This window comes from Eleginops maclovinus, chromosome 4, assembly GCF_036324505.1.
Source record: "Eleginops maclovinus isolate JMC-PN-2008 ecotype Puerto Natales chromosome 4, JC_Emac_rtc_rv5, whole genome shotgun sequence".
In the NCBI taxonomy this organism is placed as follows: Eukaryota; Metazoa; Chordata; class Actinopteri; order Perciformes; family Eleginopidae; genus Eleginops; species Eleginops maclovinus.
This window is the reverse complement of record NC_086352.1, coordinates 6,825,140-6,897,003: the sequence shown is the minus strand read 5'-3', so window position 1 is coordinate 6,897,003 and position 71,864 is coordinate 6,825,140. Positions and strand designations below refer to the sequence as shown.

Genomic DNA, 71,864 nt, shown 5'->3' with positions numbered 1-71,864 from the left:
ACGTACCTTTTAAGCTTTCAGCTGATTCATTTACATATCTAGGTGTAAAAGTGACCAAGTCCCACCATCATTTATTTAAAAACAGACCAATAAGGATATTAAGCGATGGTCAGTTCTGCCAATATCCCTCATTGGTAGAGTACACTCAATAAGATGAACATAATACCTAAATATCTTTACTTATTCCAAGCCATACCTATACTCATACCAATGTCATTTTTCAAGGCATTCAACCAGTCGATCTCTCCATTTATATGGAACAACAAATCTGTGCATATAAGGAAAGAATTTATGGAGAGACCAAAAGGTTGTGGTGGACTATCACTACCAAACCTCCGTTCATATTACTGGGCTGCGAATTTAAGTGCCATCTCTCTATGGCTAAAAGACTGGAATGGCACAACCCCTGCATGGCTTCAGATTGAATTAGCCACAAGTAGGCCACACTCACTTCCTGCCTAACTCTGTGCATCTTTACCAACAATAGTGAATATTTTGAATGGAAATGTAATTGTAAATCAATCTTTGCGCATCTTAAAACAATTCAAAAAAGTCTGGGCATCCAACACATTTCTATCTACTCTCCAATAACTAATAACCATCCTTTTCAGTCATCTCTGTTAGACAAGGGCTTTCAGACCTGGCAAGATAGAGGTATCTATAGCATAAAGGACTTGTACATTGGCAACACCTTCGACCGCTTTGAACAGCTGTCAACAAGATTTCAACTGACAAATGCTCATTTTTTTCGTTACCTACAAATCAGAGATATTGTGCGTAAGAAATTCTTTAGTTTTCCAGACTTTCCTCCACTATCCTGCTTAGACTCTTTATGAAAGGTTAATCTATTACATAGAGGTAGAGTCTCAATGGTTTATGCACAGATCATGAACACACTGAGTCCCTCTGTTTCTCACATAAGGGAAGCATGGACCAATGATACTGGGATTCCACTCTCTGATGAAGAATGGGAGATGGCCCTTTATAGGGTGCATGTGTCCTCTATTTGCTCAAGACATGCGTTAATACAATTCAAAGTCTTACATTGCCTACACTATTCAAAAGTTAGACTTGCAAGAATATTCCCAGGTATCGATCCTACGTGTGACCGATGCGAACAGGCCCCTTCGACCATCGGTTATATGTTGTGGTCTTGTGCAAAGCTTACTGAGTTCTGGAACTCAATTTCCCAGACGTATAATTATAATATCCAGCCTTCCCCTTTAACAGCCATCTTTGGTATTACACCATGCCTAGATGACTCACATCCACCAGCATACCTGCAACGGGTCATCGCTTGTTTTCTTTGTTGGCTAGGCGTGCCATTCTTTTTAAATGGAAAGATTCAACATCTCCAACATACAGTCAATGGATCTGAGATATGATGCAAAATATAAAACTGGAGAAGATTAGATGTACACTGAATGGCTCTATTAATACATTTCATGAAACCTGGGATCCATTTACTCAATATGTGAGTATGTTGCCTGGCCTAGAACTGTAGCTATATGCTGTCATTGTCCATGTGCTGTTGATCTGTCCTATTCATGTTGAAATGTGAGATGCCCTTTATTTGCCCTTCTGTCTGTCTAGTAGCGTGTCGTGAGAGATGTGTGTTGTTATTGTTATACACACAATAACTATACATTATCTGATATCTGTTTAAAATCACCATAAATAAAGTGGAAAACGAAATGCAAACTAAAAACCCAAGATAAAAGGCAAGTTAAAAACCCAGGAGAGGACTAGACGTCAGCAGCAGAGCGGGACCTACATATCTCCTTCTCTCCCGGTGGGCTCTGGAGGCCGGTATGTACCAGGGAAACGTCCCATGGGAATAAGTTAACAGACCGTGCAGAAAAATTAAAACATGCAATAGCTTATAAAAAGGTAAAACTGTAAGAGATAAGATCTTAATTTAAACAATCCACATCACAAATAATGGATTAATAATAAATAAATCCTAAAAAACTAAATGTCAGTCCACACGGTGAGGTTAAAAACCAGGTCAGTATGTGCTGAGGATTCCTCATAGGATGGGTCACTTCTAAAAAAGGACAAAATTGTTCTTCTGCGGGAGGTTAATAGGAATCCAGATGAACTAAAATACATTGAAATGCTCAGGTTAGTCCGGGTCAGTTCCACGTTTGTATTTTGTGCCCCTACTGTGACACAGGGATTTTAGCCTTTGCAGACCATTTACATGCACCAGCAGCTATTCCACACGTTACAGGAACGGGAAAACCCAAACTATAATAGGGCCTCTTTCAATAAAAGATATTTGTGTAGTTGTTCCCATAGTCAGAGCTTTGGTATGGCGCTCCTCCTCTGCACCTGCTGGTTTACTGTCAGCGGATTACCATTATTTACAAGTGCTTTGATGAACAGTACAAAGGAACAATAGCTCTTCCAGTTAGTGTTAGGCAACATGTCATTATGTAATAAAGGACAATATTGAATGACCAGTACACACACATTCCAATATCCAACTGTGGCAGCTGGGTGTGGTTAGAGCGCCGGCTGCTGGGGTGAGGGGAGTGGGTCGGCCGGAGACCAGACAGCTGATCGGAATCAGGTAATCAATCAGTTAAGATAAAGCATGTTGGTAACCTCGTTCTGGTCTGTCTTGCAGTAGGCTGGGTCCTGGGAAGCCGACACACCCCGTCCTGGCCTTGCCCGTCCTGGAAGTGCCGCAGAGCTCTCTTTTCTTTGCACGTTTCTGACGAAATAAACGCTGTTGTTTTTGCCTACCCGAACCCTTCCGTCTCTTGCCTCACAACATACATGGAAGTTAAATGTTGAGGATTTCCCTGATTTATTTATGAAGTAGGACACTTAATTGTTTTTTATTACAAGCTTGTTTTCGATAAATGAGAACAGGTATTTTCCAAAAGTGAGACTTCTGGTTCCAGAGTACATTTCATTTCATTTCAACATAACTTGCCACGTAAACAATGTGACGTAGCAGTTGAAGCACTTCTGCAGCTTTTATCGGTATAAAGTTACACCCATTTGATCGTCAGCACAAAAGAATATCAGAGTCAGAAAATATCTGGGTAGCAGAATAAAAAACAAAACAAAAAATGTGTTAAAGGAATTTGAACTTGAACAATGGTGTGATGAAACAAGCAGTAGAAGTTTTGCTCTTGATTTGCAGGACATCACACCTTAATGTAATGCATGCCAAAAGGATGACTGATGGCTGATGATACAGAACGCTATGTGTAACCACAGGCAGATAAAAAGATAAACACTCCATTACATCAAAACAAAAAGTACCCCAGGCCCCAGGGCCGGTTTTCGGCACCAACCCGAAACCGGAGCTGGAGCCAATAAAGATCTGGTTTTTCGTGTTGCCACCGCAGCAAGATCCAATACAACCAATGAGTCACGCTTACTTCGGAGGGGGGGAAATTAACCTGAGCAATAGCAATTTATGGCGAGTACAATTTGTAACAATCAGTATCGCTGGAGTGACTACAACGCAACCACACACTTTATAAAGGCAGGCAGCACTAAGCTCAGTGTGGTGCTGTTTATTTGACCTTACTTTAATCACCATCCGTTCTCTGTTAGTGATCATTGGGAAGAGCAGGCAGACATTCTCCTGCTGTTTTGTATTATTGCAGCTATCGGATGGAATCAATACATGGGCTACAGAGGCTGCCATCAGAAGTGAAATCATAACGAAAACTACGCCGGTAAAATATGCCTGTAGAAAACGGCTTCTGCCTCAATAGGAGAGCAGAGTAGTGAAGATCGTCAGAGTTGATTGATTGAAATTCTCAAAACCGGTGTCATAACAGTCGGATTTTTGCATCATCTGCTACTGTCCTTCTTTAAATTGTAGAATACTGAACAAAACAGCGGCTTCTCAACCTTCTATAATCATCAAGTTGTCTGACATTTTACTATGGGCTGCAAACATTGTGGCATAACCTACTTTAAAGAGTCCTCTCCTGCTGATGTTCAGGTGTGTATCAGTATGTAGTGTCTCTACTTTAAAGAGTCCTCTCCTGCTGATGTTCAGGTGTATATCAGTATGTAGTGTCTCTACTTTAAAGAGTCCTCTCCTGCTGATGTTCAGGTGTATATCAGTATGTAGTGTCTCTACTTTAAAGAGTCCTCTCCTGCTGATGTTCAGGTGTATATCAGTATGTAGTGTCTCTACTTTAAAGAGTCCTCTCCTGCTGATGTTCAGGTGTATATCAGTATGTAGTGTCTCTACTTTAAAGAGTCCTCTCCTGTTGATGTTCAGGTGTATATCAGTATGTAGTGTCTCTACTTTAAAGAGTCCTCTCCTGCTGATGTTCAGGTGTATATCGGTATGTAGTGTCTCTACTTTAAAGAGTCCTCTCCTGTTGATGTTCAGGTGTATATCAGTATGTAGTGTCTCTACTTTAAAGAGTCCTCTCCTGCTGATGTTCAGGTGTATATCAGTATGTAGCGTCTCTACTTTAAAGAGTCCTCTCCTGCTGATGTTCAGGTGTATATCAGTATGTAATATCTCTCCTGGGACATGTCTCCATGCTTTAATGTTCAAACAGCTCTTTATTTTCTCATACTGTCTGTGCTGCAGCACCTTTTCCACCAATGCGTTTCATGCATCTTGGCATCCTTCCACATTGCTGTCTTGTGACATAATGCCACACCCGGGGCGAAAAATCCAGCAGCTCGGCTTTGTCTCTACTTGTGACCATCAACATTATTCTTGATCACATGCCAGTGGTTTTCAGTGGGATTCAAAATGTCACTCAACATCTCTGGGAGGGCCTAAAGTCCCCATGATTTGAATTACTGAAGTCATAAGGACAAACAGTAGAGAGAACAGCTTGTGCATGTGTCCAAATCATCCAGCTGAATTGAAATACATGTCTTGTACATTCTTATATGCCTTGTATGCCTCCTCACATTTGCAGCTCTTCCTAATTATGCCTGCAAAGCAAGTCAGATCTCTTTACTGAGAGTTAAACTTTATCCACAATATTTCTTGTTTTCTGCTGTATTTTCAAATTAGTTTTAAAAAAATATGTGTATAAACTGTGCTTTGCAAACACATGAAAATATGAGGCTTTCTTTACTTCAGGAGCATCACACATAGGTCGTCTTAGAATGGCATTACCTGCAAGTACACTTTATATACTGCAGGTGTCCCATCTGAATTCCAACAGAATTTACCAACATAAAACTATCAAATAAAATCCAGCAAAACCAGACAACTTTTCCCCCCTCTTTTGAATTTCTAAGTTGTCTGCAGAAGTGATGTGGCAAACAATCAGACCCCTTAATTGTGTAAGAAGAAGTCTGTAGACCCTAAATAAACTTTCCTCCCAAAAAGCATCACATGCAAACCCTCCTCACATTCACAGCCGCTCTGAATCAGGTCTTTACCTGACCACCAGAGGGCAATGACTGCTCACAGCTGATCCCTGTATCGCTGATCCCTGTATCGCTGAGTCTGCATCCAATGCTGTCCACATCCATCTTCATCTGTGCTGTGCAGGCTGCTCCGGTTGATTCCTGAGTAACCTGCAGCTCAGTCATGCATACATTGCTCTACGGCTTTAAAGTCATCTGCAAAAAACAAAGTTTGCTTCTTCATTTTTATGGAATTCTGGGAATTTGTTGATATTAATCTTAACAATAGATGTCACCATGAAAATGGCTTTCCCAATTTAAAAAAACACTGTCAGGTTGTTCTGCAGCATTCTGCACCACCCACAGAGTGTACGCCTCAATTGTTGTGCCACATGTGCTATTTCAAGTTTCCCTTGATGTGGAGGACGGAGCACGTCACTTCTCTAAGCGTTAGGTAGTTCTCATCAATGTGACTCATGGAAGCTTCCAAATGAAGGAAAACATTCATCAACTTGCACAGCGTTTCCTTAAAGCGCTGCGTAAACAAAATGTGCAAAAAGAAAACACACAACACACCACGGAAACCAGGGGACACTAAAAAGTGACGCACACAGTGACTTGGTGACGTTCAGGATTATAAAGCTGGGCAACTGTCCCTGATACTGGAAAAGTGTTCTGGTCTTATTTGAACAATGTGATCACATGACTCCTCCTGATATCACTGCAGATCTGCTGTAAGCTAGCTAGCTAACGTAGCTAACCTAATCATTCACTCACAGTTATGAAGCAGACTCTCTTTATAATATAACACTCTGTAAACCTGAACGTCACCAATTGTATTTGTAGCTTGTTGCTTCTGCAATGCTTCACATGTTTCCTTGTTTTCTCTAAATGCTGTGCATGTTTCCTCAAGTAGGTGAAGATGTTTCCCCGATGTTTTGGCACATTTGTGAATTTTGATTATCCTCATGATAATGCTCATTAGTAATTTGTAAGGTATTTAAATAAACCTTGATTGATTGATTGATTGATTGATTGGTTTGCATTGTGTTTAATAATTAGCCTGGTGCAGAGGGAGTGCGTATTTTCGGAACAATGGTTCTACAGAACAATGCCTTTTTGATTTCTTGATTACAGACTGTCCAACAAATGGGCATCCCGTCCGATGGGACATTTTTCAGACTGTTAGGGTTCAGGACTACTGGGAAAAAACACAAGTATGATGAGTGACCTAACCCTAACCCTAACCCTAACCCTAACCCTATCCCTAATTTGAGACATTTAGGGAAGGATAAAATGTCTGGATTTTTTGTGAATGTGGGCGAGCTCAGAGCAGGCTTGTGTGTGTGTGTGTGTGTGTGTGTGTGTGTGTGTGTGTGTGTGTGTGTGTGTGTGTGTGTGTGTGTGTGTGTGTGTGTGTGTGTGTGTGTGTGTGTGATGATGTGAGAGATAAGGGAGGAGGGGAAGGTCTGACTCCTTATCTGCTCCTTGGCAGAGATGACTCGATTGCAGTAATTGTTCCGGCCACTAATCAGACCACAGCAGGAGATGGTGTGTGTGTGTGTGTGTGTGTGTGTGTGTGTGTGTGTGTGTGTGTGTGTGTGTGTGTGTGTGTGTGTGTGTGTGTGTGTGTGTGTGTGTGTGAGTGATTGGCTAATTGGAATCTAAACATTATCAAAGTTGCTCCTCAGCTCTGCATACTTCACAGGTAGTATCATTTGAGAGATCTGATTGGTTACAGCTACAGTCTGAGGTTTCATGTATGTGTTTCAACACAACTGTTGACAGTATTTTCTGATATTTGAAGAGCTACAAGGTGCTCTACATATATAGAAACCTTTGACACCAGTATGTTGAGACAATAAAACATGCATTTTGAAACTTGCTTTATCCAATGTTTACATTTTAGTTTTGGAAATCTCTGTAAATCAGCTCATATTTAAGAGAAGGCCTCATTTGCATTTCTGTTCAAATAGTTTCTTATGAATATTTTATTTAAAAACTTCTTATTCTTTCAATGGATTTCATCCAATTTGACCCATGGACTCCAAATCAATGCATCATGCTCTGGACAATTAGGACAAACCTCTTTTATTGGATTTTAGTGCTTTTTTTATTGAAAAGTATCAGGTTTTCTTTTCAATAGCTTCCATACCAACCAGTGTCCCTAAATGTACTGGACAAGTACGACACCTCGTTAAAAATACCATTTCAGAAAACTTGCAATTTAAAAAATCCGGATGTAAGAAATCAACGGGTGAAATGTCATGATTTAAATTCTTTACCCTAAATACGCCTGTAGTTCCTCCCATTAATCCCACACACTGTTTTGGGTTTTTTTCCATTGCCCTCCATTAATTGGGGCTCAGGCGCCTTGCTCAATGGCAAACCGACAGCTCTTCCTCCCCGTGCAGGAAGTGATAATGTGATATATTAAATGTTCCACATGGTGCCGACATCTTCTCTTGTTTCCTGGTGTGTTTGCAGGTTACAGGAGCCAGATCGTGATGGGAGCGTGAATTCCCAAAAGGTGGGGGGAAATTCAGGCGGGATCGAAATATAATTGAGTGGTGCTACCCTTCCGCGGTGTAACACGGCGTCTCGGTGCTTTTTTGATAATGATGTCTGCTGTTGGACGCTACTTTTTCGCCCCCGGGTCATACCCCTCTTCCTGTGTGTCCTCACTTAATCAAGGTAAAAAACAAAGCTGTGTGAGCTCTACTGGGAAACCAATTCTGTCAAGCAGACACGTGTCCATGCTGCAAAACTTTAAAATGTCCTCTAGTAATTTATCAGCTCTCATGGGATGTTATCCAAGCCCTGAATACTAAAATAACACAACACCTGAACATCAGCAGGAGAGGACTCTTTAAAGTAGAGACACTACATACTGATATACACCTGAACATCAGCAGGAGAGGACTCTTTAAAGTAGAGAAACTTCATACTGATATACACCTGAACATCAGCAGGAGAGGACTCTTTAAAGTAGAGACTCTACATACTGATATACACCTGAACATCAGCAGGAGAGGACTCTTTAAAGTAGAGACACTACATACTGATATACACCTGAACATCAGCAGGAGAGGACTCTTTAAAGTAGAGACACTACATACTGATATACACCTGAACATCAGCAGGAGAGGACTCTTTAAAGTAGAGACGCTACATACTGATATACACCTGAACATCAGCAGGAGAGGACTCTTTAAAGTAGAGACACTACATACTGATATACACCTGAACATCAGCAGGAGAGGACTCTTTAAAGTAGAGACACTACATACTGATATACACCTGAACATCAGCAGGAGAGGACTCTTTAAAGTAGAGACACTACATACTGATATACACCTGAACATCAGCAGGAGAGGACTCTTTAAAGTAGAGACTCTACATACTGATATACACCTGAACATCAGCAGGAGAGGACTCTTTAAAGTAGAGACTCTACATACTGATACACACCTGAACATCAGCAGGAGAGGACTCTTTAAAGTAGAGACACTACATACTGATATACACCTGAACATCAGCAGGAGAGGACTCTTTAAAGTAGAGACACTACATACTGATAAACACCTGAACATCAGCAGGAGAGGACTCTTTAAAGTAGAGACACTACATACTGATACACACCTGAACATCAGCAGGAGAGGACTCTTTAAAGTAGAGACTCTACATACTGATATACACCTGAACATCAGCAGGAGAGGACTCTTTAAAGTAGAGACCCTACATACTGATATACACCTGAACATCAGCAGGAGAGGACTCTTTAAAGTAGAGACGCTACATACTGATACACACCTGAACATCAGCAGGAGAGGACTCTTTAAAGTAGAGACACTACATACTGATATACACCTGAACATCAGCAGGAGAGGACTCTTTAAAGTAGAGACGCTACATACTGATATACACCTGAACATCAGCAGGAGAGGACTCTTTAAAGTAGAGACGCTACATACTGATATACACCTGAACATCAGCAGGAGAGGACTCTTTAAAGTAGAGACTCTACATACTGATATACACCTGAACATCAGCAGGAGAGGACTCTTTAAAGTAGAGACTCTACATACTGATATACACCTGAACATCAGCAGGAGAGGACTCTTTAAAGTAGAGACGCTACATACTGATATACACCTGAACATCAGCAGGAGAGGACTCTTTAAAGTAGAGACGCTACATACTGATATACACCTGAACATCAGCAGGAGAGGACTCTTTAAAGTAGAGACGCTACATACCGATATACACCTGAACATCAGCAGGAGAGGACTCTTTAAAGTAGAGACACTACATACTGATATACACCTGAACATCAGCAGGAGAGGACTCTTTAAAGTAGAGACGCTACATACTGATATACACCTGAACATCAGCAGGAGAGGACTCTTTAAAGTAGAGACGCTACATACCGATATACACCTGAACATCAGCAGGAGAGGACTCTTTAAAGTAGAGACACTACATACTGATATACACCTGAACATCAGCAGGAGAGGACTCTTTAAAGTAGAGACACTACATACTGATATACACCTGAACATCAGCAGGAGAGGACTCTTTAAAGTAGAGACACTACATACTGATATACACCTGAACATCAGCAGGAGAGTACTCTTTAAAGTAGAGACGCTACATACTGATATACATCTGGGCATAATAGGGGCCCTTTAAACACACACACGCGCATGCTCACGCTCACGCTCACACACACACACACACACACACACACACACACACACACACACACACTTTAATCTTATACATATGAACAAATAGTCACTAAATTAGCGATGTGATGTCATCCCGTCCATTTCGAGAAGCAAAGCGATGCATCAGCGCTCCCTCATCTCCCCAACCTGAAGCTGCAGCCCACCTAATGGGATCTCAAATGGTTGCTTAATATAATTGTCTTTATTGTCTATTGCTTCAGTGCAGGGCATGGCGGGGATCGGAGGGGGCATATGCGTCTGAAAGCAGAAGAGACGGTGCACATTGCTCTTTATGGCCTCGGTGGTGGAGGCCCATGCCAGAATACGGTGGTGCATTATGGCGGGCTCTGTGAGGTTAATGACTGCAGCAGCTCCACGGCCGTCAGCTCATTACTTAGGCCAATCTAATCAGCAGACCTCCAGCACAAAGAGGTTTGAGAGGGCAAACGGGCCCGAGGGTTGTCCCTGTTCATGCATCGACTCTGACGTCACCCGAACACGCATAAATCCTCCACCTGCACCATCCGCCAGAAAGAGGTATCTTCTACGACCTAGAGACACCCACGCACACGGACACTCCCCTTCACTGACGCAATTAGAGGCAACCTATCAACCATCCAGTGGTGGAAGGCGTAATCAGATCGAAGTACTCTGTGCAGAATGCCTTTGTAAAAGTTGTATCGTGAGAGCTAATGATTTGCTAAAGATCTTTTTATACTTGAGTACATTTGGCTGATACTACTACTTTTACGTAAGGAACGTTTTGAACTCAGCACCTTTGCTTATTGGAGTATTTTTAGGCTTTAAGTATAGGGGGTGTGATTACGCCTTCCAACACTGTATGGTTGATAGATTGCCTCTGAGTGCGTCAGCGAAGGGGAGTGTCCGTGTGCGTGGGTGTCTCTAGATCATAGAAGATACCAAAAAGAAGTACTTCAGTCTAACCTTGTACTATTTGTACATTCACTGTAACCCAGAATCAGAATACTCTTTTTCCTCGGGAGTAATTGGGTCATTGACGACGTCATGCATGCATTAAATATCTGTGGGAGTACAGATTAATATGTTGGGCACTTATGGACTCTGATTTAAGGTCCATTAATTCATTACAGAAGACTTACACACAGTTAAAACATATGATGGTTTATAAATGTCTGTTTCAGGACACTGAATCCGCAAATACAGTAAGCATGATGTGTATTTTGCAGAATCTTTAAGCCTCCACCAGTCAGACAGTGATGCAACCATCGACTGTTTCTGCATCGACTCGTCAGTCTGGAGCTTCCTGTGCCTTCAGGGATCAACGGAGAGCTGTGGGGGTTTGTTAGCTTCAGCTCACACATCAACTACTGGCAGGGCTATTTAAAAATCAGAGTTGGATTGGACACAGTGGGCGAGATCACTAAAGGGCGTGGCTGGTGATGGTCAGGGGGAAATGGTATTCCACGGCTCCTTAAAAGGTTCACTGGACTTCATTTTGTGCTTCTCTTCTGCTCAATTGCTCATATTCTAGTTTGCAAGCATGCATGTTGAACCCCTGGAAGGTGTGATGATGTGCAGGGTGACAAAACTCCAATTCAAGACCAATCACAACAGAGCCGACCAGCTAACCAATCAGAGCAGCCTGGGCTCTGGTTTCAGACAGAGGGTGAAAAGAGGAGCTGCAGCACAGGTAGTATGAGAAAAATAAAGAGCTTTCTGAACATTAAAGGAGACATGTCCCAGGAGAGGAATATATAAACTGAAAATGAGCAGAATGTGTCCTCTTCGGAGAATCACGTTTCTAAATGAAGGATTTGTGTTTTTGTTTTGGGAGATAAGATCATAAAGTATGACAAACATAATTTAATATTAAACCTGAAGCTTAACATGTTAACAAAGAGACATGTATTTCATCCTGAGGTCATAAGTCTGTTTGAACTTTACGTCATAATCTGAAATAATTTCCTTTTTTTCGACATTTTCAACTTTTTAGTTATTATGAAGGATTACTGCAGCTCCTGGTGCAACACAGATGTGTGTGTGTGTGTGTGTGTGTGTGTGTGTGTGTGTGTGTGTGTGTGTGTGTGTGTGTGTGTGTGTGTGTGAGACAGACATGACGGCAGAATCATCCTGGGAACACTGGAAGATAACGGAGAGTATTTCTGTTCTCTGCTTCGCTGAACACCAATCACTTCCTCTCTCAGATAAAGCCCAGCGGAGGAGTGTGTGTGTGTGTGTGTGTGTGTGTGTGTGTGTGTGTGTGTGTGTGTGTGTGTGTGTGTGTGTGTGTGTGTGTGTGTGTGTGTGTGTGTGTTTAAGTCCATGCTGGGATGTGTGACAATGAACCTTTTACTGTTTAAGAAGTATTAAATATTTCTGCAGGTTTTGCTGATGCAGCCGTCCTTGAGTCACTCGTTCTCATCTTGGTGTGGAGGAACCCCCCCTCACAGGAAAGCATGAGGTCGGGCGTCTCTCAGTCCCTGATGCTTTGGCCTCTGCACATCCACTGTTCTTAGTTAATGGGTTCTGACCTCCATTACTGCCCCTCTCCATCACACACACCTCCTCAGCTCCTGCACATTTCCTCCTGATCCGCACCTCCTGCAAATCCACTCGTTCTCCAAAATCTGCTCTCCATGGCACACTCCTTTGAAGCAAATTATAGACTTACTTCAGACAGCCCTATAGATCACTGTTAATGATATTGATATTCTATGTACAATTTATATTCATGAATCCAAACATATTAAAGCAAACCCTAAATGTTATGTATTTAACAATGTGTATCGTTATTTTTTACAGAACCCTTAAATACAAATGCAATTTAACTGTTAAATGTTATGATTTACTGAAGAATGCACATTTAATTGCAGTGTGTATTAACTGCCTTTCCGAGAAACAGCACCTTATCGTGGTGCAGAGGTTTGTGTGCCCCGATGAACCTGGGGGCTGTGTTGTCTGGAACCTTGTGTTCCTGGTAGGGTCTCCATGGCAAATTGGTCTCAGGTAAGGAGCCAGACTAAGATTGGTTCAAAAAGACTCCATGAACAACACAATTGGAAGCGAGGATACCCGGCCAGGAGGAAGCCCGGGGTCCCCTTCTGGAGCCAGGCCCAGAAGGAGGACTCGTCAGCGAGCGTCTGGTGGGGCACAGCAACGTGAAACGTGAAAAAGCAACGTGGGCAACACCTCCGCTTCTCCGTCCCGCGGGCCCACCACCTACGGGAAACAACGATGGGGTCGGGTGCGCTGCCAGAAGGGTGGCAGTGAAAGCAGAGGGTCTCGACGGACCAGACTCAGGCGACAGAAGCTGGGAAGAGGACCGAGGGGTAGACCTAGGACCAGGTAGTGGGATTATATCTCTTCGCTGGCCTGGGAGCGCCTTGGAATCCCCCAGTCAGAGCTGGTTGATGTGGCCAGGGAAAGAGAAGTTTGGGGCTCTCTGCTGGAGCTGTTACCTCCGCGACCCTGACGGAAAAGCCGGAGAAGATGGATGGATGGATGGATGGTGTATTAACTGCATGTTAGAGCCATTGTTAGTGTTGTTTATAAATGAAATATTTTCTACTAATTTAGGTCTTAATATATTCTTTTGATTTATGAATTTGAATTGAATTAAATATTCTGAGAATAGTTTGGATTTTTTGTGATCAATCAGCTGTTATATAAGGAAGGGGTTGGACGAGCCTCGGGGAATCGGTACAGTCTTTGACCTCACGTTACACTGATGCATTTGGTTTGTTTGATTTTGTTGTGAAGAAGTAAATAAATCAGCCATAGGAAGACAAAGAGATCAACGCCTGCAGAGTTTTATTTGGACAGCTTTACAGCCCTGCTAATGCGGCACAGTTCTGAATATCTTACAAGAATGACCCAAGGGTGTTTTAACGTGTCATTCTTAATGTGTGTGTAGTTGGTGCTTCGTGTGCAAGAGTTCAAAGAGTTTAGTCTTATTGTTGTTGGCTTTTGTTGGTTTGTGGTCAGTGTGTAGTTTTGCAGAAAAGCCGACAGCAATCAGTAAACAAACTAAACAGCTTTCCTCTGAAGATAAGTTTTACTGCTGTCGAATCCATCCTGTGGTTTCTTTAGGAGTGCCCTGCCCCAGGTTGATCAATATGCAACCCCAAACCTCCGCCTATTAATACAGATTCAGCGCTGATCGGTCACCCTGCAGATAAGGAGCTCTGAGGAGGGGAGGGCACATCGGTCCCTCTGACGTAGGAGTGCCAGATGTGTCACTGTGGCCAGATTATCGGGGAATTCATGAGTGTGTTTAAATCTCTGTCACATGTCTGATCCTCCTTTTTTGAAACTTTATATTTAATGAAATATATATATGAATATAAACAAGTGAATAAATATTCCAAATATCACAAATAATAACACAAATACAACACTCAATAATAAATATAGAAGCAGAAACATATGGGCCATGTAAGTTAGAAAGCGGGGGTAATCACTGCTCATACTTTCTCTTGTGTTGACTGGACTTACAACTCCACACTCTACATTTCTATTGGATTTAATATTCCATTCCTTACACACTGAAGGTGAATAGTATCCAAGTTTTAATTTGAAAATTGGCCCTTTAATTATCTTTTATTAGTCAGATAGTTTATTCGTTTTCATCTTCACAGTGGCCTGTATTTCTTCTAGTATCTAATGCCGGTTTATTTGTATTTCTATTTTAGAATTGTTTATTTCTACTCTTTTAGGTTCACAAGGTTCAAAGGTTTTATTGGTCATATGCAGAGCAGATACAGCGTATATGTTGACAATGAAAATCTTATATCCCAGCTTATCCTCCAACAACTCAACATACACAAATAAGATAAATAAAATAGTGCAATAATATATACAATAACAACACTAAGGATGTAAAGATGTCAAATATATACAATAACAACACTAAGGATGTAAAGATGTCAAATATATACAATAACAACACTAAGGATGTAAAGATGTAAAATATATACATATGTAGAATAGATTGAAAGTATTTAAATGTACTGTACAGTCATTGAAATAGTTTTTAACATTTCTAATTATGAGTAATATCTTGTTTTCTTATGCTGCTGCAATGAGAAAATATGTTATTAATATCACACAAACAAGAATAATACATATAATATTTATATATATGATATATCTATGAATATATATAAAGAGGGGGGAATTTGCAGTAAAGCAGGACCAATCAAAGGAGAGGTTAAATGCGGCATAAGCTAATTTCGAGTAAATTATTTTCCATTTCCAATACTTTCCATCATTTAATCCAGTTCAAAACAACAACACACAGAGATTGCAGTGTTAACAGATAAATACAAATGAGACAGATAGAAATAAAACAAGATAAAATACAACAAAAAGACAAGAAGAAATAACATGAAGCTCTCAGGAGGACAGACACTAAACCAGCTCTAACTAAAGGCTTTATTAAACAGGAATCAACATCTGGGACCCTTTCTGCCTCCCTAGCTTGGAAGCTGAACGCTCCTATGGCTGGTGTCTTATTTATTCCTCTGTTCTCCACCACCATCCAATGAAACAACCGATGGTTAGTTTATTGGCGCTCTCTGCATTGACCAGCTGATGACTTCCCCTCTGCGAATAATGGGTATTGAATTTCACCGCACCGTCCCCGCTCTCCGTCATCGTTAAACTCCGAGGATGCAACAGGCCGTCGCAGGACAGTGATGGAGGAATATGTTTATCCTATTATTTGCTCATTGGGTTTTAGCTGATGTGGCCATCACAGTGTGGCTTTAGAGGCTGATAAATCATCCATCATGGGGGGAGGAGGAGGTGGGGTTGAAGCCAAAGTGGATCCAGCCTCAATACGGTCTACTGGTAAATGAAGGAGGTGATGATGAAAGAGAAATACAGTCTAGCATTGAAACACATGAGGGCTGGGAAAATGGAAGGGTTCACGTAACAATGGAGATTCTGTTCCTTCTTTTTAATAATAATAATAATATACATTTGATTTATAAAGGCCAATACAAGGAAACCAGCACAAAAACAAGACAAAATAATCAATGCAAACAGAGGACGTGTCATGTGATCAGGGAGGAAAGGCCAGTGTGAAGAGACGTGATTTGAAAATGGAAAGAGAGATGTCTGGTGGGAGGGAGGTCCAGAGGCGGGGCTCCGGACCCCAAGCTGAAAGGTGCTGGTTTTGCACAAAATAATCTAGACACTGCTACTGATGGACAGTAATCCTGCAGAACAAAGCAAAGTTTTATCGAACATTTTTATGTGATTTGTTTTTTGCGTGTACAGTTTATTTTTGAAATGGAATTTGTGGAGATTTCTACCAATGTTCCAAATAAGTTGTTATTTTAAAGTCCCTGAAAACGTACAAATAATAAATCTTCATCATTCATTTCTCTTTTTCAAGCATCGGATTATTATTATTGAAATAATTTGCCCCATCAGCATGCGGTGGACTGGAGCGTGTCCTTAAATAAGGAGTTGATTGTGTGAGCTGACTTTGAATTAGAAACTGTTTGAAATCCAGAAGTGATTTTCACTGATCCCCACTGACGTCTCTGTAACTAACAGTCTATGTGTTGAAGATGAAGAGCAAAACTTACTGAGGCACCTACTCCTTAGGCAATGAGGGATAAGATAATCCGTCAGTATCACAGAAGAATTGTTCATTTCAAAATATATATTGAAAACAGCTGAGGAGACAATCGAGAATAGGAAGATCAAGCAAACGCCCAGTGGACTTCAGGAGTCTCTTTTGGGAATAAAAGCCAGAATTGTTTACCTTTCACTATTTGCTTGTAAACCACCCAGTAATATTGTTTACCATACGTGCTACAACTACCTCCTTCAATTCAATGACACCCGTTTTTAATAAGAGGAGGAGGAGGAGGCAGGGCCCTGGGGTAATTCGCAGGGGCAAACACAGCAATGAGCGAACAGGCCCTGTGTCAAGCTCTCTTGTGGGACATTAAGGCGCTCTTGGGGACCCTCTGGTTGCCAATAGGCCCTGAAGGGACGCTCAGCCATGACAGTTTTTCTGTAAATAACTAGAAAGTAGCTATAGTGTCTCTGCAGCACACAAGCACATCACGATCACACATCACGATCACGGTAGCGCCCAGGACGACCATTAACCTTAATAGACAGCGGCTCCATCAAAAGAATGGCAGCAGTCTGAAGGGGAGAGAAAAAAGGGGAAGGCGCTGTAACCTTTTTCTGTGAGTAAGAAAATGACAATGTCTGACGCCTTCTGAATGAATCACACCTGTGACATTTGCTCCATTAAGAGGTTTTCACACATGATCTGGTAGCAACACCCCCGCACCGGAAACAGCAACCACATGCACAGATAGGAAAAGTTCACTGTGTGGTCCAGTATGAAAAAGTTTCCCACGTTGGACGCAGATGCTATGCTCGATTGGCTGAAAAATCTTTGTCTTTTTCTCTAACCACTTCTTCTTAGCCTCAGTGAGAAACGTCACGGGACTAGGGAACGAAGAGAAGGAGGATTCATCAGGATTAAGGAAAAGAGCCACTGGGAGACATGCATCTAGACACTTTGCCTTGTGCTTTCTTATCAAGTTACTGCATGCTTATAGATGTGGACAATTATGATAAACTTCATCGGCAAATTGGAATTGAAATAAAAAAAGCAAAGTGAAACCAATTGGTTCCCCACCCTGCTTTAGAGCCGTATTAATCGACAACGTGTGATTCTACATGAATAAATTCAACTCTTTGCATTATGTGCAGGACTTGTTTGGTGTACACATCTACAGCCAACAAGTCCATGTATCCGTGGGCAAGACGCTGAACCCTGAGTTGCTCCCGATTGCCAACAGTGTGTGAGTGTTATCTTCCCCAGAGCACGTGGTACTTCTCTGCATGAATGAATGGGGGAATGACCCGTAGTATGTAAGGCTAGATGAGTACAGTCCATTTACCATTAAAACATGTTGAATTAACGCCACACAACTCATCCTTTTAAGGTAATTAGCATTACATTTATATTCTTGCTTTTGGAATAGTGGCATAAGATGTCAAATGCTTTAATAAGCACCATAACAAACATGCTCTGCGATCACTATTGCTTGTTTCCTTGAACGGTCGAATGGTGCGTCACTTTGAATTTTGCCTACAGCCTCAACCCTATGTTGTACGGCCTCCATTTTCCTCTGAAACACAGCCATTCTGCCACTTGATAAGTACCTCCCAAACCCCTCTTTTGTCTCTAAATCTCTTTTGATATCAGTCTCCAAACTTTCTCTAAATCTTCGAACTCTTCCCAAACTATCTCCCACTTAAATCCCCGCTATGCTCCGTCAAGTTGACATGAAATTTAAAATGAAACAAACCCCCACCCCTCCATCTTTGTTTCCCCCTGGTCCTACTTCACATTGGGGCTCTGGGTGCAAATGTCAATGAAATCTTTTAACCAGGTCTCGATTGGATCAGGCCTCTCAGCGTCTGGCGGCGAGAAGATAAGACCCCTTATCTCTATTTGACACAACGGCTACCTCCCTCCGTCCTCCCCATCTCTGGACCAGAGGAAGGGTGAAAGCTAACGATAGAATAGCGTTCAAAATCTTAGAATTCATTGGGATTTTGTGAAAGGCTAAAAGAAAGATGTTCTGTGTATTAATTGTAACAGGAAATAACATTTAAATTCCTCGGTGGATCAACCTCAAAATGTTTAAATATCAAGCAAATTAAATCAACCTTGCATAAAGGGTTAATTGGTTAATTGGTTAATTGGTTAATTGTATGGCCTAATGCAGTGCATGGTGCTCCACAGAGGCTACTTCACCAATGTGAAATACTTCTACTTAGAAGGGAAGCCTGTAATAGGTTCAAACAATCCCTGCCCAACCATTTGGTCGTGCCCTAGCCTGACCCGGCCCTCACCACACACAAAGCCCTTAATCCCCTGACTGCTCTGTTCGGTGGCCCCCCAACTCAGAATATGCAATACAAGAACTTTTACAATGCATTAAACTTGAGAGGCTAACTGGTTGTTTGAAATGCCAACATTGTCCTCAATATCTGGAGCATGCGTTGCTTGAAATAGAGGGTTGGATGAAACCATTTTTGCAGGGGTGGGGGTGGTGTTATGGAATTTGTATTATGTGCGTATAGGATGTGTGTAATGAAAATACTCCCAAACAGTCCCTGTAAGAAATACTCATGAAATGAACATTGTACAGTATTATGGTTTAATTGGACAATTGAAAAGCCAACACTGTCCTCAATATCTGGAGCATGCGTTGCTTGAAATAGAGGATTGGATGAAACCATTTTTGCAGGTGGCGGGGGATGGTCTCATAGAATTTGCAACATTACCTGTAAAAAACACCCATCCATCCATCCCTCCACATATGCAGGGTTCCTTAGACTTTGTTTAATTAGATATATATTTATATTAATGTATAATAATAATAATAATGACCTTTTTGTAGGTCAACAATAAAGTACAGTAAGACATACACTGGTACAAAAAGATGTCCCCCAAAACGCTTTTTGACAATGCCCTTTCATAGCATGGAAACTATGAACTTTTTTAGGAACACAGACTCAGTATTTGGCTCTGGACATATGATACGGGCTTAACTTAAAAGAATGCACACTTTACTGCAGTTTTACTCTAAAGGACTGTAATGAGGGCACTGGGTGAACAAGAACATAACATTTACTGAAAGATGTTAAAAGGGTTTGGTTATATCTCGCTGGTATCCCCTTTTACATAAAAGCAATTGTGTGATCCCTAAAGTTCTGGGTAAGTGCTTCCTGTTTGATTCACATATTCCAGTACAGAGAAGCTTTGGACTGTGAACCAGATGTCTGCATTGTGAGTCTTAGTTGTGAGTAAAGTGGACATTTTGACATTTCTTGCTAAGTCTAAGGTAACAAAAACAGTACATGTAGCTTCCACGAGGCCTTCAGCTCACTTCCAGAGTGAATCCTTTATAATTGCACATCTGTATTTTCATGTTTATCAAACGTTCTCCTGTTTTTCGTCTGAGCCGTCAGATTCATTTGACTACCTTTCCCGGTAAGATTACAGCTCAGAAAACGGAGTCTGCTAGCTTCCCCCATTTCCTTCCCAATTATAGTCAGATATCGTAATTTGCCTGTTGAAATCTGTCCTCCTGTTTGATGCTGTTCAACTTTCTTTAGACAGTAGAGTAATAAACCACCAGAGACAACACTCACGAAACCTCATTTTTAAGGTGACTTAAGACACAAAAAATGACCAGTAGGACTTTGGAGTCGCTATCTCCGCTGTAAATCACATTTGTGTATCTCTAGATAATTGTATTTTCTTTCTGCCTGTTGTTTGGTAGAAAGCTAAAATAAGCATCTGTTTTGGTTCTGTCTAATTTACTATTTAGCTATCAGCCATTTCCCACCGGAACGGCCTTAACGAGTATTTAATTAATGACATCGTTTCATTCAAAATGGCTTCATGGATCAGACAAAGTGATGTTTTTCAGTCTCAGCTACGCACTTTTTCTTTTTTCACACACTCTACATTTCTTTAAGTCTCGTGTGTGTGTGGCCTCCATAGAAAGCCCACATGTCTCTGTGGTCTCAATTAGCAATCAACTAAGCTGCAGTCGGCTCCACAATACAAGCTAATTGCTCATTTAGCATTTTGTGTCTCCTTTCAGATTGCCAAAACAGCAGAATGTGTAATCAGGGGTGGGCACTCGATGAGGCGGGGAGAATAAGTCAGACCGTCATTACAGCGTAAGTGACCGTCTGATGCCGCGGAGCTTCAATTCCCTACGTCTGGACTCTGAAGATGGAGGAGAGTGTAACTCTGAACCGCAGGAGATACTCAGCTGGTGACTCGGGCACATTATAACCCTCTATCTGATCTCTGTTCATTTGATTTGTGTCCATATTATTTCAGTTAGGCTGAATTATTTCATTATTTTCTAATGTTGTCTCAAAAAACAAGCTGCTGCCCATGAGTGCTAATTGCAACCAGCTTGGGATTTATCATTCATTGTTCAAAAAGTAATCATGCGAGTGCTGATGAGGCAATGAGGTCCTTAAACCCAGTGTGTGTGTGTGTGTGTGTGTGTGTGTGTGTGTGTGTGTGTGTGTGTGTGTGTGTGTGTGTGTGTGTTTACACTTTGAAATATGAGTTAAGATGTATTTGAATTTTAAAACATTTGATACTAAATTTTATTTAATTTGTGTTTGAATATTATTTTGGAAATATGCAGTTTATAATTATTTCAGACGAGGACTATGCTGTTAATAATTGGTGTGTCATTACATCTTAATGAATTAGGGTTTGGGTTAGGGTGGATTTTTTGGCAATTATTATTTTCTATTTCACCTTTTGATTGTTAATGATATGAGATCAATTGCTTTGGTTGTTGTATTTATGTCGCTGTAGTGTGTAAATGCTTGTTTAACTGCATGTGTGTGGACTCCACGAAGAATAGCCAATGCTAATGCTAATGCAAATGAGCAACCCATATAGACGAGACACCAAATGACTAATCACACGGCTGCTTTGCATGACAAAATCCTCTATTTTAATCAATTAATGTTGACCTTTTGATGCATATGCTCTTTAACTAATGCTTGTAATAGTGCGTCGTGTTATAACACAGTGAGGGAGGAGAAATGTCAGACGAGTGGGCGGTGGGCCCGTGACGTCTTCATTACTCGTGACAGTCTTTTTGGATTACTTGACTGAGCTGCTGTCTGTCCTGCGATGCCTATCTGCTAATGAAACAAACAAACACAATAATAGCCTATTGAACTCCAGAGAGCCGGCTCTATCGCTGAAGCAACATCCCGGCTTTCCCAACAACAGTTTGTTGGCTTGCTGGCAGAACGTTTACATATCTGATGAGACTTCAGCCTTGACTCATCATTTATAAGAATGCATTACCGGAAAGGAAGTGCTGGACTTTTTGGGAAACATATTTTGGGATGCATTTTCTGGCTGAATTAGAGCAGATCATTGAGTCTTTTATTTGTTTGTCAGATGCACTGTAGCCGAGAGCCGGCAGTAGCTCAGTCTATAGGGATTTGGTTTGGGAACTGAAAAGATGCTGGTTCAAGTTCCCCCCCATCTCCCCCACAAATGGTTTCATCCATTTCTTAGTACGTGGCACTGGTGAGAACAGACTAAATGTCAGTGTTTGTATGCACATATGTATGAGGATTAAAGAGGAATTCATTCATTCATTTCCAAAAGACAGTTAGCTTAGCATAAATACTGGTGGCCAAAAACAACAGGCCACTTCATGACTGTCATAAAAAAATCGTCGTCTTGTGTGTGTTTGCAGAGCCTCATGCAGTTTTTAGATCCCATCAAACTAAACCTCTGTTGACTTAAAACAAACATGATGCACACAGCCTGAGACAGGAAGTACCAGGACATCAATCCTCCTGAGGAACGACCCGTGAGGGTAACTGCTTCTGCTCCTTTAAAGTGGAATGATTCTGCCTTATCATACAAAAACATCACACACTGTAGAGGAGGAAGACGTAAGAAGAAGACTTGCACACATTTTACTGAATGGTTTGATGGAGTATCATTTAATGACCCTGTGTCTTAATGTAGTAACAACCTTTAACCTCCTTTCTTTATGTTAGTCCACTCTCTGGTCGTCATACCTTTTTATACTCAGAAGCTTGAATTCAAACGAGGTAAAACAAGATTCTTTTTATTCAGATGTGTTTTCAACATAAATATGCTTAATACATCTTTACCAGTTATTACTCCTCTTAAGAAGAAGAAGAGGAGGAGGAAACCCTCTTTATTTTGTCACAGCACAAAATTGGACCTCTGCATTTAACCCATCCTACAGTAGGAGCGTTTGGCAGCTATTGTACAGCGCCCGGGGAGCGGTGGTGGGGGGGGTTCGGTGCATTACTCAAGGGCATCTCGGTAGTGACCAGGAGGTGAACTGGCACCTCTCCAGCTACCAGTCCACACTGATCCGATCAGGACGCGAACCGGCAACCCTTCAGAACGCCATTGTAAAAGAAACAACAAAGAAAACAAAGACGGTGATATAAGATGTCTTGTTCTTTGAGGAGAGGTTGGAGGACATGTGGCCGTCACTCCTCCACCATGTTGTGGGAGTGACAGTCACATGTCCTCCAACCTCTCCTCCGCAGTGACAGGACTGTATTACTGTCATCCTGATCAAATACAAAGAATAAGTAAACAAAAGAAGGAGTTTCAGAGTTCCTTATTGATGCGTGTGTGCGGCTTTCATTATCGGGAGGATGCTCTCTGATTAGGGTTCCTTTACTTTGGCTTCGATGCAGGATGAAACTCAACAGGAATCTGGGACAATAACAAATACAAAGTAAGGAAGCAGGAGGCACAAAGGAAGCAGGGATGTGCAGCTGGAATATAATGATTTATTAGCATCGTGTTACGTTCACAGGAATGTTTGGCTTCTCTTTTCAGAAACTTCTCTCAAATAAAGTTGGAGCTTATTTCAGGATTTTTCATAAATTGGATTTTTGGTGCTCTGCTGAAATATCCATATGTTTAGTACACTCCACGTTTAAATACATTATTACAGTCATGTCTAAAGAGGTGTTATGATTCTGTGTTCCCCCACTCTCCCCACTTCTGGATTGAAATCTATAAAGACATTTCGTTTAATCACTCTGTAGTGTCTGTAAGTGAAGCTGGCCCCTGCAATGAGATCAGATCTATCTATCTGTCTGTCTGTCTGTCTGTCTGTCTGTCTGTCTGTCTGTCTGTCTGTCTGTCTGTCTGTCTGTCTGTCTGTCTGTCTGTCTGTCTGTCTGTCTGTCTGTCTGTCTGTCTGTCTGTCTGTCTGTCTGTCTGTCTGTCTGTCTGTCTGTCTGTCTGTCTGTCTGTCTGTCTGTCTGTCTGTCTATCTATCTATCTATCTATCTATCTATCTATCCATCCATCCATCCATCCATCCATCCATCCATCCATCCATCCATCCATCCATCATCCATCCATCCATCCAATCTACGTAGCTTGCATTAGAGCTCCAAACCTCGCTCAAATACACCATTTTTGGATAAAGTAAACTCATATTGGTAATCAAAACAGTCAGTTTCATGCCTGAAAACTGTTAGAACTTAATCACAGTGAACTGTTTCTTTAAGTTGAGGTTATTTTAGCTGGCAATGGTATTTATCTATGACGCTTTAAACAGAAGACTTCATATGGAAATGTGGACGCACCCTTGAGTCAGCGAAGCAGAACGTGAATTATTTATTTAACAATTCTTTATGTCTACGTTTAAAGTCTTCTAGTTTTAACTGTATCCAATTATGTTATGTATGCCTTGTGAAAATGCAAATTAAAAAGCTCAACAACCCCCTCCAGTGAAGAAAGACAGATGCCTTACTTCCTCTCCTTTCTCCTCCTCCCTCTTCCTCTCCCTTTTACATTTCTCCACCTCTTCCTCACCCTTTCTCTTTCCATAATTTCACCTCCTTCTTTTTCTCTTCCTTCCTTTCCTTTCCCTTCTATCCTATCTCCCATATTCTCCCCCTAACTCACGTCTGGCTCTTCCTCCGTCTTCCTCCCTCCCTCCTTCTCCTCCTCCCAGTGATGAAGGAGGGAGTTTTAGAAAGAGAGAGGATGAGAGGAGGAGGTTGAAGGGGGAGGTGTGGGGGGGGTAGGTCTCTCTATAAGAGCAGCTGTCTGCAGCCTCCACGTAGCCAGAACAACCTGCAGAGACCGAGGGAAGTAAACGTAACCGCTGACCAACATCTACCTGCACCCGAGGGACCCTACAGGCACCCACATCCCCCCCAACACAGGTAGGAACAAATGGCTTGACCCCTGACCTTTGAGATGATTTTGCATAAAAGTCATTTTAGTCCTTAACCTTAAACTCAAGTGGAGATGTTTTTTGTCTTACACAAAAGTCTAATTGATGACACTTTGTCCCGATAGTAAGGGTGTCTTTTAAACTCCTTGGTTGTGTCTTATATTTAAAGTTCAGACTTAAAGAGTCCAATAAATGACTTAAATTTAAGTGTGTTTTGCATATAAGTCGCACAACTAAAGTCAAGCTCGGGACACACTCACGAGAAATAGAAGTTCAAATCCCTTTCACCTCCATAGTTGTGTCTAATTTTGGTATTGTGTCAGATTTAGAGAAGCCCATAAATGACAACAATCCAAAAGTGTTTTGCACATACGTCGTTTAAATAAAGACCTTTTTGATCTTACAAAAAGTCCAATTCTAGACATGCTCTTTGGAAAGTAAGGATATAATATTGAATCCCTTTGTTGCATCTTCTGATGACCAATATAAGAATCCAATTGTAAACTGCATTTCAGTTTAATCAAAATCCCACTTAATAAATTGCAGAAACCAGTAGAAGTTGCACCTTCTGACCTCTCCAGAAAGAGATCTCCTTCCCTCTTTGGTTTCAACATATTTTGGTAATTTTGTTAATTGAGAGTCAATAAATAAATGCAATCCAAAAATGTATTTCTTTTGAATTAAATCCAAATTCCACTTAAACAATTGCACTGAAGGGAAGAAACAGAGCATTTGTTGAGCCACTTCTTACTGTAAGAGTTGCACTTTATTTTCCCATCGGTCTTTGTGTCCTTCACCTGTTTATATTCCACGCCTCCTCTCTATGGCAGCTAGTCTTAAGGCACTTCAAACTTCTGACCTTTGAAACAGAGTCTTTAGCATTTACACAAGAGGCCTAATTGGAGACACCTGGAACCGTTGGAGCTGCTCTTTATCACTCTCTGTCTGCGTCACTCGTCTACGTACCGTAACGCCTGCCATGCGTTTTCCTGTTGCATCTTTTGTCGGGACGCCGTGACCTTCTGACCTTTGATCTCTCGGCGGCGGAGTGCATGTAAAGACCACGTTTAGGAAAAACAGTCGTTATCTATTTGACGTAAAACCTTTTCATGCATGCAGTCCGACACTGACTAATTTGACGTGAATGGGATCGATATTCAGGGACATCTCGTCACATTTCATAGTCTGCAGAGACTCACGCGTTATAAGGGTTACGTCAATGTGAGGAAAGACGTTTAAACCAATCAGGAGACTCCGGCGATGACGTATTTTCAGCCATGCAAGACATTGACGTCAATGCTAAACTGGTGCATTTACGTCAATGGTAGTTGCTTGCGAAACTTTTATATTTGAAAGAAATACAAGAAAATTGGAACCAGAAAAAATCCATCTATCCAATTGTGACTCCAACAATTACAGTAAATTCATTAATTAAAAAACATAAATACTAATAATTATAGCAAAGAGGCTTTTTCACATTGCTGAAATTGTCTTTACAGGCAAGAAAAAGGACCATTTTTGCAGCAGAAATGTAGTTAATTTAGGAGAGTTGTAATACGAAATGAAGAAGTCTCTTTATTGGTTTAATTTTGGACAAATGACATAAAATGTGTCTTTTCTATACCCTGAGAACTCAACCATACTATGCAAGGCCATTTTATATATAAACAAATAGCAAATTTCAACTCAATGCAACTCAAAGTGCTACACAAAAGAACATTTAAAGCATTTCAGTCATTACAAAGCCAAGACAATGCGACTAAAATTAGCTAAAATTGAATAACAGGTAAACTTAAAATACAAGAATAAAAGTAACAGTGCAGTTTAAGACGTGTTGGATTTAATCAAATAATAGCTAATACACCAGCAGTACGCATTCATCCGCTCATCTTTTCCTTTTCCTGTTGAGTGTTATGGCCGTTTGCACCCACATGTGTCGCATTACTGCTAAAACAAACACCACTGTGGTGAAGAGCATTAATGCAACACCTCTCAAGGAGCACATGTGTCCTTTTATTACTTCTATAAGGTTAAATACTGCATGTTAAGTGTGTTATAGAAGCAGGGATCACACAGACTCTGCAGAGATCTAGGTGTATCGCTCCATCTGAGGAATACACACGTGTGTTTTGTCGAGCGGGAAAAGGTCACAAACAGTTCGTCCAGATTACTCATTACTCGTTAAGGCCTGATTTACTGCCACGCTCCGCTCGTTCCAAGAATGAAAGGGGGACCTCTGCGGAAAGCGGCTCTGTGTTTACACCGTGCTTTAAGACTCTGAGTAATGGAAGGTAATCTGGGTGAGTGCACCGTGAGTTATCAGGGTCACATTTTCTCATCTCACTTCATTACAGGATTATTTTTAGGCATTAGCCTGACGATGTCTGAGTCTATATCTTACACATAGCTATGAAGGAAATGCTCTGGCTTTTTTAAACCTAATTATTGTATTTTTTTTACTGGTTTTATTCGTTATTTTTGTGTAGATTTGGTGTTTGATTGCTGTCCTTATTTATTTCATTATTTATTTAGCTCTTTGTTATGGTAGCTGAGAAAGATGTCAAAACATGCTCTTACTAAAAGCAAAAGGTGCTTAAAGGAAACGCTGCAAGAAGCTCAAAACACACCGGAAACCAGGGGACACTAAAAAGTGACTCACACAGCTGGGACCGGAGCGCTTGGTGGCGTTCAGGATTATACATTTGGACAACTGTCTCTGTTGTTGGAAACGTACCTTAAAAATGTGTTTTATTGGCTTATTTTAACAACATGGTCACAAGATTCTTTCAGATATTACTGGGGTCAACAAGCGCTCCAGTCCCAGCTGTGTGCGTCACTGGTGTGTTTTGAGCTTCTTGTAGAGTTTATAATCTTGTCATATAAATGCAGTGAGAAACAAGTACAATATTTGCTTCCAATTCTAGTGGAGTAGAAGTATAAAGTCTTGTCGCTTAATGAAGAAGCCCTGCTTCACAGGAAGTGTTTTATGCAACAGTGATGGCACTTTCTCTTGATTTGAATTGATGAAGAACTGGTAGTCAGAGCGTAGTTAATGAGTACCAGTTAACAATGAATTCCACTTGCAGACCTTCATGGAAAAACAAACTGAGAACAAAGACAAATCCATACAGTAGACGGTATTAACTAACAAAGAGTGCACAAGACATTAGGAGCGCTTTACTGAGCTGCAGCCACGTGTCTCTTCTCCTCAGTAACAGATACTAAGCGGATTTTCTCAACACACTTGAAACCATTTTAAGGCTGGAGGGGGGAAATGTTGGATGATGAGGGCTGCTGGATCACAGGTCACGCAGCATTGTGCAGGTTGTGGTGGCTGCACTGAATCGGCTCTTAATGTGAAGTGGAGTTAATCATGGATATAATGTTCCTCACACAGCGGGGCCCCGTCCACCCCTTTTGTCCCGGGAGGATCCTTTCTCCCCTGTTTGTGTACCTATCAAAGGACTCTTGTTAGCTGCAGTTACATACAGTTGTGGAAGCAGAGATGAGCATCATGAGACCTTTCCTTTGGCTTCCTTGATTTGTTTTGTTATTATCTTGGTAATCTAGGAATTCAAGTGTCTGCATTTGGCACGCAGTTCAAATGTTATCAAGGGATTAAATCTGCATTATCAGAAGTAATCTCCCTTTTGGAGGTGGGTCAGAAGGGGGATGCTGCAGCAGGTGTTATCATCGATTGACAAAAAGAAGGGATAGAAGAAGAGGACAATTATCCAACAACAACAGTAGTAATATGACAAAGCTCAGGAAGCTGCAACAAAACCAAAGTCAGAGTAAACGTAAATTCTTCCAGTTTCTTTGATTGCATAACGCTGAACAAAAGCACAACAGAAAGACAGACAACCTCTTGCAGTGTACCAGAGTGATGAGAACATTGTCCTCATTAAATGAATGCCGTCTTGAAGTCTGAAGTATTTCTCTTGAATTAATCTTCCTCATGTCTTGGTAAATTAAACATTTTAAAGCCTTGAATTAAGCATTTTAGCCATGGCAGTCTTGTTCTTTTGAAACCCAAAAGGCATTTTTAGGCGACCATATTGTACAATTCACTTTAATGAACTGAAAATATTGTGAAAAGAAATTGTTACATTTCTAAGAATATCCATCCAAACGCTGATCCGGGCCTTCGTAGTGACCTGTCAATCACAACATGCCCTACTTTAATATCTATATTACTCTAAAAATGACCTTAATTTACTGAATAAACATCATGCTGTATCGAAGAAGACTTAAAACCAGAGCTTGAGAACATCAAATCATCAGGAAAATGTTGACTGAGTAATAGGCTAATTTTCTCATAGACTTCTATACAATTTGACTTCTTCTTGGCGCCCCCTGCTGGATAACGAAGAAGATCAAACAGCTCTCTCTGCATGTGAAGCTTTACTTCCTGAAGGTGAACTCTTCCACCCTCATCCTTTTTCTGTCTTGGCATAGATGCGGGACCCCTCGAAAACAAGATGGTTCATCTCAAGGGGCGATCCTTAAATCAAGTTTAACTATAGTTAGCATTTTAACCAAATGGTGTGACGCAAGCACCCAGGAAGAGGGACCGTCTTTGGCGGTACTACAACTTTCTAGTCATTCAGGAGATGCCATTGGACCCAAAGTACAGGTTTCCCATTGACTTACTTGGGAAGGAAAGATCTGTAAATCAGGGGGTATTGTCTTTTAAGGTAAATCACCTTCACAGTATCAATCGAATAGCCCGTATTTGAATCAGTTGGATCTCAAAGTTCTGGCAGGGCTTAGGGAAATCACAAAGATAGTAGTGGAGTATTGGTTTTTTCGAGCATCAGGTCATTTTGGCTTCATGCCACTGAGCAACTACCATAGGAATGAACTGGGCTCTGCATCCATCGCTGTATCCCGTTTCCTCCCCTAGCAAACTCCAACCTGCTTTAGGGCTTTCAAACTAATCTTCATCGACCAACGTCAAAGGTCAGAACAGTTTGCAGGTGTCAATATTTTTATTTTTAATGTACAGTGGGGGCCCTCAGGTCATTTGGGAACGAAACCGTACAGTGAACACATAAATCCTGATCTTTGGCTCTACACCACAAAGTATTTACTCGAGTGAAGAGGGATTCATTACTTCTCCTATTTCTATTTTAAACCTGAGTGGAATGCTTTTGTATTATTGTTAGTTGCACCGGTGTTCGATAAAGTAATTTCAGGTAAGTAAGATTGATGATAGATCATAATACAGATGTACAAGCGAGGGAAACACTGAGGTACACATACATCATCACGTGTGATAGAAAAGCGATACAAGTTTACGCCTCATCTGAAAACATAAATAAGAAGATCCATATGAGATACGTTGTTGATGTGACCCCTGTGTAAGTGTGTGTGAGCACACCTCCCTTCCATTAATCGACCTTTAAGTGATTAGGTGCATTGAGAAGGGAAATTGATTTAGCTTATAGCGTGTCTGCCTGTAATGGCTGCAGCATGTAATCTACAGCCTCGGTCTGAGTGACAGCCAACATCTCGTCAAAGCACTAAAGGTTTCTGTTCTGGCTGCAGATCTGTCAAAACGCCCACTCTGCAGACACATCTGTGAGCTACAATGAACTCTGACAAGAGACAAGGAGCAGGAACAAAGGAAATGATCTCTTTCACCCAGAGAAGTGGAAGTGTGGTTGTACTAATAGAGCTTTTTTTTTGTGCTTTCTAACAATAAATGTCATTATTCTGATCATTTATAAGCAACTCACGACCAAAGCGTCCCATCCAGTCCGCAGAATAAGTATGGACTGAGAAAATGTGAGGAGGAAATGAATGGATGTGAAGGTGTGCCTAAAATCCAATGGAATAATCCCATTGGCTTTTAGTCGAGCAAGGGAGAGGCTGATTTCAGGGTCGACTAAAGCATGATCACTGTGAAAGCAAAAATACATTCCAAAAAGTAAAAGGTACATTTGTGAAACTGATTTTTCATGCTACACAATTCAGTTCATGTTTCGCCTTGAAGACTGGAGCACCTTGTAGACGTTACTGCCAATGGTTGAAGTTTTTCCTCATTTTGCATGCATGTAAACCTCACAGAGTAAGAAGTTGTCGGTGGAGGAAGGGGTAGAGAAGTGCCTGAGTACAGAGGTCGAGGTAGTGACAGAAAAACCAGTAGGTAGCAAGAAGTGACACACCATAAATATACAAATGAGATATTTTCAATCAACCCGATTGGTAATATAGATCTACTGTCCTGAAATGTGTCACGTAAATGACCACCCCGTCATTTTTCCGGATAGCTATCATTATTAAAACAAAGAGAGCAATGTATTCTGAGTGGGCCCGAGACAAGCTGTCAATCAAAGTCGCTTTCCTGCCATCAGGCTGCAGGCAGAAGAATTAACAACAACTCATTACCTGTCAAAGGGACTCGTCAACTAACAAAGCCATCGTCACGATCAGCGCTTAATTATACAATGCTTCATTTGCTTTTATTAACATGCAGGTTCCCTCTTCTTTAAGATAGAGTTTTAACAGTTTGGCAAACATCATGTTAGATGCCTCATGCTCTTCATACATGGAAGATCAGTAAAGTTAAACACCATTTGCATTTTGATAAAGACTGAACTACGTTTGTCTTTTAAATTCAAAGTGAGAACATCAACAAACATTAATCAGTTCCTTTTTTTTTGCTGTTCTTGCACAAGAATAACATTAAATCCAAACGCCAGGACGCTATTATACAAAAAGCACTTACAAAGTTTCAAAAGTTACAATAAGACACGACATGAATTGGACAATAAGGTTGTCATTATATTTAAATAACGCAGTAATCTGCAGGACAGACGCTCCTCCGCTCAACCAGCCGTGAATAATCCGGCTTTAAGTCGCTCTTCAGGCTTAGAGTCATTTATTTATTTCATACTTCCTGTTCTTGATGAGAAAATTGCCAATAATGGAGAAAATACAGTAATGGTGGATAGAGTTGATCAGACCAGAACTACATTTGAACATTTCTGTATTTTTACCAGCATTTACACATGGCTGAGTACTCTTTCAAATCATGGTGAATAGACTGTACAGCTCTTTATCAGGTCTTTTCGACCACTCAAAGCTTCACATACGACGAGTCATTCCCCATTCACTTGCTTTAGGGAAGCTAACACTCACACACACTCACACACCGCACTCCCTCCTCTTGAATTAGGAGGTTTAGTCCTTTTTCAAATCGACCAAAGCTTGTTGAACCTACCTTGAGTTACTCATGTGTTGATGTTTCCACTTTATGGCTTTTTGTTAATTATTAGTCTTAATATTAACTGTTGAGGATAGATACTTAGATATCCAGTGGACAGGGTTTTTTAAATATTAAATATATTTTTTCTTCTGGACCATAAGACGTCCATCAGCAGCGCCGCAGTGCAGACATTAATGACTTATTAACTGGGATATTTGTAGTTAATCAGTTAATTAAAAGCAGAGTAATTGAGTTTCAAAGACTCTCTGAGAGGGAAGACCTGGCAGACGTCAACAGAAGACCTCCGCAAAGATCAGTCCATTTTAACAGAGCTTTTCAAGGTACTTTAGAGACAAGAAGATAGAAAAACAGATGAAGACGTCAGTCAGTGGACCTGTGTGAATGTCTGCACGCACTTCATAGGAAATCTGAAAGTGAAAATAATCGTTTTGAGCAGGAAAGACGTAGATAATACTCAACTAGTTCCCTGCAGTCAGCCTCTAGTTCAATATGGACTTCTGCTTAAACCTCCAACGACAGCTGTCTAAAAACATCTCCTATGATACATGTTTATTCACAAAGCTCGCATTTTTATCAAAAAACAAATAAAAATGCCTTGCCTTAAACAAATGCGTCCATGATATTGGATTTCTCCAAATATGCAACATTTTTCAAGAGATTTCGACTGATTGTTGCCACCATTGCCCATCAATTTGCACATTTCTTCCACCTAACTGACACCAAGTCTCTCCTGTAATGGAATTTACATACTTATGCCTTATCATTAAGCAATTACACAACAAAGGTTTGGAAGAAGAAAATGATTTGCCTTCAAAACAAGCATTTTTGTAACGTTAGTAAGATAATCCACACAAATAGAAGTCAATGAATCACGAACATCCAATCCATCCTTACCAAATCTCCTCCAGGTGGATTTTAAAGGTCATGGTTCCGTTTTGTTGATGTTTGTGTCTCATGCATGCGTACTTCTACATTTTCATGTACTGGTTTGATTGCATAAGTGCATCTGAATGCAAAGTGTAGGTTTCAAGGTTTCAGGGTCTTTATTATCATGTGCTCACAGTGTATTTCTGGCTTTGAAAATCCAAGGTCCCGAGCTCCTGCAACAGTGCAACATATTATAAAAGGACATAAGACAAAATAATAATAAAATAGAAATAGAAATAATAATAAAAAAACAACTAAAAAGTAGTGCAAAATGAAATTAGATGAAAATAGTGAATAAAATATAAGCACAATAAGCTAAATTATGCATGGCATGATGAAGGTGATCTAGTATTTGCAGGATTCTGTGTGCATAATGTAGAATAAAATACACAATGGATGGACACGATGGATTACAACAGGATGTAAGAGTTAAGGATGTAAGAGTTAAGATTAAGAACATAGGAACATGCACTATAATGACCCTAACCCTGACTCGACATCTCAGTGTACCTAAAAAGAATAAACAGAGAGACATTGTAAGTACTGCAAAAGATAGCGTTGCAAGCTAGCTAGCTAACAGCGGCTATCGTCACTTCCTGTGAGGGAGGAGCAGCTGTGTGGGATTTGAGACATGGTCAGAATTCAAATGCTGCACAAGTGTTCTCAATGGAAGACATGGTAGTGTGTTAGGGGGGCATCTGAACTGAGACACAGCAGTTGTTTCAATGAAACCAAGCTGGGACAGCGATGTAGAGCTGCTAGCATGACTGTAGGCGTGTGTGAGAGCAGCCTACAGGGGACAGTGTAGTTTTATGCGATAAAAGTAAGCATCTATTCCACTTTAATGTCCTGACCAATAAAGGAAACCCATTTTTAATGCATCTTCTGTCAGCAGGCAACAGAAAAAGAAGTGAAGTCTCTTCCACGCATTAGCCTTAATGACGGCGGCTAATTTTAGAAGCTAAGTTTGCACAGTCAGTGACAGGAGGTTTGAGAACGAGATGCATTTTAGCCAAATAAACAGAACAATCTGTTCCTCTAAATCCACCGCCATCTGCCAACCTCATCCGCCTAAACTGTCCTCCATCTAAAATGGTTGCACTGCTCTTTTGTCCTTCACTGTCGAACCCGTCCTCCTTCCTGACGTAGGCTACACACACACACTCACACACTCGGTTATATTGTTTGCACACGAGGAGACTGATTAATTTTGATTAATTTTGCAGAGCAGACGTTTGGGTAGTTTAACACTGGGATGAACTGTAGTGCAATTACGTTTTATCAGTTTTTAATTACTCTGAATAAATTAACAATTCTTAGGCATTATGAAGAAGCTTTTTATTTAAGGCCAATTAGTTTTACTTTCAGCCGCGCCTGTTAAGCAGATAACGACAACCTACTGTTAAAACATCAGCATATCAGAGTGTGTGTGTGTGTGTGTGTGTGTGTGTGTGTGGGGGGGGGGTTGTATACGAGCATGCATTGTTGTGTGCTTTTGTGGCTGAACTTTGGTTTATTAATGCCGTGGATCTTATGTGGGATGTGGGTCTGTGTGTGTGTGTGTGTGTGTGTGTGTGTGTGTGTGTGTGTGTGTGTGTGTGTGTGTGTGTGTGTGTGTGCGTGTGTGTGGGTTTGTCGGCAGCAAACAATGACTCAGTTTGTAGCCAGAGGCATTAATTGAGGCATCAATTAGAGGAGTTAACGAGTTTGTTTAATGAGATGAGAACTCTGGTTGTGTTTCTGACGTCAGACTGGGATGTTTCTTCCAGAATAAAGACAAACCTTGTTTCTTAATCTCCAAGTCTTTCTCCGGCACTTTCTTTCTATCTTTTGTGCTCTCTATCCTTCGCTCTGCTCCTAAATGTCGCCTCCTGACCCTGTGATGCTCTCATTCTCTCATTGTCCTATTCCCAATGTCAATGGAACAACATTCTATACAGTCTATGGTTAACAGAAGCTGAAGAGATTTTAACGTTTTGTACTACAACATTAATACCTCAGTAAATCTCCCACTGGTGAATTATAAACAGTGGTTGCTAACAAGTGTCTAAATGAGACGACTAAACATCATCACGCCCAACATTAGCCGCCTTTAGCTTAGCGGTGGTGACGTGAAGTCATGTGACCGTGCTGTAGTTCCTTTATAGCCCAACATTAGCCTCCTTTAGCTTAGCGGTGGTGACGTGAAGTCATGTGACCGTGCTGTAGTTCCTTTATAGCCCAACATTAGCCGCCTTTAGCTTAGCGGTGGTGATGTGAAGTCATGTGACCGTGCTGTAGTTCCTTTATAGCCCAACATTAGCCTCCTTTAGCTTAGCGGTGGTGACGTGAAGTCATGTGACCGTGCTGTAGCTCCGTTATAGCCCAACATTAGCCTCCTTTAGCTTAGCGGTGGTGACCTGAAGTCATGTGACCGTGCTGTAGTTCCTTTATAGCCCAACATTAGCCTCCTTTCGCTTAGCGGTGGTGACGTGAAGTCATGTGACCGTGCTGTAGTTCATTTATAGCCCAACATTAGCCGCCTTTAGCTTAGCGGTGGTGACGTGAAGTCATGTGACCGTGCTGTAGTTCCTTTATAGCCCAACATTAGCCTCCTTTCGCTTAGCGGTGGTGACGTGAAGTCATGTGACCGTGCTGTAGCTCCGTTATAGCCCAACATTAGCCTCCTTTAGCTTAGCGGTGGTGACCTGAAGTCATGTGACCGTGCTGTAGTTCCTTTATAGCCCAACATTAGCCTCCTTTCGCTTAGCGGTGGTGACGTGAAGTCATGTGACCGTGCTGTAGTTCCTTTATAGCCCAACATTAGCCTCCTTTCGCTTAGCGGTGGTGACGTGAAGTCATGTGACCGTGCTGTAGTTCCTTTATAGCCCAACATTAGCCTCCTTTCGCTTAGCGGTGGTGACGTGAAGTCATGTGACCGTGCTGTAGTTCCTTTATAGCCCAACATTAGCCACCTTTAGCTTAGCGGTGGTGACGTGAAGTCATGTGACTGTGCTGTAGTTCCTTTATAGCCCAACATTAGCCGCCTTTAGCTTAGCGGTGGTGACGTGAAGTCATGTGACCGTGCTGTAGTTCCGTTATAGCCCAACATTAGCCTCCTTTAGCTTAGCGGTGGTGACCTGAAGTCATGTGACCGTGCTGTAGTTCCTTTATAGCCCAACATTAGCCGCCTTTAGCTTAGCGGTGGTGACGTGAAGTCATGTGACCGTGCTGTAGTTCCTTTATAGCCCAACATTAACCGCCTTTAGCTTAGCGGTGGTGACGTAAAGTCATGTGACCGTGCTGTAGTTCCTTTATAGCCCAACATTAGCTGCCTTTAGTTTAGCGGTGGTGTTGTCGACAATAATCCAAAATCCAATGGAAAAATCCCATTGGATCCATGGGGATGCTAACTAAAAACCGCTGCAACATGAAACTGTTGAACTTATTGTGTGTGTTTGTTGTGTCCTGTGTTGTGCAGCGGACCATGAAGACGTTGATGGCTCTGCTGCTGCTGTGTGTGTGTGATCCTGCACACAGCGACTGCCAGACAGACTGCCTGTCCTGCAGCCACATCCTGCCCAAACATCTGCCCTTCAACACGCTGGTGAGGACACACACACACACACACACACCCACACACACACACACACACACACACACACACACACACACACACACACACACACACACACACACACACACACGCACAATGCTAAAACATTTACGTATTTGAAACTTTTTGTCAAAACATTTTTAGAAAATATTCATCATTTGGGAAAAACATGGCAGGTTTCAAAGCCCAAAGAATATACAGTACAAAGAACCTACATCCTGTTTCTCATTCAATGTTTAACCATTGTGAAACCATAACCATGTAGGCCTATATGCTGAGCGTTTTATACCATATATAGGAGTACAAACGTTTCTTTAACAGCACTTTTCAACCTGTTTTTGTGGTAACATTTGGATTAGAATAGACAAATAGTAACCGTGCAAAAAGATAGACTTAGAGGAAATGACACAAATTGGAAAGTAGAATAAAAAAGAAAGATTAATGGAAAACATTTGAAGCTACCACCTCGAAGGAATAAGAGCAAAATAAATTAGGTCAGCAAATCATCCGTCCAGAAAACAGATTACCTCCTCACACAGAACTCGCATTACCCAGAAATTCTTCTCTTAACTCCGCACCTTACCTTCCTGTTTCCATCCCCTCCTGACTCAACACATTACCCTTTTGCATTTCAGATTTTAATTTGTTGTGGCTAATTAATTCCTGGGGATAGTTGTGTGTTCTTACTCTCAGTGCTTTTGCCTGCTGGCTGTTTCTGGATGATGACATTTCTGCATTTAAGAGCACATAGCCCCTGATTTAAAAAAAAGACCTTTGTAAGACGTTTTCTTCGGGCATCTTTTCACACGCTTTCAATTACTGCGCCTTTTCATCTTCTATCCCTCTCTTCTTCTGACAGTTTTTCTCCTTTCTCTTTATCTCCATCTCATGTTTCTTGTAAGTCAATAACACGCCAGAGCATCCATGATTAGTCTTCTTCATGGAAACAGTAAATTAAACGCAATGCAGTCTCCTTCTGTCATATTGAGTTTAGTGTTATAGGAGTAAAGACTTAATGATCCTCCACTCAAACCACCGGAGCAAATCAGATACATTGAGTAACGACGCAGTGTGTTCAATTCAGGGAAACATGTTTTGCTTTTATCTTGATCGTATCTTGTAACTTGTTGGCAGCCAAATTCTTTAATTAAAAGTGCTTTTCTTATCTGCTAAAGCATAGGGTACACGGGACCAGGCTTAACCAAAGAAAAGGAGATAACTCAATGCATTTATTAAAAACATCTCAGGCGCTGTGATTCTATTTGCAACATGATTGCTTACTTAAAAGTATTGAGTTTGTCTCTGTAATCTATTCATTTTCTATGTTATCAATAAATATTATCCTCTACTGCACTGTCGGTCATTCCTTCACAGCTTTCTTGACCCCCTGACGTCTTCCACCAAGGTCAAGAAAAGTGTTATTTGGAAAGATGTGGTCCCTTATTGACTATTTTTTAACAGCCCATAACTAATAGAGCGGTGCAGGAACGAGTCCTAAAACCCAGAAGTGAGTTAGCATTTTACTCCTTCTGGTTCCCTCTCAGAGTCAGTGGGATTTCTCCGTAGGATATTGGAAAACAGTTTGAAATAAGGTCTGTAGGTGAGACAAATTTAAGAGATGGATCACGTTTTGTTCTACGACATTAAATACAGCAGCAGTAAACACTCCTGCTTAGTTTGTTTGCCCCTGTTCTGTTTGAAGTACTTCTAGTTAAACTCAGTGTGGCTTAAAGGAAAAGCTTTGTTAAAATATGCAAGCGCACAAAAGTCAGTGGAAACGATCTTAAGCTCCCTGCTGTACTCCTCTTTAGTTTGTTTATAGCATAACAATAGCATTTTGCTTCTGGTGATTAGATTTATGATTCGTAAATTATAAAAGTAGGGTAGACATGTGGAGATTATCCGGCTGAACAAAACGTGCATTTATCAAACAGGTTGGTTTTCCACAGACCTTATTTTTTTTACAATATTCCAAAATCCTACAAAAATAGGTCATCCCTACGCCACTCTATTCCTCCTTTGCATTTCACTAAACTTGTTTTTAGTGGGTGGAGTATTCCTCATTTCACTCATTCAGAATGACATTAAGTTGTTTCATACTAACAGCAGCAGGTATCATATAAGTTGGCCTAGTACGCTAACATTTGCTAATAAGTCCAAGATGATGGAAATGCCAATAGTTGTGTATGTACAGTAAATGGACAAAATGTAAAGTATTGGACAAAAACATGTCAGAGGACCACACCAAATGGAACCAAATTTGTCTTGCTTACTTGGAAATCATATCTTCACTTGTTCTCCAAATTCGGTTGCAATATTAAAAAGCGTTTATGAGATATTCATATATTATTGATGCATTTGAGCAAACTTTAAAGGCCAGCTATAGTGCAGCAAAACTGTTCACACAATCAAAAACCTGAAAATGTGATTTTTTCTGGTTCGGTCCAGGGATGTTTGGTCGTAGTAAACACTGATCGATCTCAGAAGCTTCCTGTTTCCAGTCCTGAAAATGAAGACGTTCTCTTGTCTCTTGTCTCTGTCAGGTTTGTCTCGCTGAGTGCGAAGCCAACGTCTCCCCGGCTTTCTCCTGGGACTTCTGTCGTAAAGTCCTGTCCTCGCCTATTTCCTCCCTCACCGGTATCGTACGGAAAAGGTCTCAGGAGGAGGTGGAGGCCCTGTTTCCTGAGGAGGATGAACAGGAGGAGCAGGTGGCTGGAGATCTGTTGCTGCCCTTTGCATTGCAGAGTTACGATCACGTGACGAGGGCGCTCGGGATGGACGATAGGGATCTGGGGGGCAATGGCGGTCCTCTGAACACAGCCTTAAATTCCCAGAGTCCCCTGTCTCTTGAGGACGAGTATGACGAGGAAGCAGGACAGGAAGGAGGAGCTGCTGGAGGACAAGGCGACGTCGGGCTGAGCGTCTCCAAGAGGTTTGGAGGGTTCGTCAAAGGAAGACACGGCTACAGGAAGCTGATGTCTCCGGGGAGATCGTACCAGAAGAGGTACGGCGGCTTCATCGGCATTCGGAAGTCAGCGCGCAAGTGGAACAACCAAAAACGTTTCAGCGAGTTCCTGAAGCAGTATCTGGGGATGAGCTCTAAGGCCACCGAGTACAACAGCCTGTCAGAGGACCTGACCGAACAGAACGAGGTTTAACCCCTTCACGCCACTGACATTTAACTACTCCCTGATGTCTTTGCAATGTATCCTCATACAACGGTTTGTATGTTTATACAAAAAGGTGTTCCTTATTATTTGTGCGTTCTCCTACGAACGTCCAGCTGATCATTTCCGCTCATTACAGGTTTTTCAGAGGAAGCTTGGTTTGGTTTAGGCCTCAAACGTTCTGGGTTACGTTTATACAAAAAGTCAAGGATTGGAATAAAAAGCTATCACGGAAAATGTAAGACTAAAGAAAGTCACAATCAATGTTTGTGTCACATGGGTCACAAACATCTGTGTTGTGGGTGAAAGTCTTGTGTTCACCCAATGATTATTAAACTATTTAACTATTTCCCAATGCCTTTGCCACCTATCCTCATGCAACGGAAAAGTAATTCCTCATTGTTTAGTGCGTTTTCCTACAAATGTCCAGCAACACGTGTCAATTTACGTTTGTAAAGTATTTTTCAAATAAGGAAACAACTCGGTTTTGTTTAGGCTACAACGTTTCTTGGTTAGGTCAACGTAACTACAGGTTTTGCGTCACGTGAAAAATAAGTCGTCATTTCAATTCAATATAATTAAAGCAATTGGTAATATTAAAGTACGGAAGTTACGAGACAAATAAATCAACCCGGTGTCACATGGGAGACAAACATCTGTCTTCTGGGTTGCTCTTTAAACCTTCTGGTTCATAATATCCATTATCCAAATATCGGTCTCTGAGAGAAAGTTTTGACCTCCATACCCACCCATAATTCTTCTGTCTTTATACTTCCAGGTTCACACTTATGTGGAATAGATTCAATTGGTTTAATGGGATATACACTAATTACTTAAAGGTAGAGCTGCGTATGAGAACAGCTGATTATTTTCCTTTACTCCACCAACATGTAACAGGTGTCACCAAAGTAACCGCCAGTAATTTACCAAAAACCGTAAAGCACTAAGACTCCCATTGGAGGCCTCGTAAAAGACAAACTGATTACCCCTCTCTGTTTTCAATCCTCATCGTTTTGGAAACAATTTGACTTTTATTATCAAACCTACGCTCACAAGAAAAGGTTTAACTGGTAGACATTTGGGAATTGACCTACTGGTATTGCCCCTAGATGAACCAGTTAAATAACCATGTTTCATTTGATTAATTACCCAAGCACTTTTCCACTTAATTTGAGAATTCCTCCCACAGTGGATGCTCTAAAATAAAGGTTTGATTTTATCTTCACACCCTACAAGCCAAAGGTTTTAATATGTTCCATCCTTTTTTTAAAACACAATTTAGGTAATTTAGGTATAAGATACAAGGTACAAGTTTTCTCTTAATTAAGTTATTAATTTATGCTTCTTTACTCTCCCGGTGAGGCGTACTTTACAAAGCTTGATGTGGTTGTAATAAAATACAACATTTTCGGTTTTAATATTCAATAATTGGAACAAATCTAAGACCATCTCCTGACAGTTTCATGTCCCTCAATCATTTTTAACTGAATATTTTCTGCCTCAAAGAGTGCTCTGCAGTTGAACATCAATAAGACAACAATGATATTTAATAGTTGGACCATTTAACTCCCATCAAATGCTTTCCCCACTAATTCAAAGACACGCAGCACTTGAGTTAACAGCTTAAAGATCAAAAGTGAAGTGGCGTGTCTCCGGATGTTAATATCAGTTGTTTATTTTTCTGATTACCTGTTTTATAAAGTTTATTTCCCAAGTTCATTACTGTGCTGGGTCATCTGTACAAACTACCAAATCTTCTTACATCTTTACTATGCTACCAGCTTACGGCGAAATGCAGTCTCTTTTAAAGGACACTATCGTTTCATGTTTTGGCCTTTTGGTTGGGGTAATGTTGGCAGTAATGTAAAGTATAGTGTACGTGATGTGTGGTAAATAACAGAAAACATGCAGCAAGAAGTCACTGATTTATCACTGTGCCAAAACACACCTGAGACATGTGTCACTGAGACAGGTTTAATAAAAAACATGGAGGTGAATTTATACTCAGCACTTGGTATTTCTGCAGTTTCTGTGTGCTAAACCGATGTGAAGTACAAGTGAGCATCGTCGTTGTGTCCAGATGCCAGTGTGTACAAACTTTATATTATTTTTCTTCAAACTGTAATGGTGTGAGATGTTGCCCACTATGAGAACTTGTAAATAGCATTTAAAAAATGTCAATAAAATAGTTTACTATTTCCTTCGTGGCTTGTTATGCAGCAACTGATTATGTGTCTTGAGGTGTTTTATTCATATGTTTTGGGGTTTGTATGAGGGGCCCTTTTACGCTTATTGGGGGTTTTCCCTTTCCTGTAGTGTGTTTTATGGGTTTTTGTGCATGAAAACACATTTAGAAGTAGGATGGAGGTTGAATAGCAAGGTATATCTGCACTGAAGAGCAAGAAAATACACATCTTTCACAAAGGTAACACCATAATGTGCTCATATTAACATCATAAATGCTTCTAAAAAGCAACTGTAATTATATATAAACCTATAAACACCTTGCCCTCATTACAATGTCAAAAAGTGACAATTAGCATCATCCTTTCAATTTAATTACACAATAAAAACACTTAATACTATATAATTATCATAGCGAATTATACATTTAATAAAATACTCGAATACAATTTATAAACTGAATTATATCAAATAAATCAGATACTTAAAATACGGTGACCAAAAATAGAGACAATGATACTACTAGTGACAATGCATGCATAAATATGAACACATAAAATTAAAATAAAAACTAGTAGATAAATCTAGTCCCGATGATAACATGGAGATGCTCAGAGAATTAACATTTAACACTTCAAAGGAATCCACCTGCGCTCCAGCGGGCTTCTGGCGCCTCTTAGTGGTCCTCCTGTGCCCAGCTGCACATTTCATACTGCCTACCAAAGGTCAGAGGTTTTTAAAGCCCTGTGAGAGCCCCCCTCACCCACGCTTAGTTTACTCGCTTAGTTTCGTTCAATTGCTAGATGCCTATATAATCATGTTTTGTTATTTGATCTCAACAGGCATCATTTTATTAATACATTAAATACATCAAAAGGTCGGTCCTATTTAGGCCTTTAATTATTTCTATCTCTGGTAGAGAAGGAACAACTTTAAAACTCCCCCAAATTACTTTTTGAGGCCAATCATGCACATTAAGGCTATTCTTTGTGATTTTGACTACTAATAACATCACTAATGTAATATGTTATCTTTCATTTACTGTTCCTCCCCTGAAATAGCAAGTATACCCCCCTCAGGAGGCGCACCTCACGCTTTGAACAATCTGCTAAAGGCTTTGCTATAAATAACCTTTCCAACCTCAAGTACGTAAAAGTAAGCAACAGTATACCAACCTGCAATACTCTGTTAAAAGCAAAAGTCATGCTTTCGAAAAGTCACTGATCAATTGTGTCATTTCAGAACAGTGTTAAATCATTGATGGTGCACTGCAACAGTTAGCACCGTTCATCACAGTAAGAGGACATCTTCTGTGTGAAGTCTGCATGAAAAGAAAAAGACTCAAAAACTTGAGTTAATGTGGGTTTACATAATGTTGCAAAGAGGTATTAAGAGTTTAGATTGAGGACAAAATGGTTATACCTCAATTAAAACAATAGTTAATGAACTTTACTCTCTGTCACCGACTCTAAGCTACAGCATAAGAGGCTACGTTATTTCTAGCTTACCCAGATGCATGAGCTGAATTTATAGTCACCACTTAGAAAAAATCCCAGGCCAGTAAATAAAGAAACACTTTTGAACTGACATATGATCTCAACAAAACACTGGGCAGAATTTGTTTTATTTTGAAAGGTCGCACCGGAAGTAGCTGTTGACATTGGTACTAACTGCAGTACCATAACAAGACTTTCTGTGAAATACAGTACACTATTGACTTCTGTTTGAAGGATATCAACACGCCTGGATTTGTCTGATACGGTGAGTGTTATGTCATTATTAAAAAGAAAGGAATCGGGGTGGGAACATGTCTTTTCAAAGGTTCACGTTTAGCCCTTTGGGTAAATAATCACAGCAGCTAGCTTCTCGTTAGCATAAGCTATGCTACTTACCAGTACCACTCTTATACATATATGATACTACCAACGCTAACTCTGACCAAAGGAGCTAAAAAAACAAGTAACATATAGAAAGTTTAACCTAACTTTAGGAATGACAAGGTCAGCTTATGCGCGTTATCTTAAATATACAGTTTCCGGATCATTTACAGAGATACTGTGAGCTAAAGCTAGCTTTGCTGCTAAAGGGAAATATTAGAGCTAACATGAGGCTGTCATATAATTGTGACACCTGAAGGACTGTTAAGTTAACCTTGCTGGTTTAACAGGCCCCATTTTAGTTGCAACGGGTTAAAAGGGTGTGTTTAATGCCTGCGTAAGTTAAGCTATCCTGACCACAACAACTTCATATATTCGTAACGCTAGTCTGCAAAAGACTTCCCTAGAAATAAGATGGCACTGACTGATGTGTTCATGTAACCTTGTAGAAACACACAGTGACGCAGTGCTGGAAAGAGACTGAGTTCATTTACTCAAGAAGTGTACTTAGGGTTAGTACTTTTTTGACATGTACTTAGAACTAGCTGCACCTTTACCAGCTCTGAGAACACTTTAATGATCAATCATTATAAAACATATCAGAGATATTATTCTGAAATGGACCAATCAGACAATGACTACTTTTACTGTCGCTACTTTAAGTACATTTAGAGGAGAGTACTTTCTACTTTCACTGGAGGAACATTTAGAATACTTTTACTGTGACAGAGTATTCCTACACTCTGGTACTTCTACTTTACTCAAGTACAAGACCTGAGTACTTCTACTTTACTCAAGTACAAGACCTGAGTACTTCTACTTTTACTCAAGTACAGACTGAGTACTTCTACTTTACTCAAGTACAAGATCTGTGTACTTCTACTTTACTCAAGTACAAGATCTGTGTACTTCTACTTTACTCAAGTACAAAATCTGAGTACTTCTACTTTACTCAAGTACAAGATCTGTGTACTTCTACTTTACTCAAGTACACAATCTGAGTACTTGTTCCACCTCTGCCCATCACACATAAAACAACAAAGACTATAGCACGTCTGTTGTGCGATACATGCTACACTTATTGGCTTTTTGTTGTCCACCTGGATGTGTATTTTTGTAAATTATTATATGTGTAAATTCTATTTTTTATGCATGCCTCTTAATTCATATTTTGCTGTTTTTGGCTCCTTACTTTTACTGTAAAAATGTAAATTTCAAAAGCTAGCTAATATGTTTATGTAACCTTGTAGAAACAACACTGTGAATGTTGTGTTGACCATTTAACTCATAGTAGCCTTGAGCAATTGAATGCTTGACAAGTATGTCTGTGTGTGTTTTTGCAGAAGGCACAGCTATGTGCAGCTGTGTGCGGAGCTCCAGGGCTCTGTCCCCCGTCCTGCGCCCCGGGCTGCTGCTCCCTCAGACGGGGTACAGACTGGCCGGCAGGGGCCTCTGGACCTCCCCGCACTGCATGGCTGTCGGGGGGGACTCCACGCTGCTGCCACTGCCCAGCCAGGCCCGGGTGGTGATCTGTGGAGGGGGGATCGTGGGATCATCTGTAGCCTTCCACCTCGCCAAACTGGGCTGGACTGATATAGTGCTGCTGGAGCAGGGCAGGTGAGATAACTGGGACTTAAAAGGGGTGGCTTTAAGAATGGGTGTGTCACTTGAGCTTCACCATTAGTTGAACCATCGTTAAGCGGAGGACAGAATAATAACTGCAAACTATTTTGTTGATTGGGTATTACCCTTCTAATGCTATTGCCTATGCTGTTACCCTGTTGTCAGACTTGGTGCAGGAACAACACGACTGTGCGCCGGCATTGTCAGCGTGGCCAAGCCTATTTCCATCGAGTGTCAGATGGCAAACTACTCCAATGGTCTCTACCGGGGCCTGGAGGAGGAGACCGGAGTCAAAACAGGTCAGAACCTTTCACATGTTTTCACTTAATTTGCATGAGGCTAGAATCACACTTCCCTAAAGTTTCCCGTAGGTCCATTTGCACTCCTTTTCTTTCTTTAAATAGATTATTTAAGTGGGGAATTTGATACCTATGTGGTTTGGTTTTTGTTATGTGTTTCAGGTTATGTGAAGACAGGCTCTCTGTGTCTGGCCCAAAATCAGGACCGCTTCCTCTCTCTGAAGCGCCTGGCATCCCGACTGAAGTAAGCTCCCTACAACTTCAATATTTACAAAAGATGCTTTGGGCAGTATCTACTTCCTGTGGGTGTGGCAGCTTTGCATACTAAATAAACTGCCCAAGCTCTGTGGAAATGCACAGGGACATTTTAGTAAGCACCAGTTTGAAACTTTAGACACAAACTAGGTTTCCTCAGAGAGTTTAGAGCGACTCAGAGTGGAGAGGGGGAGACCGGCGGTAATTGATCCCAGGCTGGATTCGTACTCCAGCTACAAATTATGGTTTTGACTAAGGGTTTGACTCTGACTTGGCCTTTTAAGGAAATACACTTTTGCCTTGCGGTGGTATAATCCTGCAAGACTCCGTTTTATTCTTCTACTAGAGATTTGTATTGCTGTTAGAAAAGGACATGTACACGATGAGCTGAATGTCTTTGTCTTCACATCGAAAGGTGAAATAAGACCAGCTTTCAGTCAGTCTTTTTAATGCCATTTATTAAGTGTTCTTGTTTCCTTCCTCCCTCTACTCTCAGGGTCATGGGGATCAGCTGTAACGTCATTAAGCCCAAAGAGGTGGCTAAACTCCACCCTCATGTTAACATTCATGACCTGGTGGGGGCGCTGCACCTGCCCGGAGACTCTGTGGTTTCTCCGCCTGACATCAACCACGCCCTGGCTGTAGCTGCAGCTGCACATGGTGAGAGAATCGACTCAAGTGTTTATGGACTGTAATAACATATGTTTCGCAATCACATCCCGCCTTTTATACCCTACTTAATGTGTGTCAAATATTGTTTATAACAATTTTGTATCTTCTTTATTGCATATTTTAACCTCTTATGTCGATATACGTATTTTTATTCTATATTTAAATATTTAATTGGACATTTTACTTAAAGTTGTTTTGATTATATAAATATTTGTATTATATTTAGTCTAGTTTGTATTATTTGTAGTTATTTATTTAAATGATATAAATATTTGTATTATATTTAGTATAATTTGTATTATTTGTAGTTATTTATTTAAATGATATAAATATTTGTATTATATTTAATCTAGTTTGTATTATTTGTAGTTATTTTAATTATTTAAATTATTATTATTATTGTATTAGTTATTTGTATTATTTATTATTCATTTATAATTATTTATATTTATCTTTATCTCATTATAAAATAAAGCAATTGTAGATAAAACCTCATTTCCCCCAGGTACAAATACAATATTCTGGTTGATTTAGTTGCGGATATCCTCCTAATTAGCATCTGTTCCTTCCTTGCCTTCCATCCTCCATCCTTTCTCCTTAATGTCTTTGTGTTTGCTCCGCAGGGGTCCAGATCCTGGAGCGGACCACAGTGCAGCAGGTTCTGGTGGAGAAGGGTCAGGTGACGGCAGTGGAGACTGATCGGGGGTCCATCGAGTGTGAATACTTTGTCAACTGTGCTGGACAGGTGAAAAATAAAAACTTTGGAGCATTAGTCCGAGTGCAAGGGGATATGAGGTAGTCAATGGGGGAAAACATTTGAAGGCATAAGGAAATTCCTTTATTTCTGCCTCAATCCCACATATTTCTTGCCAGGGCTTCAGGGGGTTCAGTTTTATCAAGAAATCTAATCATTTGTTTTGGTCTATTGGTCGAATAACCTAAAAAGAACTATATTTCTTGTGTGTTCTGCTGCAGTGGGCGTACGAGCTGGGTCAGGCGAGTGAGGTGAAGGTGTCGATTCCTCTCCATGGCTGTGAACACTTCTACCTCCTCACCAAGCCTCTGCAGGAGCCTCTGCCCCTCGACACGCCAGGTCTGAATCTTCAGACAATGAAATGAACTTTTCAGGCACTTTTGCTAAGGGATTTTAAATTCCAATCACTGTTTTGCTCACTAAATATTGAGAGTATTGTCTCCCATCCTCCTTGATTTCTCTAAAGAGTCAACCCTTAGTGAAACAAGGGGCTATAAGTGCTAGGCTTAAGCTTAAATTGGGGGATTTTTTTGTGGAATTGGAAGTGGAGATGTTGTGCTATTTATTTCCTCTTATGACACATCCTATTTCGTAAAGTACATTTATCTAGATGTTTTGGGTCATGAGATTAAAAGCCCTGTGTCTGGTCTCCAGTGTTGATGGATATGGACGGCAGGATCTATGCGCGGCCCTGGCAGGGGGGCGTTCTGTCGGGGGGGTTTGAGAAGAACCCCAAACCCATCTTCACTGAGGGCCGCAACCAGCTGGAGATCCAGAACATGCAGGAAGACTGGGACCACTTCGGTAAGGTGACGCAATAACACGAAATAATGAAGACGACTTTAAGGAGCAGTTTTAAATAAGCAGAATTTAATTTTAGATAAAGAAATACTCTGCGTATAATCTAAATATGTTGCTGCTACAACTATAAATGAATAATATATTATACAAATATGTTTGTATAAAAATATTAATATGAAAAAATAATAAAACAATTCTAAGAAAATAGATCAAATATACAAACAGTTATATAATCATAACAACGTTAAGTAAAATATCAGCAAAATAGAATACAAATGTGTATATATGAAGATAGGAGGACCTAGTTAGCAGTCAGTGGTTTTGCATAGTGGTAGGGCATCAAATGACTTCATCTAAAGTGTGCAGTTGCATCCCAAAAAGTAACAGATTACTTCTTTATTTATAGTGTTAATATTTTGTTATTACATCGTCCTTTATTGATTGAAGAACAGCTTGTCTTGGTCCGTTCAAGGGCCTCGGAAGACTTTAAGAAATGCTGTTAATAATGTTAGCAATGTCAGTTCAAAATACATCTTACGTAAGTAAACGCACACACGCACACACACCTGTCTTTTGGCCTTGGCTCAGTAATCTGAGATTCCTCCTGCAGCTTGACGTTGTGTCGTAAAGGAAGCAGTATATCACCAGCTGAGAGTCAGAGTCCTCACTGAGCGCGCTACGGTTATTAATAAGCACTCAAACCTCTGGGTCGGCTCTCATGTTTATACCACAACATGGACAAAGAAGGCAGTTCTTTTAGAAAGACATTTCCAAAACATCCTCTGGAAAAGCAAACATTAATCTTGAATTTTAAACTTGGCTTGATCCAATTCTCACATTTCCCTCCGAATTCGGACATTCTTAAGCGAGAGCCTGATTTGCATATTCAAACAAAATGTGTATTCCCCAAAATTTACTTGTGAATTTGTTTTTGTCCTTTATTTAAATGTGTTTTCTAAGACGTTTGACATCAAGAAAAACATCTAAATTACACATTTAGGATATTTTCTGTAACATTCCTCATACAAAGGGTAGTCTCTTTAAAGTGAGGTTATTCAAAAAGCATGTACTCTCTTCTCCCTGCAGAGCCGATGCTCAGTGCCTTGCTGAGGCGGATGCCGAGTCTGGAGGCGGCTGAGATCCATCAGCTGGTCAACTGCCCCGAGTCCTTCACCCCCGACATGCGCTGCCTGATGGGGGAGACGCCGGGGATCTCGGGGTACTACGTGCTGGCCGGGATGAACTCCTCCGGCCTGGCCTTCGCTGGAGGAGCTGGAAAGTAAGTGGAGAATACGTACATCTGCTACGCATGTGAGGACACACCATGCCAATCAGCTTTGTAATCATCATGTTTCAAATGCATTACCATGAAGCAGTAACGGTGCGTTTGGGTCTCCAGGTACCTGGCGGAGTGGATGACGTACGGTTACCCCACCGCCAACGTCTGGCCGCTGGACATCAAACGCTTCGGAAACCTGCAGAGCAGCCGCACCTTCCTCAGACACCGAGTGATGGAGGTCATGCGTGAGTACTGAACTCTTAGTGTCGTTTTAGGTCCAGTGAACACCCACAAACTCTCCAACTGAGGGGGAGAAGGAAACCATTACAACATGCGTTAATATAAGTGTGTGTGTGTCTGTAGCCCTGCTGTACGAGCTTAAGGTTCCTCGCTGGGACTTCCAGACGGGCCGGCAGCTGAGGACCAGCCCTCTGTACGACCGCCTGGACACACAGGGAGCTCGCTGGATGGAGAAGCACGGATTTGAACGGCCCAAATACTTTGTTCCTCATGGGAAAGGTACAGGTTAGCTCCCTCCATACTCTCCATCCTGAAATCTGCAGTGATTCATTAAAGAAAACCTGATCATGTGTGCAGATCTGCTGGCTCTGGACCAGAGTAAAACCTTCTACAAGCCCGACTGGTTCGACATCGTCGGATCAGAAGTGAAATGCTGCAAAGAGGCCGTCTGCGTCATCGACATGTCCTCCTTCACCAAGTTTGAGCTGAGTGTAAGTTTCCATGGAACACTCATTATGAGGGCTGCATCTTAAGATCGTTTTTATACCCATTTAATATGTTCTGGTTGGTCTACAAAAAGTAAGGAAATTATAAAAAAGTGTTCTTTCGTCACGACAGAACCCAAAGATACTCACTTTAATATGAGTTCAAACATAGAAACGCTTTCTGGCATCTTTGCATTAAAAAATACCGTTAATGTTCAAAATAGTTTCCGATTTTCTTTCCATTAATTAACTAATGTTAAATTGATATTTGCTGCTCTACTTTTAGTCAATTCTAAATCCAATTTCATTAAGTCCTAGATCAGGGATTCCCAAAGTGTGGAGCTTCCCACCAGGGGGTGCGCAAAATATTACAGTGTTGTTTTTGAAGTGGGATTTTTCCATAGGCTACAATAAACAAACAGGAACAATAAACATTTCCTTTTATTTTAAATCACAAACTATAATTATTAGTTTTTGATAGAAAGGTAAAAGAAGACAGCCGCTGTAGCCGAGGATATATGCGCGCCAACTCGTTTCATTCATTCTTTCAAATATGATTAACTGGCTGAAATCAGGGACACTGTGAAGTGGAACGTCTCATGACAAAGTTATTTATATGATGAAAAAAACAAAGCTTTGTTGCGTTTGTTTTTTTGCATTTTTTTGGGGGGTGTGTCAACCCGGTTGGGACGTAGAAGGGGGTGCGCCGCAAAAAAAGTTTGGGAACCGCTGTCCTAGATGATCAAATAAAGTGTACAGTTTTGTACAGCATTGTCAGATCTTCCATGAAAATGGATATGACATCTGTTCCTTCGATAAGCTTAACCTGTAATCATTACTGTGATTGAAGATGACCTTTCATTTCTGTCCTGACGTCTCAGTCCACCAACGACCAAGCTCTGGATCTGCTGCAGCACCTGTGCGCCAACGACCTGGACGTCCCCGTGGGACACATCGTCCACACCGGCATGCTGAACGAGCGGGGGGGCTACGAGAATGACTGCAGCGTGGTGCGCGTCAGCAAGAACAGGTGAGGGACACCGTGACCAATGTTACATCTTATCTGGGAGAGAGATTCACTCTCACTTGCTGACCTTTGATTAAATAAAGGTTTCCAGTTTTAAAATAAACTCCCATTCCGTCCTCCGTCCCCCCCCCCAGCTTCTTCATCGTGTCTCCCACAGACCAGCAGGTCCACTGTTGGTCCTGGATAAAGAAGCACATGCCCAACGACCCACACCTCCACCTGGAGGACGTCAGCTGGAAGTACACCGGTGAGAACACACACACACACACACACACACACACACACACACACACACACACACACACACACACACACACACACACACACACACACACACACACACACACACACACACAGACTTGATTTCTGGAAATTTCTGAATATCTACAACTCAAGCAATTCACAACAAAAACAAGGGTTGTAGATGAGATTTAAAAATGGACGTGGAGTAAAGGTACAAGCCATGAGTCAGGAACATGTGCAGTGAAAGCTCTGACTGATCTGAACTTTGATGGAAGGTCTTTGTAATGGTTTATGACTCTGATTATTCCCTCAGCTTTGAACCTGATTGGTCCTCGTGCTATGGATGTTCTGGCTGAGCTGTCGTATGTTTCCATGACTCCTGACCATTTCCCCTCCATGTTCTGCAAGGTACCAAACAACATCCAGTTTCAAAATACTGAAGTTTTGTCAAAGCTATCTAGCGTGTGCACTTTTTTAATTTTGTGCAGGATGAATAAATATTTTTTAGCCCTTCAGACACAGACTCAATGACTTTAATTTCAAAATAAAAGCCCAGAGAGTAACATCACAGCTACTGCTATCAGTACATTCTCACGTGTTTAGTTTCCTAGTTATTTATTGCTATTCATCAATATGAAAAAGGGGAGGACCTCTAGAGGAAATGTGGTTAATTTAAAATGTTGTGTCCCTCTCATTGTTTGTGTTTGTGTGTAAATGCAGCAAAAGCGATGGTTAGTTGTTGTTATTAATCACACATCGATAGGAACAGTATTTAGTTCACTACTTGTATGTGTTCCCCTACCTTCTTATAAAGCTGCTTTCTGATTCTTGTGTGTGTGTGTGTGTTTGTGTGTGTGTGCAGGAGATGAGCGTCGGCTATGCTAACGGGATCAGAGTGATGAGTATGACCCACACAGGAGAGCCAGGCTTCATGCTCTACATCCCCATCGAAGTGCGTCCATCTCACACACACACATACACTTACACACACACACTCTCTCTGCTGGTGGTTAAAGTTGAATGATGTGTGTGTGTGTGTGTGTGTCCCCGCTGTGCACAGTACGCTCTGCACGTCTACAACGAGGTAATATCCGTGGGTCAGAAGTACGGGATCCGTAACGCCGGGTACTACGCCCTGCGCAGCCTCCGCATCGAGAAGTTCTTCGCCTTCTGGGGTCAGGACCTGGACGCCTTCACCACGCCGCTGGAGTGCGGACGAGAGTTCAGGGTCAAGTTCGACACGGTGAGTCCCGGGTCAGCGGTGTGAGAAACCGCTTCATGCTTTTGGGTTTCCTCTTATTCCCCACTTCTGCCTCCATCAGGAGACGGACTTCATGGGTCGCGAGGCGTTGCTGCAGCAGCGGCAGGACGGCGTGTTCCGGCGCTTCGTCATGCTGGTTCTGGAGGACCACGACACGGAGCTGGACCTGTGGCCCTGGTGGGGCGAGCCTGTCTACCGTAACGGGCAGCTGGCCGGCACCACCACCAGCAGCGCCTACAGCTACACCCTGGAGCGCCACGTCTGCCTGGGCTTCGTGTCGCCGCCCCCGGGTCCGGAGGGGTTGCCCACCCCCATCACGCCGGACTTCATCAACCGCGGGGACTACGAGGTGGACATCGCCGGGCAGCGCTACCCGGCCAAAGCCAAACTCTACCCCTTCAGCTCGCTCTTCTCCCAGCAGAAACGCCGCAAGGAGGACATGGAGCTCAGCAACCTGCAGGGGAAGTGAGGTGGAGAAACCCCTCACCCCGACATCCAACACTCCTCTGTCGTCTTTCCAACCCAGTTTAGATTCAACCCCCCAGGCATTCTCTCTCTATTGACCACGACTCTGCGGGTCGCTAAAACACGTTGTAGTTTGATCAGAAGTCTTTTAGAAAATGACCCGACTTCACCCATGATTTGTTATCTGAATCAGCACTTCCCCTATTAGTCTAATGTCTAAAATGATAGTTTCAAGTCGTCTTCAGGACAGAATCATGCGCTTTAGGGCTGTGCTACTTTGTGATTGACAGCTCAGTCTCAACCTTTTTTACAGTTTGTGTTTCAGTTTATGTAATATTTCTGTCTCCTTTACTGTCCCGCTCAGGGTTTGGTTGCAACTGGCTCACAGGAAGTGCACTTTGGACTTTGATGCAAATGTTCACTGGCCAAACGGCGGTACTGCAACTTATGTGTCGGACCATGACGTCAGTGGGCCCAAAAAGCCTTTTCCCCATCGACCTACATCGGGAAAGAGACGTCAGTAAAATCAGCGTATCAGTTTTTTGGAGCTGATACAGAGCTAAAAGTTGTGAAAGCTGAATCGTTTCTGTATCGTAGACGTGATTACACTTCGTGGTTAAATCTCAGCTGGGTTGGAAAATCGACCGGCGCCTCCTCCACTCCTCCTGCTACATATCTCCTCCTCTCCTCGCAGCGGGCCGTGTGCAAAATCACTCCTCGCCTCCTATCCAACCCCCACCGCTGCAGAAGTGCAATATTCACTGGCACCAATTTCTCAGATTAAATTAGATTCACTTTATTAATCCCAAACTGGGGATTGATTCATTCCACCAGCATGTAACCAAGGCTTTGCACATGATTTAAATCATATAATAAAACATATCGACAGCAGAAAGATATGGAAAGTATTTACTATATAAAATATACAGAGAAACAATGTTATGACTATAAACATATCAACTGTAGTATACTTATCTATATATCTAAATATAGTCTCATTTCAAATATACAGAATAACTCTTTTATTGTTGTAACGTATTTTGTATGTTTCATTTTGTGTATTCTGCAGAAAATGTCATTCTGTATATTTTATACCGTGTATTAAATAGGTTAATATCCATATTAAATCAACATAGAAATACACCGAATAATTTAGTATTTGTAATTAGTTTTTGTTAGTTCTGTATATTTTATATTTCGACTCTTTTAGATATTTCATTTTCGGTAGATTTTCATCTCGCCTTGTTTACATGCTGCTGCAACAAATCAACTCCCCGTGTTTTGGATAAATGTAATGCAGTCTAAATGCTCGTGCTGTGTCAGATGCAGCATGACTGACCCTCCTGTATATTCTGCAGTTTGCTTCACACTCAATCAGTGCCTTTGTGCAGGCATCAACACTGTGTTCACTTTAACGCGTCACCAGGGATTTAAAGGGGATGTTAAAACATAAAAGAGGGATGAGAATCTTCTCCTGTAGTCGTTAAGCGTCTGTAGGTTCATATAAATGTAGATTAAGGTCGATGCTGATGTGCAAAATGAAGTCGTTATTGTGAAACCTGTGAGTGATGTGGCCTACTTTGTATCCTTTACTAGGGCTGCAACTACAATTACTTTCTGGATGATTTGATTATTATTTGGGCTTTAATGTGAGCAAATAGGGAAAAATGTTTCTGTAATCTCAAGGTGATGTCTTAAACTGCTAAATCAGCCAAAGATATTAAATTAAATATGAAAATCTACATATTTGAGGCTGAAAATTGCTTTTTTTTGCGTATCAAAAACCAGACTTATCCTTTGAGCTCTTTACTTTATACTCTCCACTTCCACTACACTCTTATAAGTAGCCCCATGAACTCCTCTTGTAGTGTTTTAAAGCTTCCCAGGGTCTCCAATAAATCCTCAAGATGAATCAAAATAAGTCATGCTTGTGGAAATGTACTTACAGTGATTTGATCCGCTCTGTTATTTATGTTTGTGTGGTCGTCTTGAAGCACCTTGGCCCCGTTGTTGTTCCCTGATGTGTTGAGTGTGTGATGTTTTTTCGGAGTCTAACGTTGCCTGATGTTTGTGTAAAGGACTTCATCGCAAGGTTGAAATAAAGCAATGTATTTTTGTACAGCGAGTGTGTTTAAATTCTCTTTTCAAAATTCAAATCCGCCGTTTGGATCATCTTTGTGTTTGTTCCTGTTCTCCCAGTAAGTGTGCATTATTTCAAATACTTTCCAGAGTATCCTGTACATGTTAATGGGACTGACGCTTCTCAATCAGTCAATTAAGATGTCTTTAGACAATTGTTTTAATGCTAAATGGGTTATTTCCAGATATGCATTGGTGCTTTTTTTCAGATTTTATTTGTTACTCAACTTCTGATTTCTTCAGTTGCCTTATAAATAAAAAATTGCTTTCATTTACTTTATTTTTTACACACTTTTAATGCATAAAACTGGCCAAATAGACACTTAAGTTACATTTTCTGAGAGTAAATGTTGCCCAAGGCTCCAAAAATACTTGTTTCCCTGCTGAGAATCTGAGAGAAACGTTTTGAGATTAGGAAACTAATTCATATATAATGACTTTCTCTTATTTTCAGGATTCAGTAGTAAAGTGTGCTTACGGAGCGCAGCACGTGTGCTTAAATGAGAGGGAATATTTATAAAGATACTCCAGGCACTAACTCTCTCGGTCTCTGCTCATTCTTTTTTTAATTTCCCCTCTGTGGGACGAATAAAGGGATTCTGATTCTGATTTACCTCCCCCTGTAATCATTCCCACTGATGAATCGTGAGGTGCACTCAGAGCCGGGGAAAGTTACACAACAAAAACAAACTTTATTTATCAGATTAGAATGCAAGCGGTGCCTTCAGGAGATCATGTCCTCCTGGCTTTGCGGGGGCGGCAGCCGTTGTGCGGCACGGGGGTGTTGTCGGTGATCGACACCACCTGCAGACCCCCCATCGTCAGGCCCTGGATGGCAGACTGCACAACAGAGAGATGTATTCATTTGTGAAGAAGCTGATAGGATGAGGTCGATACGTATTTAAGGCGCTTCTTTCTTACTGTGTTTGGATCACAATATAAACTCACCCATCGTCCCGGTCCGATACCTTTGACAACGACACGGACAAACGTCACTCCCTTCGCTGTGGCTTTCTGAGAGGAAGAGGAGGAGAAACGGGAGATTCATTTCTACATGAACGTCATCTTTCTCCACTAGAAAACATGGGTCATAATCACCCACCATCTCTCATAACAATATGACCTTTTTATGGCATGCTAGTTTCTGGGTCTCACATGTCTTAGAGCAACACCCTGAGCCGGGTCCCCTGCAGTAAGTAATGTCTTGGTAATGACAGAGTCCCGTGTGTGTGTGTGTGTGTGTGTGTGTGTGTGTGTGTGTGTGTGTGTGTGTGTGTGAGGCTGTGTGCAGACGTACTGTGGCAGCAGATATTCCCGCAGTCTGAGCAGCGACCGGCGTGGACTTCTTGATGTTCCTGAAGCCTTCTGTGCCGCAGGACGTCCGGACCAGGGACTGACCCTGGCTCTCCGTCAGCTGGATGTGTGTGCTGGGACAAAAACATGTGTCACACACTGTTTACATCTTCACATGTTATATACTCCCACATACCTGACTGCATCACATCAGAGCTTACATCTGCACGGCTTTCCACTCGTCATACCGATACTGCACGTTTTAATTTAACTTCTTGGCAATAAACCTGTTTCTGATCCTGATCACAGAACAGCTAATATGTAGCCTAAATAAATGAGGGTTAACCTAACCTAAATGATTGATCAGAATGATGTCAAAAGGATCTCAGTGAATCCCTGTTTTATGGTCTTTCCACTTACTTGTTGTACGTTGCTTTAACGTGAGCGATAGGTAACTCCTCAAACTTCCTTCCCCCCCATCTTAGTGAAGAGTCCTGGCCCGGCATTGGGGGGAAGATGCTGAAAGATTAAAAGTAGGGTTAATGGCGCTGTTACACTATTTTACTACAGTGAGCAGTGCTTAAACATGTTTTTTCCTAGATTGAGCCTTTATTCAACACAAGTTATTGAACACTAGAGAACTGCAGAATAATGTACAGGTGTGTTTCCGGACCTGAACTCTTTGGAGGAGGTTTTCCCGGCCTCTGTGCTGGAAGCTGCTGCCTCCTGAAGTCTGACCGCACTGGAACACACTGTCCGCTGTAACGCCGTGTTTCCACATCTATAAAAACAAACCATTTAATTAGAACCATCGCTCTAAACCAGAGTGCCTTTGCTCATCTGTACATGCACAATAAGGGAAACACACTACAGGGTTAGAATTTTCATTATAGATATCGCCATGAAGCTTCCACAGTTGATTAGTCACATCAAGTTAAACTGTTTTTGTATTTCAAGTTTACTAAAATGGTATGTTTACATAAACAAATAAGGCAATATCTTGTTAAATATGTCCCCACTTACCTCCATTTTTAGTAAAAACATCTCTGAACATTGGATAAAGCCAGGTCTAAAATGTTCTGGAGTTTAGAAATATCCCTCTATATCACTCTATAAATCTGGAAACACTGTCAAAGCTATGTTATAAAAGGTCAATTATTCATACCATGCTTTGGGAACAAAATGTGATATTAATAAAGCTGAGAATGACGTGTAAACAAACTCCTCTGTAATGATATGTATAAGACAACACAGGAAATACCCGTGTTTAAATACATATCATCATGAAACCTTACTAGCTGATTATTTTGATGACAGTCATTGTGCGTTTTTGCACTTTTTCTGAAATGTTATGTTGAAATGTGCCAATAATAAAGCTAACTCTGGTGAATTTAAGAGAAACATTTGGTAAGAGAAACACTTCAATGTGTACTTGGGGGGTTTTCTTTCCACTAGTCCAAAATAAAACGTGTTGGGAATCGAAATATCCCAAAGTCTAACAATAAACAATATAACATGTAGCTTCATAACACTCAGCATGCAGCAGCCTTCAGAGCTAATGTTAGCCACTAGCTAAAAGGGATGCTAGTGAACCACGAAATACTTACAGCGAGCTTCCACTTGCATTTACGGAGGCAGCAAGCTGTCGGCATACATTACTAACAGAACTAACTAATATACAATTTAATTTATACATCTTTGAGACAAGTTAACTGTCAGACATGTAGCTTCTTTACACACAACAAATGTGACATTGAAGGTACTGTAAATCCAGACCAGACTAATGGTATTTTCTTTTTGAGGGGTGGTAATATCGCAAACCAAATTATTTAATATAACAATAATGGTCCTCACTTGAAAAAAAACAATTCAAAACTACACAATAAACTAAACAAGGTATTTAAATTTGTGGTATGGTACGTATAATGATATATGTTCTTTTTCTAAAGACGTACACTAATAAGGTCTTTCCCTACTTTTATCACAATAGACCGTTCCGACTCCTGAACAGGATTGTGGGTAGCAGTACAAACATGTTAGCTTCAAGTTCTTCGTAAACCGTCGTAAATATGAGCTTCATCGTGGTTCATCATGGTGAACACTCGTTTAAAGTGCAGAAATATAGATCTGAATACAGTTTTATTTTTATATGAATGAATAAAAACACCTCAAATCAGGAACTGGTGTTTGTATTTATATCTTGAGCTTTTTAAAAGCAAGATTTTACTGTGATTAAAAATCCCTCCCAACTCTTTTGACAGCGCCAGGATTTTTTTGCATGTACATTGAACGTAAACAAAAAAAAGATGGCAGCGCCCTGCAGAAGGATGGCAGGTCGGTCTCTCCTACAGTTTCTTTCTTCTTTCAGCCGGACATCGGTCAATAACTCTGGGTTCCGTCAGATCTCCAGCACGTCCGTATGTCGGCGGTCCTGGCAGGCTCAACATGTGGAGGAAAGTGCTTCTTCTCCGTGGACCCTTATGGCGGCCGTGTGTCTGCAGAGACTTCCGGTCATCTCTGCAGAGAGCAGCCCCATAGAGCAGCAGTTCAGAGACATGATGAGCCAGGTGAGGTTCTCCTATACATTAAACATTAAAGATGTGTACACAGTGATTTAACTTAATCGATCTTCCGTCAGAATAGCATGTAAACAAGTCAATGTACCTATTAGATAGAGATAGATACTTTATTGATCCCAAATTGGGAATTTATAGCAGCGATGTGTTCAAAACAATAATTTAAAAAAAGGGGAAATAAGTATTAACATAATATAATTAAATACAAATAAAAACTATAAACAGCTAGTGTATATCCATATCTATAATAGAAAGGACATGAACCACAAAGAATACGCAATATAAAATGTTCTAGATAAGTTAGACTGTTCTATAAAAGATAGATTTCCTACAACAACAGACATATAGTTATAAAGTTCACTGACTTGACTTCCAGATGGAGCAGGAGAAGAGCATGCTTTCGGACCACGAGCTGCGGCTGCTGGACGACGCTGACCGGATAAGGAGGATGCAGACGGGCGAGTACGACTCTGATGAAGAGGACGACCGGCGGGACCAGGAGATCGTGTTGGCCCAGGACCTGGAGGACTCCTGGGATCAGAAACTCAAGAACTTCCAGCCGGCACCCAGGGTCACCGGTCAGTACGGGAGAGGGCATCCAGTCACATGCTTTAATGACTATCGACTGATTATTAACAGAACCACTAACCCTCTCTCCGCCATCTCTGTTTCCTCAGCTGCAGACGGAGACCCCCGCTCTCTGCAGCGCCGCCTCGCAGACTCTCTGCTGCTGCTGGTGGAGCAGCCGGTGGGGGGGCAGAAGGTCTGGCTGTTGCCTCAGACTCAGTGGCAGCAAGGAGAGACGCTGAGGGAGACGGCAGAGAGAGCCCTCACCTCCCTGCCAGGTAACAGCAGCAGCAGGTTTACCTCAATATGTCAGAGATGAAGCTGCTGAGATTCACTCCTCTGTTTTTAAACCTTTCTAAATGACTGTTTAGTATTTTAAAATCAGTGTTCAAGTGCTTTGAATTCTGTTAAATCATGGGGCACTTCATCTGCCAGGTAACAGGAACCGGAGTGTTTACCTTGAGTCTTGAAATGTTTAACGTTGCCTGCGATTGATATCTTTGATGAAGCGATGTAATTGGGTAACTCACACGAGGGCTATTTTTTAGATTCTTTGTAAGCTATACTTTCTGCCAGGTAACAGGCAGAATGGTTTTTGCTAAATACGCTTAAATATACAATATTTATAATCTAAAGATATTTAGAAATATAACAAGCTAAAAAACACCAACGCCGTCCAAATAGCATAAAAACACATCAATCCAACCTTAATTAATTACTCCATTTGGAATATTTCAGATATAATAAACATGCGCCTTTAACCCTCTTTAACAACAGCTGCTGCGTTAAGCTCTCATTAAAGTTGAAGTTAGATTAATATATGTATTATTTGTATCCAATTCATGTATTATTTATGTGCATTTCAATGTTTGTTCTAATGTATTCGTTTAATTATCATTTTATTTGTATACTGGATATAAATATGTATTTATTTCATATAAAACAATCATTTTTCAGTTTGCAAGTCCTGCATTCAGAATCTCACGTAAGCAAATAGTGACTTTGATAACATTTCCACTCATTGTGCAGCCGTAGTGCTCAGCTAATTTGAAGTGAAACAGTTAAAATAATAGCTGTAATCATGCAGTATTAAATATCATTAGCTCCTGATACTGTGCGGCGCTTTAAATTAAAACCAGCACATGTAAATATCAAGAGGAGCTGACAAATGGATAGATCATGAGCAGCGTTAAACTGTTTATTTAAATGCTTAACAGCTTAAAACAATAGATATCTTACGTATGAAATATGGTTCAAATAACCCGCGTTTGCAACTGATATTTGATATGTAAAGTGAGGGACATTTACTCCGTGTGTTTCCTGGATGTGACCGTGTGTAATATGAATAATAAGTGGCGTATGATTGGGGAAACGCTGCGTGAGTAAATGATGTTGGTGGAGTTTTCAGGACGTTTGATCCTCTCGCTGTGGTTAATGTGGACGATTTGTAGTGCGAGTATCACACTGCTGTTTCAGAGAAGAGCCCATCAAACTTTAATGATCCCGGGGATAAAAAGTGGGTCATTACAGCGGCGGAGATTAGGGAGGACACGCAGAAATAATGCAGCAAATGGAGCGTGCTCACAATAATAATAAAAGCTATAGCGGCGGATTTTTATGATATGGATCGTACATTATATATCCTGCAAAGGAAAGGGCTCTGAGGTTAATGGAAATACATTTTATCCAATTTCCACCTTCCACACTCGCTCATCAATATCCTGTTTCTCTTTATATAAAGTGTTTTAAATATTGAGGTTTTGGTGTAAAGGCATGTTTGTGGAGTAGAGGGCTGCATGTGCATTTCTATTAACCTAAATGAAATACACATTAAGCACTTAAAGACAGAACTGATTTAACTTTCATGTTGTGCAAAATGTCTGCTAATTATCAAGTACTCAAAGTTAAAGGGGCACTATTCTGCTGATGTTCAGGTGTATATCAGTATGTAGAGTCTCTACTTTAAAGAGTCCTCTCCTGCTGATGTTCAGGTGTATATCAGTATGTAGAGTCTCTACTTTAAAGAGTCCTCTCCTGCTGATGTTCAGGTGTATATCAGTATGTAGTGTCTCTACTTTAAAGAGTCCTCTCCTGCTGATGTTCAGGTGTATATCAGTATGTAGAGTCTCTACTTTAAAGAGTCCTATCCTGCTGATGTTCAGGTGTATATCAGTATGTAGTGTCTCTACTTTAAAGAGTCCTCTCCTGCTGATGTTCAGGTGTATATCAGTATGTAGTGTCTCTACTTTAAAGAGTCCTCTCCTGCTGATGTTCAGGTGTATATCAGTATGTAGTGTCTCTACTTTAAAGAGTCCTCTCCTGCAGCGCTTGCCAATAGAAGCGCTGAGATTTGGGATTTTAGACTTTGCAGAACCATTTACATGCACTAAAACCTTTATATCACACTACAGGAAATGGAGAACCCCGAAACAGAATAGGGCCTCTTGAAGACGTAAAATAAAGTTCTCCTTTACCTGTAATTCAGCTTATTATACTGTGTACCTATCTGCTCTCTGTTGCATATGACACAGATTATTTCTGAGCGTTTTAAACGTTGATATCGCACTCGGTCATGTTCGTTTAATTGTGGGAAGCTGAAGTCGTGATCACAATTATTATTCAATTATCTGCAGCCCTGGTGGAAATGAGTCTCTAACACGGAGCGCTGAGCGTGAGATTCAGACGACGGCATCATGGATTAAGACTTAATGTGTGTCGTTGTGACGACACGGTATCAGGGGACTCAACTAAAACACTGCATGTACGCACTAATGTTGGCAGAGTTTCAGTACGCTCCTCTTTCTCTTTAATAAAGTGAACTGATAAGTGACCTCAAACTACAATCATTAATTCCACTAGTTATTGTTTTAACTGTTTATTATTTTGAAGAGGTTTTTCTGTTTGGGTTCTTGTGCGGAAAAAGTTATTTATGTCAATAAGCCTAAGGAAATACAAATATAAAAAAATCAATAAATGACACGCTATATACAAATTAATTTGAAAATTTAAATAGAAGAATAAATAATAAAATAAAATAAAATAAGTTAAAATAAAAATATAAACAGAATTAAAGTTAAAATAAGAATAAAATAAAAATATTAAAAAATTAGCTTCAATAAAAAGATGGTAAAAATGAAACCACAAAAATTAAAAACAACACAAAAATATTATTAAAATAAGAATAAATAAAAACGAACTGCAAAACAAAAAGTTATTACAAAATAGAACAAAAATAAAATGAGTATAAATTTAAAATAACATACAAAACATTGAATAATAAATTATGTAAAAAATAAACTAAACTAAAACCTTGGAACATCTGCACTCACCTTGTGTCTCCAGCTGAACCCCCCCCCCCCCCCCTCTGCTTTCTCGCCCTGCAGCAGCAGCTGGTTTCAAGGCGATGTTCTTGGGAAACACCCCATGCGGAGTCTACAAGTACAAACTGCCCAAAGCGGCCCGGACGGAGAGCTCGGTGGGGACGAAGGTGTTCTTCTTCAAAGCCGTCCTGGCAGACGCCGGCCCCCCCGCCGCCCCAGACTCCCCTCTGATGTGGGTGACGAAGAGCGAGCTGCAGCACCACCTGAAGCCGGCGTACATGATGAAGGTCGAGCGCTTCCTGCTCGGCCTGTGAACACAAACACAGAGAGGGACAATATTTATGGCGGGGGGAGATCTGTCGGCTTGTTCCAAACGTCTTTCAATAGATGTGATGTATTGTATAAATAAATTCCTTTTTCAAACAAACTGAACTTTAAGTTAGCCTCTAATGTCTAATCATCTTAAAATGTGTCCTAAATCAAGAACTAGAAAATTGGGCTTCAGAGGTTTTGGGAAAATAGGCTCAAAGTTTCTTTAGTTGCCACAATTTTAGCAAAGAATGAGGGATGATGGTGTGGGCTTTATTGCTGATATACCATCTCGTCGTTTTTCAGATTTTTATTTGCGTCTGTAGATTTTCACTACATTTAATGTAAAATATAATAAAACGTTTAAATTAATATCTATTTGCGGATTATTTTCCATATTTTCCTTTAATTTAATGCAAAATTAGTGCATTTTACAAAACTTTAAAGGTTTTTTTAATCACTTTAATGTTCTTACTCTGCTCAATGCTGGTTAGCTTACCCTATACTAATGTATTAGCTGATGTAGCTTATTTACATATGGTTTTAATAATCCGATTCTGAAAGGTAGCTAGGAAATAAAGCTGTAAATTTAACATAGTGGAGCAAAAACTACAAAATATGTCTGCAAAATCTGGTGGTGTGAATGTATAACGTTGCACAAAGGGGAAATACTCAGGTTAAGTCGTTCAAAATGGTCCTTGAGTGCAGTTCTTCATTATATATATATTATATATACTTAGTTTATTTTCTAAGAAGGGAGCATTTAGCTGTGTTCATCAGTCTGAAGGACGGTGCATTTAATGACATTTTCCAGGAAAAATGTCATTAACTGTAGTTTTTTAGAAGCTGCAGCATTTAATGAGAATGCTTCGAGTTAAAAAGTGAAGGAAATGTTGTTCCTGCTGTTTGGAGAGACTCTTAATCCTGCCCTGAGTGGGCCGGCGCTTCACCTCCAGCAGAAGCGGCTCCTCTCTGCAGAGACATGAATTAAACGACCAACTATTTTACTGATGTTTCCCTCATCTCTTAGTGAGACTGGGAAATGGAGTTATGAAGGATGTGGGCATTAACCAGCAGAAGCAACTACTAGGTTGCATTCTGGGAAATGTAGGATCTGGTGTTTTCAGATTCAAACCTAAAAACATCTGAGTCTCTGCTTCTAAGTAATAAGCTCTAAAGTTGAAGCTACTTAATCATTCATGTGTGCAGTCGTGTTCATTTTCACATTTGAATGTATTAAACTGCAAACTCCATTAAACTAGACAGGAGTGTTCAACTTTTTAAATTAAAAACACTTTTAAATTCCCCAAAAATATCTTTATCTCAGTCAGAATGACTTTAATATATATATATATATATATATAAGAATGAGAAGTAAAACAATCAAAAAATGTAAATTAAAATAAAGCCATCATATGAAATAACATCAAAATAAGTAAATGTAAAGAATTATACATATAAATATATTATATAAATGAAAATATTGGACAAGAGATCTTTATTAAAATCAGACATCATTAAAAAAAACCTCAAAAATATATAAATAAAAAAACTGATTGGAAGATATTTTTTTTATCAGAAGAAAATATAAAACAAAACATAAAATAAATTACATAATAATTCAAATCCATGCAGCAGATCCCGTGCTGTGACAATAGATGGCAGTATTTGCACACCGTTACAGCTCTGTGTAAATCACTGGTGACCTCAGAGAGACTGCAGAGCTCCTCTGATCAACTCAGCTTCCTCTTACTCATGCTGCAAATATCCATCAGGCAAATGTTCCTCTGGAAGAGCTGCGATTCTTCCTCTGAGGTGAGAGCTTTGTGATGTTCCCGCTCTCTGCTGTCGGACCAGGCTTTCTATTCCTGTCCGCTCGGACCAGCACTTATTAATGTTGGAGACATCGGTATTACCGTTTCCATCTTTAGTTTTCAGGGTTTGTTGAAAGGGTTGTGAGAGTGCAGCCCGCTCCGTCAGAAGGGATGTGAAGGTCAGGGCGAGCTAATGAAGACCGTTCTACAACTGCTGGACTCCTTTTACACACTCAGGTCAAACGTAGAGGTACTCCGGTTTTGTACTTGAGTAGAAGTATAAGTACTCAGATCTTGTACTTGAGTAAAAGTAGAAGTACTCAGGTATTGTTCTTGAGTAAAAGTAGAAGTACTCAGATTTTGTACTTGAGTAAAGTATAAGTACTCAGATCTTGTACTTGAGTAAAGTAGAAGTACTCAGGTATTGTTCTTGAGTAAAGTAGAAGTACTCAGATCTTGTACTTGAGTAAAGTATAAGTACTCAGGTATTGTTCTTGAGCAAAGTAGAAGTACTCAGATCTTGTACTTGAGTAAAGTAGAAGTACTCAGGTCTTGTACTTGAGTAAAAGTAGATGTACTCAGATCTTGTACTTGAGTAAAAGTAGAAGTACTCAGATCTTGTACTTGAGTAAAAGTAGAAGTACTCAGATCTTGTACTTGAGTAAAGTAGAAGTACTCAGGTCTTGTACTTGAGTAAAGTAAAAGTACTCTGATCTTGTACTTGAGTAAAGTAGAAGTACTCAGGTCTTGTACTTGAGTAAAGTAGAAGTACTATGATCTTGTACTTGAGTAAAGTAGAAGTACTCAGATATTGTACTTGAGTAAAGTAGAAGTACTCAGATCTTGTACTTGAGTAAAGTAGAAGTACTCAGGTCTTGTACTTGAGTAAAGTAGAAGTACTCAGGTCTTGTACTTGAGTAAAAGTAGAAGTACTCTGATCGTGTACTTGAGAAAAGTAGAAGTACTCAGATCTTGTACTTGAGTAAAGTAGAAGTACTCAGATCTTGTACTTGAGTAAAGTAGAAGTACTCAGATCTTGTACTTGAGTAAAGTATAAGTACTCCGATCTTGTACTTGAGTAAAAGTAGAAGTACTCAGATCCTGTACTTGAGTAAAGTAGAAGTACTCAGATCTTGTACTTGAGTAAAGTAGAAGTACTCAGATCTTGTACTTGAGTAAAGTAGAAGTACTCAGATCTTGTACTTGAGTAAAGTAGAAGTACTCAGGTCTTGTTCTTGAGTAAAGTAGAAGTACTCAGATCTTGTACTTGAGTAAAGTAGAAGTACTCAGGTCTTGTACTTGAGTAAAGTAGAAGTACTCAGATCTTGTACTTGAGTAAAGTAGAAGTACTCAGGTCTTGTACTTGAGTAAAGTAGAAGTACCAGAGTGTAGGAATACTCTGTCACAGTGAAAGTATTCTAAATGTTCCTCCAGTGAAAGTAGAAAGTACTCTCCTCTAAATGTACTTAAAGTAGCGACAGTAAAAGTAGTCATTGTCTGATTGGTCCATTTCAGAATAATATCTCTGATATGTTTTATAATGATTGATCATTAAAGTGTTCTCAGAGCTGGTAAAGGTGCAGCTAGTTTGAATGGCTTTGTATACTGCAGGGTAGCTGCTGGATTTACTGCAGGTGAACTACAGTCTGAATTAAGGGCTGATTATATTTACCATCATTAATCCTAATCTGCCTAGCAACTAAAGGGATTACATACATGTAGTGGATTAAATACATGTAGCGGAGTAGAAGTACACCATTTACCTCTGAACTGTCGTGGTACCTCAAAGTTGTCTTTAAGTGCAGTACTTAAATGTACTTAATTACTTCCCACCTCTGCAGGGCCACAGCTTTCAGTTCTGAGCAGTGTCCTCTTTGTCCTGCGTCCAGTCCTTGTACCTGACTTCAAATAAACGTTTACGGTCAAATGGATTTCCCTCAGTAAGGTTCCTGATGGAGTAAAAGTACTTAGGTCTAAGCCATCATAAGAGGTCTTCAAATACTGTAGATGACAGGAAAAGAGCTCCGATCCTTCCTTTATTAATTCGTTAATACGGTGGCCGAAAAACGTGTTACAACGACTCACACATTTCCATTAAGAGAAACCCGCAGCAGCTTCAGAAACAATGCACATATAAAAACCCAAATGTGCCAAACACATGAAGATGGAGAAACATCTTCACCAACTTGACAACAGGAAGTCAAGCTTAAGCGATATATATTGTGACTACTGCAGGACCATTACTGGGTATTAATGCCGATTTGAACCTCCACCACTGAAGACAAAAGCCAGATGTTCGTGTCTTCATTGTCCATTTCACAAAAGGCTTTATTTTAATCGTCAAGAGTTCTCAAATGTCCTCCATGTTTCTGGAGGAGCTTTGTCAAGTCTCAAAAAAGATCCTGATAACACCATCAGGGACACTCAATCTAGAACATGCTTCCTGTTGCATCATGGGTATGTCTTTAAAAACTACTTAACGTGATATCCGTTTTATGTGGAGGGTGTAGTGAGAGGCGTTGTCTGTGTCTGTGTGAGGGTGTGGTTATGTCTTTTTAATTATTGTTTTATTTGTTATCAGTTTATGTATTTTTATATCTTAGGATGCCTTTTAAGGTCTGGCTAGGGACAACAGATGGAAATTAGCATAGCAGCTAACTCTGGGTTATTTACAGCAATTTGTCTGTACCAGCTAAATAAATAAATCTAACTTGCAGGTAAAGGTGAAGTGCAGCATCGAGGATAGTCTCTTAAAGTTAGGGGACTTGCAAGGGATGCATTAAAAAGGGAACGGTCGAAAAATACTAAAAAGCAGAGGCTGAGATTGTTGGGGTCAAACACCAAAAGACACTGATGGTACGTCTGCAACTCGGCTTACCCACATCTTAACATTTTCATGGACAGAAAATGATGAGTAAACTTTTGGCCATTTTTGAGAACAATTATATTATCTTCGACAGTTTCATGTAGAGTCCGTTTTCATGAAGTTGATGTTCCTTTTAGAAGATCAATTGATGTCTATCATGTTAAATAATAAGGTAAAGTCCTGCCAAATAAAGGTGGAGGTGGAAAATCACAGCCTCACTTCAGTAAAGTGTCTCACCTCCTCTTCGTCTTCCTTCCTCCTCATCCAATTAGGCGACACATGATAGCAGCGGCATGACAAATGTCAGCGGAAAGGTCCAGCAGTTTTTTGCCGCTGAAAAGGGTAAAGGTGGAGATGGTAAAGACTGAGTTTGGAGGTGATGGTTTCCCCGCCCCGATGTTCCCCCCACCACCGACACACTGTCACACTCCCTCCGGCCTCACTGGGGATCTGAAACAGAATTTTTCTCTAACCTGATTCCTGGGATCCTTTGAAGTTCAATGCAATGAGAGGAGGGGCTCCATCAGGATGTCCCGAGCTAATAATAGATCCCTCACAATATCAGGGTACAAGCCTCCTCTGCCTCGTAGTAAACTGTACGAGTCTTCTTCAGTGACACTGATGCTGATGCTTCTTTATTGTTGGGTATCGGACCCTTTAAACCGGTGCTGTGGCTAATCGACCACTACAGAGAGCACCGAGTCATCCCGTGCATTTAAAGGTGTTTAGATGTAAACACATGGTGTGATCACTACAGCATGTGGATGTTCAGGAATGAATGACAGAGTGCAAATAAAGCACAAGAAAACCAACATAGATGGATGAGAAAAGGGGTAGTTGGTTCCCTTCCAGAAAAACCCTCCTATGCAGAGCACTGGTGGGGAAAAGCAAGCTCTAGTGATGGTGAGCTATACAACCCCACAGATTGATAACATGAAAATAATCAACCAGCAAAGATGTCAGTGTCTAGATCATGGCTGTCCAAACTGCTGCCTGTGTAAAGAATAAATAATATGGCCCCCACATGAACATAGTGGACTTGTATGTGTAAGGGCCTTTATAAAAAGCATGAACCAATGCTTAAATGTATATATATGAAATATAGTGCACCTGTAAAACGCATTTCTGCACCATTTGGAGTAAAAACAGCACACAGTATGACCTGTCAGCTGCTGAGTTTCCACTTGCAACTTTTAATTTTTATTTTATGTAAATCTGTTTGTGTGTGTGAGGGATGTAAGCAGGCCGGTCGTCCACAGCGGCTTACCCAACCGTTTGATAAAGAAGCTTATTAAGACTCTTTATGTAAGTCACAATAACGTGCAGGTAGAGGATTGTGGACACCCTAAGCGCCTTAGCAAACTACCTCCTTAGTTCCACCTTACCAGCATGCACTGCACTATATTTCTTACTCTTAATCATACAGTGACAGCTACGCATTCTGCTCCATCCTGCTGTGCCTCCACACAGCTGAGACTGAAACAGGGAGGCAGCTTTACCAACTTTAGTGTACATGCACTCTTCGGTGTTTCTGCTAACACCTCACAAAAGATTAACTACCATCCAGCTTTACTGTCGTTGCACACAGTTAAAGCCAGTAGTTACATCCTACCAGATGTTTGGAAAAGAAGGCACTTTGAATTATCCTGAAAGTACAATTACCAAAACCATTTTTGGAATTACAAATGTATATATTTATTGAACATGTGATGCTTTGATGATTTTCTCAGGATATTATAAACCAAGCATAAGCCAAAACATCAAGATTTCTGGCAATTTGGTTTAACTGACAACTTTAAATGATCCTGTAATTTATTTCACTTTTGGCATATCTGTAGTCGAGCTTTAAAAGAAGTTCCTGTTGGTTAAGAGGCGCTCCAAGAAATCACATACAGGCTGAAATCTGAGATAAATGAACCACCTCCCGGAACATAAAGTCTTTATTTTATCAGATGGATAATCTTAATGTACAAAATCGTCTCTGAATGTTTCCTGTTTCTCTTCTCTTCCTGCTGAGAGGGAATCAGAGAGAGAGAGAGAGAGAGAGAGAGAGAGAGAGAGAGAGAGAGAGAGAGAGAGAGAGAGAAAGAGATGTTGGGAGGAACAGTTGGAGAGGGCAGACGCTCCTCCTGCTTCCTCCTGTCTCTGCAGGAGTTCACCCTGCCACACCTCCACTCTCCTTCCTCCTCCTTCCTCTTCTATCTTTCCTCCTCCATAACACCTCTATTCTTCCTCTGCTATCCTTCCTCCTCTATCCTTCTTCCCCCATACCTCCTCTATCCTTCCTCCTACATACCTCCTCTATCCTTCCTCCTCACCTTTTTCCTCTATCCTTCTTCCTCCAGACCTTCTCTATCTTTCTCCTCCACACCTCTTCTATCCTTCCTCCTCCATACCTCCTCTATCCTTCCTCCTCCATGCCTCCTCTATCCTTCCTCCTCACCCTTTTCCTCTATCCTTCTTCCTCCAGACCTTCTCTATCTTTCTCCTCCACACCTCTTATATCCTTCCTCCTTTCCTTCCTCCTCCACACCTCCTCTATCCTTCTTCCTCTCCTTCCTCCTCCCCACCTCCTCTATCCTTCCTCCTCTCCTTCCTCCTCCACACCTCCTCTATCCTTCCTCCTCACACCCCTCCTCCTGAAGCTGAATCTCCCTCTTTATCATGAATATGACAAAGATGTTTAAGTTTCGATGCCTGAAATTCATCATCTTCTGCAAAATGTTCCTGGATCATTACCAGGATCACTTTTGATGAAACCAAATATTTGATGGTTTCAGAGTCTGAAATGTTGAGTCTCTTCATTATTTTGTAAGAAGCTGAAATTGCTAAACTGAAAAAAGTTAGGATGCAGCATCACTTAAAAAATGGAAACCTCAATTAAATATTTCTTTAAAATAATAATAAAAAACATTCCTAATCGTCTGAATCCTAATTGCCTCATTTCATGACTTCTTCCTTGTCTCCTTTCTCCTTTCTCCTCCACAAGAAGACTTGAAACTAGAGATTGAGACCATAAACTCATCCTGGAAATGTTCCTTAATGTAATAAATCATGTGAGACGTAGGGTCATTTTCTCATAGACTTCTATACATTAGCCTGGATCTTGTTCTGCTCCGCATTGTCAATATGTGGCCTCTGACGGATCCAAATGCAACGTTTGTGTTGTAAATGGTTAAAACGCAAACAAATGAGGTAAACATAAACTCATATGACACCACTGCACAAATAAACAGCCTAACCTTCAGAAAATTGTGAAAAACCAGAGAAATCCAACGTTTATGAAGTGATTTTGAGTCCAGAAGTAGAAGACTAAATATTCCTGGAGGCCTGATTTACTTACTCTCCCATGATATCACTCGTTTAATTAAATGGTTCCCATGTTTTGATTAATTTGTGCGGGCAAGATACTAATTCATGTGCACACGTTATAATTTCTGGATTTAATTTAATTAAATAGTTTCCAGGTTTTGATTAATTTGTGAGAACATATTAAATAATGAGATCATTTGGGCTGCACAAGACCAAGTCTTTCTTCCCTGCCTCTTAAGGCTCAAAGCGCCTGTGCTTGGTGGCAGATATCTTCAGATAGAGACTCGTTAAAGCTATAAAGACATGTTGACCGCACCTGCATGCAAGACGTTATTGTTTGTAAAAGGAAATGATCAAGGATGTTGAGACCCTGTGGATTATACCATCAAAAGGGTGCTGATATGGATTACTG

General features: G+C 40.8%; 4 protein-coding genes across 4 annotated transcripts; 3 read left to right on the top strand and 1 right to left on the bottom strand.

The window, feature by feature from the left end:
• Positions 1–24,762: 24,762 nt before the first annotated feature.
• On the top strand, positions 24,763–41,950 carry LOC134862836 (prepronociceptin-like). Its single transcript, XM_063880932.1, has 3 exons — positions 24,763–24,857; positions 36,490–36,615; positions 39,168–41,950. Exons 2-3 carry the CDS (start codon positions 36,496–36,498, stop codon positions 39,780–39,782), a joined length of 735 nt encoding a protein of 244 aa, XP_063737002.1. The 5' UTR covers positions 24,763–24,857; positions 36,490–36,495; the 3' UTR covers positions 39,783–41,950.
• A 1,666-nt stretch (positions 41,951–43,616) lies between these two features.
• On the top strand, positions 43,617–55,381 carry pdpr (pyruvate dehydrogenase phosphatase regulatory subunit). Its single transcript, XM_063881522.1, has 18 exons — positions 43,617–43,736; positions 45,196–45,469; positions 45,641–45,774; positions 45,937–46,018; positions 46,526–46,689; positions 47,325–47,446; positions 47,677–47,794; positions 48,110–48,259; positions 49,343–49,535; positions 49,656–49,780; positions 49,899–50,054; positions 50,133–50,266; positions 51,142–51,290; positions 51,422–51,534; positions 51,844–51,938; positions 52,393–52,482; positions 52,591–52,773; positions 52,853–55,381. Exons 2-18 carry the CDS (start codon positions 45,207–45,209, stop codon positions 53,258–53,260), a joined length of 2,679 nt encoding a protein of 892 aa, XP_063737592.1. The 5' UTR covers positions 43,617–43,736; positions 45,196–45,206; the 3' UTR covers positions 53,261–55,381.
• A 682-nt stretch (positions 55,382–56,063) lies between these two features.
• On the bottom strand, positions 56,064–58,475 carry mrps11 (mitochondrial ribosomal protein S11). Its single transcript, XM_063881523.1, has 6 exons — positions 58,296–58,475; positions 57,362–57,469; positions 57,109–57,207; positions 56,693–56,822; positions 56,344–56,409; positions 56,064–56,235 (listed from the first exon to the last, which is right to left on the bottom strand). The coding sequence occupies exons 1-6, from the start codon at positions 58,382–58,384 to the stop codon at positions 56,128–56,130; spliced, it is 600 nt and encodes a 199-aa protein (XP_063737593.1). The 5' UTR covers positions 58,385–58,475; the 3' UTR covers positions 56,064–56,127.
• A 491-nt stretch (positions 58,476–58,966) lies between these two features.
• On the top strand, positions 58,967–63,832 carry mrpl46 (mitochondrial ribosomal protein L46). The gene is made up of 4 exons (XM_063880719.1): positions 58,967–59,255; positions 59,641–59,842; positions 59,942–60,109; positions 63,215–63,832. The coding sequence occupies exons 1-4, from the start codon at positions 58,995–58,997 to the stop codon at positions 63,463–63,465; spliced, it is 882 nt and encodes a 293-aa protein (XP_063736789.1). The 5' UTR covers positions 58,967–58,994; the 3' UTR covers positions 63,466–63,832.
• The last annotated feature ends 8,032 nt before the right edge of the window (positions 63,833–71,864 follow it).

Coding starts and splice junctions, on each gene's coding strand:
- mrps11 (XM_063881523.1), bottom strand. CDS start 58,384: ATGTATAAATTAAATTGTATATTAGTTAGTTCTGTTAGTAATGTATGC. Junction 57,470..58,295: donor AATGCAAGTGGAAGCTCGCT/GTAAGTATTTCG, acceptor TTGTTTTTATAG/ATGTGGAAACACGGCGTTAC. Junction 56,410..56,692: donor CGGGAATATCTGCTGCCACA/GTACGTCTGCAC, acceptor TCTTCCTCTCAG/AAAGCCACAGCGAAGGGAGT.
- pdpr (XM_063881522.1), top strand. CDS start 45,207: ATGTGCAGCTGTGTGCGGAGCTCCAGGGCTCTGTCCCCCGTCCTGCGC. Junction 46,019..46,525: donor CGCCTGGCATCCCGACTGAA/GTAAGCTCCCTA, acceptor CTCTACTCTCAG/GGTCATGGGGATCAGCTGTA. Junction 50,055..50,132: donor CTTTGTTCCTCATGGGAAAG/GTACAGGTTAGC, acceptor TCATGTGTGCAG/ATCTGCTGGCTCTGGACCAG.
- LOC134862836 (XM_063880932.1), top strand. CDS start 36,496: ATGAAGACGTTGATGGCTCTGCTGCTGCTGTGTGTGTGTGATCCTGCA. Junction 36,616..39,167: donor ATCTGCCCTTCAACACGCTG/GTGAGGACACAC, acceptor TGTCTCTGTCAG/GTTTGTCTCGCTGAGTGCGA.
- mrpl46 (XM_063880719.1), top strand. CDS start 58,995: ATGGCAGCGCCCTGCAGAAGGATGGCAGGTCGGTCTCTCCTACAGTTT. Junction 59,843..59,941: donor GCCGGCACCCAGGGTCACCG/GTCAGTACGGGA, acceptor CTGTTTCCTCAG/CTGCAGACGGAGACCCCCGC. Junction 60,110..63,214: donor AGCCCTCACCTCCCTGCCAG/GTAACAGCAGCA, acceptor CTCGCCCTGCAG/CAGCAGCTGGTTTCAAGGCG.